General features: G+C 48.6%; 1 protein-coding gene across 2 annotated transcripts; it reads right to left on the reverse strand.

Annotated features, from left to right (window-relative positions):
- Nucleotides 1-3140: 3140 nt before the first annotated feature.
- Rhbdl3 (rhomboid like 3) lies at nt 3141-53030 on the reverse strand. 2 transcript variants are annotated; one of them, XM_046442935.2, is made up of 9 exons: nt 52882-53030; nt 51322-51345; nt 37182-37340; nt 32813-33037; nt 28851-28999; nt 24206-24318; nt 18131-18231; nt 9729-9789; nt 3141-7060 (listed from the first exon to the last, which is right to left on the reverse strand). In XM_046442935.2, the coding sequence occupies exons 1-9, from the start codon at nt 52990-52992 to the stop codon at nt 6789-6791; spliced, it is 1215 nt and encodes a 404-aa protein (XP_046298891.1). In that variant the 5' UTR covers nt 52993-53030; the 3' UTR covers nt 3141-6788. The 2 variants fall into 2 exon arrangements, with proteins under 2 accessions (XP_046298891.1, XP_046298892.1); XM_046442936.2 differs by lacking the exon at nt 51322-51345.
- Between the last annotated feature and the right edge of the window lie 18251 nt (nt 53031-71281).

Raw genomic sequence — 71281 nt, forward strand, 5'->3', positions numbered from 1 at the left:
TCTGTTTGTATATATATACTCACTATATATTACAGTTGTAGACAGTAGTCATTTTTAAAAGTCTGACATTCTGTGTCACTATTATAGACAGAATGATGTTATGAAATTGGATACTGCGTTGATCATGAGAAGAAACTCAGAGCTCATGACAAGAAATGAGTATTTGTATCCAAATTTAAATAAGCTAATGTATTAATGTTTAAAGTTGTACAAAGTGCCAGGTGTGGTGGCACAAACCTGTAGTCCTGGCTACTGAGGCTGAAGGAGGGCGATTGCAATTTTGAGACTAGCCTGGGAAATTAGTGAGACCCTGTTTCAAAATTCAAAAATAAAAAGGGCTGGGATGTAGCTCAGTAGTAAAGTACTCCTGAGTTCAATCCACAGTACCCCCCCCCCCCAAAAAAAAGTAATAAAGTTGTAAAAAGTATTTGTTCAGACAGGAATAAATTTATGTATTATTTATGTGGTATACACACAGATAAAATGTATGTTTATCATGTACCCAAAATAGTCTGTTTATCTGTAATTATATTTGTAATATAACTTAGCTTCTAATCAAGATAGCCATTTTTACTTCATGAGCTCAATTCTCAGGCCTTACCCTTGAATTAATTCCCAGAAAGTTTGTGGGGAACTTGTTATGCTAAGAATGTGTTGGAGAAAATCAAATCACCTGCTGAGATACACCTTTCTGCATCCTGCCCCAGGAAGTGTAAGAGCAATTTTTATCACAATATTTTATTCACTGTCCAGTAAAGTTATATCTGTAGAATACAATAGCCCAAGTCATGTCCTCTCACTCTTATTATTTTTAAAATATATTTTTAGTTGTAGTTGGGACACGATACCTTTATTTATTTTTATACATTGCCGAGGATCGAACCCAGGGTCTTGAATGTGCTAGGCGAGAGTTCTACCGCCTAGCCACAATCGCAGCCCTCACTCTTACTATTAACTGTGACAATGCCTGTCCTTTACCAGAGGATCACTTATAGCAGATGCTAGGCAAGACTGCAGACTTCTCAGAAATGAGATTCAGTCTCTGGGACCAAGTTGTCCTAACCATGTGCCTTCTCATGGCTTCAATGCATTCTTCTACTTGGTGGTCTCAGAGGGCAGCTGCTTTCTCTAACTGGTGAAGTTCCTAACTGCCTCAGAGACTTTGAATCATGTGGACAGATTGCTGAGGTGGCATAAATGCCAAGATTCTGGAAATCAGGGTTATCGGAGAGCAGTAATGGATCGACAGCTGTGGGGTTTCTTGCGAGCTACTTCTGGGAGGGCTAACAAAGTGGAGGGCCTATTGAGTGAACTCCAAGCAAATGATCCAAGGTTCCTTATTGCTACTGAATGGCCATGGCCCTAATGCAATGAGGTTTGCCCTTTAAATAAATACCCTGACACGTCTACATGGTTAGTGTCTTTAAAGTCCCATAAAATATCTGAGGGCTGAGAGCATGGAACCAGACATCTTGGGTTACCTTCCCCTTGTGTACAACCACGGGGATGTTTTTATCCTCTTCACATAAAGTGGCTGTGATCTACTCCAGTGGCTAGCTCGTAGTAGGTGTTCAGTAAAATTGTTTTTGTTTTCTTCCTTTCAGTTCTGGGAATTGAACCCAGGGGCACTCAAACACTGAGTTACATCTCCCTTATTTTTTATTTTTGAGACAGGTTGCTTAGGGTCTTGCTAAGTTGCTGAGGCTGGCCTCAAATTTGCAGTCCTCCTGCTTCAGCCTCCCAAGCCACTGGAATTTCAGGCATGTGTCACCACACCTGGCAAAAATATTTTTTTATTGTTTTTATTTTTGTAGTGCTGGGGATTGAACCCTGGACTTTGCACATGCCAGGCAAGCATTTTACCACTGAGTCATATCTCTAGCACTGTTTTCATTTCTTAATTATCTCATTATTATTATACCTTGTTAAGTTATTGGAAAAGGGCTGGGGATGTGGCTCAGGCGGTGGCGCGCTTGCCTGGCATGCGTGCGGCCCGGGTTCCATCCTCAGCACCACATACAGACAAAGATGTGTGTCCGCCAAATACTAAAAAATAAATATTAAAAAAATTCTCTCTCTCTCTCTCCCTCTCTCTTTCTTTAAAAAAAAAAAAAAAAAGTTATTGGAAAAATGAGAATCTGATAGAAGGAAGGAACCAGAATAGTAAAAAGTGAAATGGAAGAAGGCCTAACCTCTTCAAGGAGCTTGCCTTGAAATGCCTCAAATACTGGAGCCTGGCATTGACCCAATGGAACACCTGTGCTCTGATAGGGTCTGATTTTCCTTCTAGGGAAGTCAGTTATCCACACTCCAGATAGAAGTGATTCCTTTGACTGTTAAGCCTGAACCACACTCTTTGTTCTGGGGTGGCTTCTGCAGCATTTAGAAATATTTTAAAATAATACACAGGAAACTGACCTGAAAGAATACTTGGGAGAGACAACCCTCTTGATGAATTTAACAGGACAGTTTAATCCTCAAACCAGAAGTTAACAGAATGACAACAGGACATACACTGGCCCCGATTTAGAGAAGTTAGTGGAAACTCCACTTTCTCAGGCCTCATCCACTCAAAGCCAGCTTGACAGTTTCTCTTCCTGACCTGACTCCACCCCTAACTGTCAAGCTCCTTCCCTTTCTGTCTGTGAACTCAGCTTACCCTCCTAACCCTGAGAACATCCCATTCCTCAAGGCTAGGATGCTGATGGCCCCAAGAAGGACCTGAAGACTAGTCTTCAAGATGAAGAAGGAATCCCGAGGACATTTCAAAGATTTCATGATGATGATTACAGTATGAATCTGTCCTAGGGATACATGAGTGGAAGGGAAGGCCGGGGGCACCCACCAGGACACTGGCTTAGAGGTTCCTGACCTGAAGCCAGGAGTGACTTTCCTCATCCACTGCCACCCACCTCAAAAATCATCCACAAAATCGTCTTTGTATATGCATTTGATGGGAAGAGCAATCAGGGCTTTCACCAACCACTGAAATGAGCTCAGCAATTCAGTAAAGTTGAAGAAAGAAACACTGGCACCAACCCCCCATGCTCCCTCCATGTTTATGAACTGCCAATCCCCCACCACTGTCCCTCACCGTCTCCCACCCACCCTGACCCAGGCCCAGACAAAAACAGGTTCCTGTACCAGCCCTCAGGACACATCCTGAATAACCAATGACTTAAAAAAAAAAAATCTTTAATGGAATCTGTGCTCAAATAATATGTTACAACAAAAATATACAGAATGTACACAATACAAAAATATTTAGAAACCAACATTGCAGTTTGGTTTTTTTTTTTTTTTTCCTCCCACTTACTCAAGTCCTGGGGCGGTGGGGGTGGGGGGCAGTTCACTGTTGGGCACTGTTTTTAAGGCAGAGGAGAATCGGCCAGTGCTTTGCGGCCAGCTTGGGAGCAACACCCATGATGCGGGAGAGGGATTCCCCGCATTGCATCTGCACTCTGGAGGAAAGTCCTGGTGTGGTGAGCAGTGGTTCCCCTAATGCTCTGGGCAATAATGGTTCTCATGGAAATTGAGAGTCCCATTAGCTGCCAAAAGAGCCTCATTAGGGAGTTTTTCCTAATTAAAAAAAACGAATGATGAATGGTGTCATTAAAGTGAAATCTCTCCTTTGAAGGCCTGTTTTCCCTTCCCCAGTTTGAGATTCCTCTCCAGTTTAAGGAGCCAGGCGCCTGTGGCCGCTGTCTGGGGATTCCCCAGCTCTCAATTTCTGTGCTCCAGGACAGACAGGCGGACCTACCTCCAGCAGCCTGAAGATGTACCCGTCATCTACTGCCCAGCGTCCTGGCTGGTAGCCATACAGGAGAGGAAGGTGGGACAAAGGGAAGAGGCCCGAGGCCAGTTGGGCAAGCGCTGCTGAGGGTTGGAGAGGGCACAGGAGCACGGCCCCTCCTGAGGAGAAGGCCAGAGCCCCAGAAATAAACCTGTCTGGATCTTGTGAAGTGACTCCACTGTCCCTGATCTGTGGCCCTGCTTGGGAGTGGTGGTTGGGAGAAGACGGTGGCAGGGAACAGCTGGTGCTGGTGGCCTGAGCTCTGGATGAGACTCCCTTCCAGAGCTCCAGGCCCTGAGGGTGGACTTAACAGGGTGAGAGGAGGGAGGGAGGAGACTGCCCTTTCCAGAAACAAGCTCTTAGCTGAAGCCCTGAAGGAGCTGGGAGCTTCTGAGGACTCACTAGAGTCTAGTTCCCTGCCTCTGAGCCACACCTGACAAGATGGAGCTCTGCTGGCTCCCCCCTCATCCCAGCAGCCCCAAGTGCCAGGACAGCAGGGCCCAGCTGCCTCTTCCCTCCAGAAAGGGACAGAAGCATTCAAGCTTAGCTGCTGCTGTAGCCCATGGACAGAGGCATGGGTCCTGGCCCCTCTTGATCCTTACTCAAGTCTTGGCCCAGGCTCCACAGCCTCGCACCCTCTCCTAAGCAGCAGACCCTTCCATCCACATCATCCCAGGGCAGCAAATGGCAGGCAGGACACAGAATAGATGTTCCAGGATGATGTGACTCAGCCCACGTGGCCTCAGGCTGACTGGCAGTCCTTGGCAGAATTGGCACTAGTGTGACCTTGAGGCCATACGTGGGGGACCAGGACAATGTAGTTAGTGCTGAGCAAAGATGGGGAAGGGCCTGGCATAGACTATGAGTGAGTGTGTCCTGGGGTAGAAAGACCTGCCCGTTTCCATACGGTCATTAGCTCAGGAAGCGACAGTGGCCAGGGACCCCCAGACACCTGCCTGGTTGACCCTGGACCTCACTGCACACAGGCTCTGATGGGCACAAGGCTGATGGAAGGCAGCCCCACACTCCTGCCCTTGACCCTGCAGCCCCTCTGCCTCCAGGCCTGGGGTTCTTTGTCCTTTCAGGAGAGTTAGACTTCCAAAAGCAGTATAAAGGGAAGGACAGATTTTGTGAAAGGTCACCCACCCAACACCCTTGGCTCAGGGCTGCAGTGGCTCCTCCAGCGCAGGCCTGAATGCTGCCCTCCCTTCCAGGAGGGGAGAGGCAGCTGGCTCCCTGCTGGGAGGCGGGGCTTCTGCTCTCACCTGTCCTGGCATCTGGGGCTGCCAGGTGGTGGGGGTGGGGTGAAGTCATTCCCCCAGCCTCATTGCCTATTTGTGAAGCAAGGGTGAGGGGTCTCCATAGTCCTCGGTTCCCCCCCAGCTCTCAGCAGCTGCACCCCCAGGCTGCTCTCGCCCTGGACACTCATCCAAGCCCCGAACAAGGCTCCTCTGGAGCGATGTTCCACCTAAACTAGAATGTCCTTCACTGCAGCCACCTGTCCCCCTATCTCAAATGGACACACAGCCTCAATAGTCCTGCCAGAGCCTTTCTTGCACCCCAAAAGATTCTCTTCTCAGGGAGACAGAACAAGACAGGACATTTTCGGATCGGAAAGCTATGCCAGAGGTAGAAAGGAGCAGAACTTGGATGCATTTCTTCTTAGCAATCCAAGGGCTGAGAGGGCCCAAGATCGCCCTAGAGCAGAGATAATTTTCCTGCAGGTCAATGATGCTCAGGGAATGTCTGGAAGGGACAGAAGATGGGAAACAAGGGAGGCAGGCTTTTCTAAAAACAAGGACACCCGGTAACCACACCACAGCACACCAGGGCTCCCTGTACCTCCTCTTAGACTCCCCACACACCCACCGCCTCACGTGACTTCCTCTCCAGGCTCCAGCTTGCCCCACATCATCTTTCCCTACACACACGGTCACTCACTCACACCTGGACACTGTCTCCATACCAAAAGGACAGGCACAAAATCGGGTCAGGGCAGTAGAAGGGAAAGAATAGACCCTAAAGTCAAGGCAGGTGCAGCTGCTGGGCGGCTGGTGTGTGAAGTCAGCATCCAGGATGAAAGGGAGGGAGAGGCTGAAAGTTGGTCCTGGGGCTTCCCCAGAAGGAACTTGGGCTGAGGTTTATTCCCCCCGCTTGGGGCTCTCTCACTATCCCCCAGGGCTAGAGTGGGATCTGGAGCTTACAGATCTCCCTGCCTTGTCCAGTATAGGCCCTAGAGGTCATGCCCCAGTAACCACTGGCTGGCCCAGGAGGGTACCCCCCCCCCCCAGTATCTCTCAGGTTAAAGCCAACACATCCACCACTGGGCCCTCTTTCCACCCCAGAACTCCAGACCTGGACTCCAGAGGGAACACTGTGCTGGGTGTGGTGGTGCACACCTGTAATCTCAGCAAACTGGGAGGCTGGGGCAGGAGGATTGTAAATCCAAGGCCAACCTCAACAACTTATGAGCAAGACCCTGCCTCAAAATAAAAAAATAAAAAGGGCTGGGGAAGTGGCTCAGTGGTAAAGTGCCCCTGGGTTCAATCCCCAGTACCAAAAAAAAAAAAAAAAAGTAAACAGAGGAAACACTACCTGGCCACAGAGACCTTCCGACCTTCCCTATGTCTCTCAGGGTCTCTCGGGGTGGAGGATGAGGGACCAAGCTTTTGCCCCTCCTGTGGCCAGGAAAGGACAGCACATGGAACCAGCCAGCCCACAGGGCAGCTTCTCACCCTACCCCAGGCCTTTACCCAGGCCTGATGTCACCAGAACAGGCTAGAAAAATGACAGCAGCCATATCCAACTCCTCCTCCAGTGCCTTTCAAAAAGAGGCCCCACCGTGTGCCCGTATCGAAACACAAACATCGCAGTACCAGCGGAGTCCTTGCCTTTCCTCTCTGGCTTCACTAAGCTGGTGATGAGAAAAAGATCCAGGTGCTCCCTCTGGATGCTGCTTCTCCCTCCCCTCCCCACCTCCTCCGTCCTCAGCCCCTTATGGGGGCGGTGGCAGCTTCAAGTCCAGCAGAGAATAGGCAAAGATGTTCCAGAAGACGGCGAACAGCACGAAGACGGTGTACATGGCCACAAAAATCCACCACAGCGACTGGTCCTGCAGCCTCTGCTCATAGTTCCTCAGAACTACCACGCCCAGGGTGATGCCCACGGCCACACCACCCAGGTGTGCCACGAAGCTCGGGTGAGGGCAGGGCGGGTAGGCCGACGGGTGGAAGCGGAGCCACACGGCCCGCCCGAACTCCAGACTCACTGCAGGAGGAGGAAGCACAGAGAAGTCACAGGAGGGCCCTGGGCGGGGGCTGCAGGGACAGAGGCCTCGCACCCCAGACCACCACCCTCTGATTAATGCATTTATGGCTGTGAGGCCGAGTACCATCTAGGGCACTGGGGACATGAGAATCAAGGAGACGGACAAAACCGTTCTCCCAGAGCTCATGGGGCCTGGTGATAAGCCAGCCAACAATTACACACGTAAGACAATTTCATTAAGAGATTCATCTATGGGGAAAAAATAGGTGACGTAAAGTCAATGCCGGGCATAAGGAGGGGACTCTTCAGGGAGTCTGGTAGGTCCTCCGGAGGCAATCTTTAATCTGTGATCTGAGTATTTAGAGGGGTCTTGCCCGAGGAGGGTGTTCCCGGGAGAGGGCAGGGGCTGACTGCAAGCCCAAAGGCCCTGGCAAAGCTGAGGTTGCACCAAGTCCTGGGGCCCGGATCCCAGTTTGTCCAACTGTAGGAAGTCTCAGCCTCGGTGCACCAGGCTGCACTGGTGGAGCCTGTTAGCAACTTCAATATGTGCCCAGCACATGCTGTGTTTTCATGCATTATCTCAAAACCCTCAGAAAACTCTCAGAACCACTGCTTTTGTGGTTAGGAGGAAGGGATGGAGAGGGACAAGGACAAAGAGGGAATGGAAGTAAGCGATCCTCACTCCACCCTCATCCCAGAGAATTTCTGGACTTTCTCCCTAAGACAATTCTAAGATACCACCATCTGCTCTCCGATCCTTCCTTCTTTTGTGAATTTTTTAGGTGGGCCAAATAGGGATGTCTTGAAGGGACAAGTATGAGGCAACCTCATTTCCCAACACCAAAGGAGCACAGAGAGCTCACTTTCCCACTTAACAGGTGAGGAAACCAAGGCAAACCTACAGACCGAAAGAAAGCCCTTTGAGGGGAAGGCTTGCAGTTGTTCCATTACCATTTAGTTAACCAGTGGGCCTCTCTACCCTAACCATTTTGGAGTGCCAGAACTGCCAGGGACCTGCATTCCCCTGAGGACTGCCCCACCTTCTGCACTGGCCCTGCAACTCCCAAGGTGGCCAATAGGTGGTGGAAAAAGAGCAGCTGGGGACTGAGGCTCAGCTCCCCCCACTCCACCCAGCCCCCAGGGAAGCCTTTCTGCCTCTGCTGAGCAGGTCCTGGGTTCAATACAGGAGCATTAAAACCAATGGTTCCCAACTCCAAAACAGCATTTTAGTTTTTATGACGCTTCTCCTTCCTTCTTTGAAAGCAAGTGAAGGGCAGAGTCTGGACAGACACAGCGGCAGAGTTCACCCATGCTCCCACCCCTGGTCCCCTGCTCAGAGTCAAGGGTTTTAAGGCTGAAAAGTTCTCTCTGGGATTAGAAATCCTCTAGTCTCATCCAGGAAACAGATCCAGAGGGCCCCTCTGTGGGTCAGGGACAGACGTGATTTCCTGAGAGCCATGGGGCCAGAGGCAAGGAATGTGGACATACATTAGAGGGGAGCCCTCACAGGCCTGGCCCTGCAGCAGGGAGCTGCCCCAGGCTGAGAAAGCCAGGCGCTCACCACTCAGCTTGGCTAAAGCATGGGCATTCGAAACGGCACAGGTTGGCTCTGAATTCTGGATTATCACCTCTTTGCTGGGCAACCCTGAGCCAGAAGCTTAACTCTCTGAGCTTTAAGTTCCTACTTCTGACTTGACTTAATGATAGGCTCTCTGAGGGCATCTTCTGAGGATGAAAGGAGAGAGCGTGTGTCTCCCTTCTCTCTTCCCGGACCTCCATTGCTTCTGTTCAGGCTCAGGACAAGCTCCTTACCTCTGGTCTCATCCCTCTCACACTACCCACCCTCCACATGGCATCCTGACTGGTTTTCTCAACCTCAAATCTATTTCTCCCTCTTATGGAGTCCTCCAGTGACCTCCCAGTACACTGGGGAGGAAGCCCATTTTTTTTTTTCCTCTTGCCTTTAAAAACATTCCAATCTGACTTCCAGGATCTCACTAGCTTTATCTCCGGTCACAGCCACACACAGTCCCATGCCTCCTTAGTGAGTTTTGACAGTCAGTGTGCCAGCCAATGACCTTCACACCCACCTGTGCTTCAGTTCACAGTGCACCTTTGCCCAACATGCCTCTGGCACCTCATCTCCCTGCTATATACCTGCTTGCCTTTAACACTCACAAGACCTCTGTAGGTAGAACTGACCTCTCCTGACTATAGCCTCCAGCACATCCTGCTCATAGGGGCTCACAGAGTAGTTAATAGCTTGTGAAACTGATAAAAATGCAAGTTTTAATGTGCATGTGTGTGTATGCACATATATGCACATGTATTCTGGGGAAGGGGTCTCTGACTTCCAATGGTGGATCTCAAACAACTCCATGATGCAAAAGGTCAAGAAGCTATTTCTCTTGATCTGGGTTCTGGTCACTGAGAACTTTTCTGTTTGCATATTTTATGTCCATAAAAAAGATGAGAAAAGGTGACGAAGCAGTGCAGAGGGACAGACCACCTCACTCCCCGCCCCCCACCTTGTTGGTCAGTACTAATGTGTCTCACTTTTTTTTCTTGATCACAAGCCTTTGCCCCTGAAAGGCAAGGACTGTGACATCTCTATCCCTAGGACCCAATGCCTGGTGTTCTCCCCAGCCCGCCCCCCATCAGTACTTACTACAGACCAAGGCCACAGCCATACGCAGCAGCTTGAACTGGCACTTCATGCCTGACCAGTTCTAGAGAAAAAGGAGAGAGATTTATTACTTGAAGATCAGGCTGCTCCTCTGCAGGTAGGGATGAAAAGCGGACATTTAAAGAAATCACCTCCATGAACTCCTGAGAGAGCTGGGCCTTCGTAGCAGAATACACCAGCAGGACTTTTGAGATTTTAGACGAAGGTAAGTTTATCCCTGTCATAAAAACTCTTTTTTTGGGGCTGGGGATGTGGCTCAAGCGGTAGCACACTCGCCTGGCATACGTGCGGCCCGGGTTCGATCCTCAGCACCACATACAAACAAAGATGTTGTGTCCGCCGAGAACTAAAAAATAAATATTAAAAAAATTCTCTCTCTCTCTCTCTTTAAAAAAAAAAAAAAAGGGGCTGGGGATGTGGCTCAAGCGGTAGCGCGCTCGCCTGGCATGCGTGCGGCCGGGGTTCGATCCTCAGCACCACAGACAAACAAAGATGTTGTGTCCGCCAAAAACTAAAAAAAAAAAGAAATAAATAAAAATTCTCTCTCTCTAAAAAAAAAAAAGAAAATTAAAAAAAAAAACTCTTTTTTTAAAAAACACCTTTTTTTAGTTGTTGATAGATCTTTTATTTTTTTATATGCGGTGCTGAGAATCAAACCGAGTGCCTCACACATGCCAGGCAAGTGCACTACTGCTGAGCCCCAGCCCCTGTCATAAAAACTCTTGAGGTCCACTAACAGAAGTAGAGAATCTACATCTCAGGAGACCAGAGCCCGTGTCCTCCTCCTCAGACATCACTGTGAAATAGCACCTGAGATAGCACTGTGTCTGCAGCTGACAAGGGATATGATGGAACATGACGTGGAATAGCACATCAAGCAAATCAAAGCAGAACCATCATCATCAAGATGATAAAAGAACTCAAAATCCTGCCTGTGAAGAACAAATGAGAAAACCAGGATCTTTCAGCTCAAAGACTCAGGGGTCAAGTTCACTGTTTTCAAGCATCAAGTGAGTCAACATGAGGAAAGGATGTATCCAGCACAAACTGCAAATAGGAGACTCCATAGATAAAAACTTCCCAGAGGCCAGGGTGGCACCCTTAATCCCAGCAGCTTGGGAGGCTGAGGCAGCAGGATCATGAGTTCAAAGTCAGCCTCAGCAATTCAGTGAGGCCCTAAGCAATTCAGCAAGATCCTGTAAAATATTTTTAAAAAGGGCTGGGGATGTGGCTCAGTGGTTAAGCACCCTGCGTTCAATCCTCAGTACCAAAAAAAACCCCAAACCAAAACAAACCAAACCAAAAAACCAACTTCCCAGAGATGCATCTTCTAGTGTAAGGTCAGTTTCACATCTGATAAGCAGAACTGTCCAAAGATGGAATGATCCAGCGCGGGGTGGGGGTAGTGAGTTTCCCATCACTGAAGGTTCCAAACAGGGACTTCATCACTCAGACAGAGCTGCTCCAGAGGAGAATCAGGCGTTGAGAAGGGGGCGGGCCAGATGGCCTCCAAACAAGTCTCTCTTTCCCCTGAGAATCTCAGAAAACTCTGAACCACCAAGGCAGATCAACAGTACAATTATTCACCTTACAAAAGGATTTTTCACTTTACAAAAGACTTCACCACGGGGTTCCTTTAAGGGGCACTCCTGCAGCGCAAAGCCTTATTCCATTTCTACAGATGTGAGCACACAGCCCAGAACCAGCCTGCGAGCTTCCTGGAACACAGCGGCCCAGGGAAGGAGGCAACTGGGCACGGCCAGGGGGACTTCTGTTCTCCCCCACCCACCCCATCTGCCCTGGCTGGCTGCCCCAGGGTCCCCTCCAGGGCACATCTCACACTCCTTGGAGGTTACAAGAACATCCCTTAGTTCAAATTCACGGAGACCCTGAACCCTGGCATGAACAATGCCGTCTATGACAGCGCCAGCAGAGCCAGCAGGACGTGGGGGAAGCTGCCAAGAACGGGGAGAAATCCTTGTCCCCTCCTCCCTGTTCCTCATTGTTCTTCACTGACCCACAAGCCCTGCCTTCACAAAAGATGGGCTGGGCCACATGTGGCCCCTCTTTAGGTGGAAAGTCTCAATTTGCTTGCAGACACGTTCTATGCTAAGAAGCAGATGGCAGGATAACACTGTCCCCTGCTGGTCTCTGCCCACAGAGGGACCTTGCCAAGAGACGGAACAAAATAGGAGTCGGGTGCCCCTGCTGCAGGGAGCAGCAAGCTGGGCCAGCTCAACTGGCTGGAGGTGGGGGGCCACCAGCTCCCCTCCAGGCCGAAGCCTTCAGAGGGAAGGAACTCGGCATCACGAGCCAGCCAGCCTTCTCTTCCCAAAGGGGACACCTGCGGTCAAGTAGCCAACAAGAAGGCTCTCAGCCCTGTGAAGGGAAGCTGGCTACTTCCTGAGGCAACCCTGGAAAGGGCTCTTATCACTGAAAAGTTCCTCCTCCTGTTGTTCTCTAGGCTCTGCCTCCCTGCTAGGCCACCTATGCATCTGTTTTGTTTTTTTTTTTGTTGTTGTTGTTGTTTTGTTTTTTAGAAAGGGCCTTACTCTGTTGCTTGGGCTGGCCTCAAGTGATTCACCTGCCTTTGACTCTTTTGTAGCTGGAACTACAGGATGTGCACCACTGTGCCCAGTTATCCATGGGTTTTTATTCTTCATTAAAAGTGAGACCCAGCCAGGCGCAGTGGTGCACACCTGTAATCCCAGCAGCTCGGGAGGCTGAGGTAGGAGGATCATGAATTCAATGCCAGCCTCAATAACTTAGTGAGGCCCTAAGCAACTTAGGAAGACCCTGTCTCAAGATACAAAATAAAAAGGGCTGGGGATGTGGCTTAGTGGTTAAGTGGCCCTGGGTTCAATCTCTGGTACCAAAAAAAAAAAAAAAAAATCAATAAGACCCATGTTCATAGCAGCAGTATTCACAACAGCCAAAAGGTGGAAGCCACCCAAGTGTCTAGAGATGGGTGATTGGATAAACAAAATATGTAGACACACATACAAACGTGGCATATTACTCAATCGTAAAAAAGGAATTCTGACACATGCTACAATGTGGATGGACCCTGATGCTATGATGAGTGAAATAAGCCAGTCACAAAAAACAACAACAACAACAAAAACACTGAACACTGCAGTGATTTCACTTGTGTGAAGTGCCTAGAGTGGTCAAATTCGTGGAGACAGGATGTAGAATGGTGGTTGTCGTGGGCTGGAGGAAGAGGATATGAGGAGGGAAGTGTCTAATGGGTACAGAGTTTCAGCTTGGGAAGATGAGGAAGCCCTGGAGACAGGATGGTGGCGGCGGCTGCATGACAATGTGAATGTCTTCGATGCCAGTGAGCAACATTCTGAAGTGTGGAGCTGGTAATAGGTGTATTCGCCACAGTACAAACAGAAGCCATACGGAACACTTCTGAGGTCCCTGTTCCTCATCAAAGTCTCTGAGTATCTTCTCTGAACACAGTGTGGCCTCTCTGGGCCCGATGTCGGATTAGTCTTAAAAAAACCATCCAAAACCCAGCCTCAGCAACAGCGAGGCACTAAGCAACTCAGGGAGACCCTGTCTCTACATAAAATACGAAATAGGGCTGGAAAAGCGGCTCAGTGGTTGAGTGCCCCTGAGTTCAATCTCTCATATGAAAAAAAAAAAAAAGCACCATCCATATTCCTAGTCTTGTATAGTCACTGGTGGGGTTGCTCAGAATTTCTTATTCTCTAGTGCCCTCATTTGTGAATTTCAGATAACAACAGCGCTCATGTCAATTACCTAGCTCATCAGGTGATTATAAGGATGAAATAAATGAATATGTGCAAAGCACTAATATCTGGCCATATAGTGGGTGTCCTATAAATGTCTGATATTAGTATTTAGATCTGGTGCAAAGACAATGAGTTTTCCTGTAGAGTGACAGTAAAGATTCACAATCCAAATGACCTTGGACACAGGGAGGGTGGAGGCTCCTGTTTGACCAGAGCATTCCCAAGCTAGCTTCCTGAGTTGACTATACCTGCCTGGCCCCCAGCCAGAGGTACTGGAGTCTGCCAAGCTGATTCAGTCCAACCCTCCGCCCAGCACTTTAGAGAAGAAGAACCTGAGGACCCAGGAGGGCTAGTTCAAGGTCATACTGAGTTTGCGGTGAGCTGCTAGGGTTCTGGGTGCAGGACTGCATCCACCACATGTCAGAGACAGGGTCACAGTCCATCTGCCTGTTCTGTCTGAGCCAGCTGCCCCCAGAGCTGAGTGAATGACAGTAAATGACCCGTCTCCTAGCAGCTGAGGGGTTAAATTAGAAAGTCAACCCTTCCCACCGGCTGCCTTATTTTCCCAACCCATTATTCCCTCCAATAAAACGAGTGCAGTGAAACACCAGGAGAGAAGAAAAAAATCTCTCCCACAGCCTGCACTGCTGCTGCTATAAATGTGGAAAAGCCCGTGGCCCCTGGGGAACACAAACCCTTTGCAGGCCCTTTAATTTCTTTCTTCCCCGAGCCTCACAGGGTGAGATAGGAACTCAGCCACAGCAAACAAGTCAGTAAACCAGTTGCTTTGACATCCCACTCAGCCAGCCAGTTGACAGCTCAGAGGCAGGGGCTGCCTGAGCAGCTCTGGGGTCCAGCCTTGCCAACGGGTATGAGGCCCTGGGTTCCATCCCCAGCACCACAAATTAAAAAACAAACAAACAAACAAAAAATATATATATATATATATATATATATATTTTTTTTTTTTTAATTTAAGAGCACAGAAATGGAAATCCAGTCAGGGAGCTTCCATTTAAATCAGCTTTATGTATCCTTGGTAGAAAGTTTCTTATCAAATGACTTAAAGAAATCCCCTGGGGCTGGGGTTGTGGCTCAGAGGTAAGGCCTTGTTGACCTAGCAGGTGTGAGGCACTGAGTTGGGTTCTCAGCACTGTATAAAAATAAATAAAATAAAGGGTTAGGGTTGTGATCATCTACAACTAAAAAAAAGAAGAAGAAATTCCAACACAGGAAACATATAAACATGTTACAGATAAAACTGGGAGTGATCATCAGCTCTACAAAAGGGTTTTTACTTTTAAACATAAACCTTAGAGCCAAAATCTTCTGTGTCTTCCAGATAAATATTTTTCCTTGTGCTTCCACCACATGGAACAATGTGCATAAATCCAGATCTCAACTGTGTTAGGAAAGCATCTAACATATAGAGCAAAGGGCAAGTAAATATCTTGTATATTTAAAAATGTATCTCTGGCCTATGGGCCACAGCAGGAGGCAATTAATAAATTATTCAGTTAGGCAGATCTTTATATTTCTAATGTTTAGCAGTCTTAATAGCGGGTGATTTTGCAACCCAGATCTTTTGTTGAAATATTTTCTGAATTTAATTATTTGATGTAAACTGCAAGGTTTTTGAAACTCAATGTGTTTTTAGGAAAAATAAAATGTAATTTCATTTAAGGCAGATTCTCTTATTTAAATGGTCCTGAGAACAGAAGTGCCAGACACTTTTCTAAGATGTATCTGAAGCCAAAAGAATAATTTTCTGATTGTTCTTTATATAAATAGCTGGCAGAATTAATAGAGAAATCACACACACACACACACACACACACACAGGATCTCATAGCCGCTGGGGATCTAGGGATTGAACCCAAGACTTTGTACTTGCTAGACAAGTGCTCTACCATTGAGCTTCATCCCCAGTCCTTTTTAATTTTAAGACAGAGTCTCTCTAAATTGCTGAGGCTAGCCTCAAACTTGTGATCCTTCTCCCTCAGCCTTCCGAGTAGATGGGATTACAGGTGGGTGGCACTGTACCCAGCTCTTTTCTTTCTTTTCTTTTTTTTTTTTTTTTTTGTAGCATTAGGAATCAAACCCAGGGCCTTGCACATGTTAGGCAAGCACTCTATCACGGAGCTACATGTCCAGCCCCTAAACCAGATTTTCTGTCAAATCCATATCTTTTTGTCTTCTGTTGTGATGAGGGACTTTATTGTGCACAGGCACAGATATTCCAAATTTTCATTTCAGAATTAAAAGCAAGAGTATATTTATTAAGTTGAACCATATGAAATTGCCAATGTTCAAAAGCTCCGGGGCCACAGAAATGGCAATTTCAAATGGGTTGACCCAATGCACCTCTGAACTGCTCAGTACTGAGCTAATTTGGGCAAAGAATGTCCCTTGACCAAGGGGAAAGTGACCTTTCTAGTGAGTAAATTAGTTTTTTCACCATGGACAAGCATCACATGACTTTCTAGAGAAGGCTCCCCACATGCCAGACTCAAGGGCCTACAAAGCTCCCAGGTGGCTGGGAAAGCTGCTTCCTTCTGGGAAGACACTGGGTTCTCAGATGGGACTGCTCATCTCCACAGCCACCAGCCTTGGGCTACTTGCCAGAAAGAAGCATAAACTGGAACAAAACTACTTTCACACCTCCCTGGACCCCTCGGCCTTGTCCTGTGGTCCAGGGGTGGGCAGTGCTCACCATGGGAACTGCTGAGGCACCAGGGCTGTTTCCCATGAGGCTTTCCAACTCCTCTTTGCTCCTTCTTTCCCATGTTCTCCAGTCCTGCCTGTTCAGCCCCCATGCGCAGCTATAGCCACATCTTGGGGGGAGTGGGAGGGAGGAGGTCAGTCCTCCCCCACGGAGAGGAATTGGGGCAGGGGGCGGGGGAGTGGAGGAGGCCGAATTCAGAGGAAGAGCTGTGTCTGGGGAAAGATGTGGCACTGATACAGAATGACCCATTTAAAAGGGCCATGTGAGGCAGCCCTGTGCTCTGGGGCTTTCTGCAGACTGAGCTGTGTGTGAACACACGTGCACCAACACACACTCTCCAGGCTCTCCCATTCACGCATGCTTCCCACACCCAGGGCCTCTCTCTGAGCACTCAGAGCACTCACAGGAAGTGGAAGTTGCCAGAATCCAGGCCAAGAGCAAGAGCAGTCCGGCTCCCTCCCTCTCCCTCTGCCTCCCCCCACCCTCTCCACTTACAAAGGAGACAGTGGTGGGAAAAGAAGGGGTGGTGTTGCAAGTAGGGAAGGTAAGAACAGGACAAATCAAGAAGAAAATGTGAATTTAAGAATGTCCCAAACTGCTATAACTGAGCAGTCACAGGATTGTCATACGGGGAGATGGTGATGAAGGACGAGGGGGGTGCCTGAGGGCCCCAGAGGGAGGCTAAGCCTTTTGGGGAGATGGTGATGAAGGACGAGGGGGGTGCCTGAGGGCCCCAGAGGGAGGCTAAGCCTTTTCTGGATACTATTCCTTCCTTCACCAAAAATTTAGCAGGTGCCGTCTAAAGCATGAGCCCAGCCCTGGGCCAGGTACAGGGGGTGGGAATAGATGTATAAGGCCTGCAGGTGTTGGGGCAGCAGGGCGTGGGGCAGGGCAGCCAAGCCCGGCCAGGGAGTCTCCCTTCCACCTCCAAACTCAGATGTCCTCCACACAGGGGCTTGGACAACCTCTATCAGGCTCTTCCCAATTTCTTGCCCTGCAGGTTGAGTCTAGTCTGAACCTCTTCCAGGAGGAATAGAGAGATTAGGTTAACATTTATTTTCAGTGATTATTCTTTTTTTTGTGTGTGTTTGTGTGTGTGTGGTGCTGGGGATTGAACCCAGGGTCTTGTGCACGCAAGGCAAGCACTCTACCCAACTGAGCTGTATCCCCAGCCTGATTATTCTTACTTTACCTCATTTATTATGTATCATTTCATTCCATGGACATAGAAATCAAGGCCCAAAGAGATTAAATAAGTTGCCCAAGGTCACCCTCTAGGAAGTGGGTCGCTGGGAGTCAGATCCAGGCTGTCTGACTCCAGAGCCCCTCCTCTTACCCATCACACGGCACTGCCCTTCAGGAAGAGGCAGAAGAGAGTGGGAACCGGAAGGGTGCTCCACCACATAAAGGGCTGGCACAGGGGAGCAACACTTGATTGGCTGTCAGGAGATGTGGCTTCAAGTCTTGGTTTTTGCAACCAATTTGGTTATGACTTTGGACAAATCACTTAACCTCTCAGAACCTCTTTTCCTATTTGATACTTTCGGAGAAATAATCTCTAAGGCCCTTTGACTTTTTAACGAACTTTTGACAAACAAGGCATTCCAAAGATCGTACACAGTAGTGGCCAAATTTTAACACTTTTTCTAAGTCACTGAATGGGAAAGAGTTGGGTACATTCATAGGCCAAGGCAAAGCTATGGAAAAAATATAAATGGGTATGGGAGGGACTCCACTGAGATGGGCCTTTGGAGGGGGAAGGGTGTTTGTGAACCCTGCTCCCATCCAGCTGGCACTTGACAGGTCTGGGCTGGGCCAGCTCCAGTGGATTAATGGCCAGGTCCAGTGGCAGCAGAGGAGAGGAAGGGAGACATGTGGGAACAGAAGGGTCTCACCATGACGATGTTTGCCAGATGGGCAGAGATGAGGGCATACACCCCTCCGGAAGAGCCCACTACCGGTGCGGTCATGTCAGCCACAGACACAGCCAAGGACCCTGGTTCAGAAAAAGAGAAGGAGTTCGTAAGAATGCTGGACTCGGTTGCCCACCCCAGCCCTGGCCCTCCGAGTCGGCTGCCTGGGCAGGAAGACCCTATAGCAAGAGGCTCCATGTCCTCTTCCTGATACTAGGTTGCCTTGGAGCCTCCTATGGATTTCCCAGAGGATTGGTTTATGGCCGAAAAGACCACTTGGTTCAGCCTATTCATTTTACAGATAGAAAACCAAGACTCCAAGAAGGGAGGTGACCTGCCCAAGATGGAACTTGGGTTACAACCCGTATCACCTGCCTCTCATCCTAGCCTCTGCCTAACACTGAGGTGGCATTGGGGTTGGGAACAGCAGTGAAACCAATAACAGCAGTTATCATGGAAACAGCTGCCCTGCAGTGAACACTGGGTCAGACCCTGAAGACCACCCTTTGATGCAGGTGCTAATGGCCTCGCTTTAGAGATGAGGAAAGGCTCTGAGCCCAGAGACCCCTGGTGGGAAGTGCTGGACCCAGGATTTGAGCCAGGTCTGCCTGATACAAAACCCAAAACCCATATTCCTCTTTCTTTCTTTCTTTCCTTCTTTTTGCAGTGTTGGGGATCCAACCCAGGGCTTCATGTCTACTAATCAAGCACTCCACCATCGACCTACAGTCCTAGCCCCAAACCTGTGGTCTTGACCAAAGCCGGTGCTCTTGGCAGCCACCCTCCAACCTGGTACAAGAGGCTGTCCCTGCCTTCCCCATGGCTCCTTCTAATGAGCTGCATCTAGAAACCTGCAGAGCTTCACCACCCACCTCTCTCCAGCTGAGCTAAATCACAAAAGGCCAACAGAATCTCCCAAGTAGGGCTTCTCTGGAGGAAAAAATGTCCTTGAAAAGTCCCCCAGGAAGAAAAAGAGATGATGTCACACTCTCTGGGGGAAAGGGAGGTCTACAGTTCTCTTGGTTTAGGGGATGACAAACTTTTGTCCTGGAGGAGGGAAGCTGGGCAGAGAGGAGATGGGAAATTTATTGTTCTGGTCTCATTTAAGTGTGATCAATGCTTTGGCTTCCAGGGAAGGACACAAGAGACTAAAAATAACTAGGAGGTAGAGTCCACGGCATAGAGGATGAGCTGTGGCTGGCCTGGGTGAGTGTGCAGAAATCACCACTGGAAAATGCCCGCAGGCTCATGAGCCAATTAGCCACCGGAGAGAGGGGGGCACTGGCAGAAAGCGGAATTCTGCAGGCTCTATAGGGTGAAGGATCCCTCTGGAAGAAAACTGGGCCTAGCCCAGGAACAAGGGCACCCAACCATCTGGACCTGGACACAGAGAGCTAGCTGCCTGACCTTGACATGGTCAGGTCACCTGCCTCTGTCCAGCCCTCTCAAGTCTCCTGCATTCACTGAGATCCTTCAGGGAAGGAAGGAATCCCCACTACCAATTCCTTGGTCTCAAGGGAGATGTCATCACTGGGGGGGGGGGAGGGGGACCAAACTGTCCTGAACTGAGGACTCCCAAGTTCTTCTCCCCTCCCAGGGCAACTATAAATCTTTCTTCCTGCCTTTCATGCCTTCCCTCCGGCTTTAATTAGGTATTGATCTATTGTCAGATAACTTTCTTTTCTTTTTCTTCTTCCTTGTCTTCTTTTTTTAATGGCCTTACTATGGGGTCAGCCATATATAACAAGAAGGAAGAAAGAAAAATCCCGGGGTGGCAAACAAACAGGCAGCAGGATCTGCATGACAAAGGATTCCCACGCTCTCTTCTGGAGCACCGTCTGAGAAGGCTGCATTGCAGGGCTGCACAGGGCTGGCTGCCCAAGCCGCTCCTCATTAATTACCATTTGGACAGAGGAAGCCCCAGCCTCCCTGGGCTGGCTCCTTTCCTCCCGCAGGTCCTAGCAAACCTGCTCTCTCCTCCCGCCCAGCCTGATCTACCAGGGGCCCAGAGGCAGGAGTCAGGGCAACTCCAGGCATGGGAGGGCGCTTGCCAGGGTCAAGCCTGCACAACGCTGACCTTTCCCTCACCCAACCCATGGTTTAGAGTGCTGACCCCAGAGCCAGGGGTCAATTTGGGATGGTGGCAGGAATATGGGATAGTGGTGCAGCTGGCTAGCTGTATGACCCTGGATTCTCTGGGCTTTAGTTTTCACATTTGCAAAATGTGAGGTCTAAGGCTTTCCAAATTGTAAGCAGTAAAATCCCCTTTTCCAAAGAAACCTTTCCAGGGGTCCCCTAACATATGGAGGGAACTGCTTAGACTGAATGGGGTGGGGACTGGATAGAAAAGCTTGCCACCCACTGGAGGGTCCTGGAGCATTCCTTCCAGAGAGGAAATTCAATGATCCCAGGTCTGTCCCAAGATCCAGGACCAAGGCTGAGATCATGGTTCTGGAACCTTGAAGGTAACTACCTAGCCCCACCTGCCCAGACCTTCCTAAGGCTCCTACAGATCAGCCAGGGATAGAGAGACTGGCATCAAACACAAACACAGGGATGTGTGCATATAAATAAAGTAATAAAGGCTACCAGGGGCAGGACATGAGGGCCAAGCAGGGTTCCTTCATAAGCACTGTGAACCTCATGGATGACATGCTCATAAGGCCAGTACAAATTCCAAGGAGGTTGTGGGGACAGAGGACTGGGAAAGAACTGCAAACTAGAGTGACATCCATTCTCTACACCGCAGCAGATTAAGGGGCAGGTTTTACTCAGGGTTACGTGTTTTCCAAAAAAACATTCTGGGTCCATGGTGACCTCACCATAAGGCACAGGTGCAGTAATTTAGGCTGGAAAGTTTTAAGGCAGGTGTTCTCCAGCATCTCCCTTGGCCATTAAAACAATCCAAGCAACAACTGGCAGAACATCTACCTTTAAGCAATGTAACTTTTTTTTTTTTTAACATATTTTTTTAATTGCCAATGGAGCTTTATTTTGTTTATTTATATGTGGCACTAAGAATGGAACCCAGTGCCTCACACATGCTAGGCAAGCACTCTACCACTGAGCTACGACCCCAGCCCCTAAGCCATGTAACTGTATTCATGTATTCTTCATTTACTTTACAAATATTTATTGCCTAACAGGTGCCAGGCTCTGGGGATGCACATGTGGCTTAAAATCCATATAATCTATAATAAAAGGTTGGTGATGTATCGAAAGTACTGGTTTTCAAAGTACTTAGACTGTCAGCTCCATAATTCTTAGCCATAAACAAGTGACATATTCACGTCAGATGTTGGCTAGAAGCACAGGGCTCCACCCCAGCTCTACTACTCCTAAGCTTGGCAAATAGAATAAGCCATTTAACCTCACTGACCTGCCGGTAGCATAGGGGTGACAACACAGGACTGTTGTGAATACAGGTGATGGCATACATAAACAACAGTCTGTATCACATGGCTGGAGCACCATCTGTACACCCCAGAAGTCAGCCTCCATGTTACAAAACAAGAGGGCCTTGGGTTTGGAATGCTTTCATTCAGCAGGAATTAGAGACATTAGGGAGGAGGGCTAGATTCCTATTTAAGGCCTCTTTTGATTTCTTTTTTTTTTTTTTTTTGTATCTGGGATTGAACTCAGAGGCACTCAATTACTGAGCCCCATCCTCAGCCCTATTTTGTATTTTATTTAGAGGCAGGGTCTCACTGAGTTGCTTAGTGCCTCAGCTTCCTAAACTGCTGGAATTACAGGCCTGAGCTACCGTGCGGGCTTGCCCTTGATTTCTGATAATAAATTACCTGCACAAAGGACAAGGCCTACCTTCTAGTTCTCTTCATACTGTGGTAGTGTTTAAAGGGTGTAAGCCCAGCTCTACCATGTGCAGTCTGTGTCTTCTTGGGGGTCACTTATCTATGCTTCTTCTTCATTTTTTTTTTTCCGGTGTTGGGGATTGAATCAAGGACCTTCCACATATTATTTTAAAACATTCTTTTCCCCCTTTCTTTTTTGCAGTACTGGGGAATCAAACTCAGGGCCTTGTGCATGCTAGGCAAGTGTTCTACCACTGAGCTATATCCTCAGCCTCTAGGGACTGCCCACACATTAAACACTTTAACCACTGAGCTGCACCCCTAGGAGTCTAAACTGAGGTTTCTATATGCACCAGGTGGAGAGTCCTGGTACCTGCCCTGTGTGGGTGGGTTGTGAGGATTAATTATAGCCTCACATGGGAGGCACTGATAACTACCGGCTATCCAGTTGAAGTCCAGCTATCTGCAAAAAGGTTCCCTCTTAGAGGAGGGGAATGGAGGCGGAAGAGGGGGACCAGCCCAGGCAGATCAATCAACTCAATCCTGGAGATCAATGACAAGCTATACGTGGCGACCAGAAAGCCCTTTGGTCTGGATCAATGACTCCGACAGAACACGGCGTGCCCTTGGCTGGTAGCTACAGCCCCACACCCTCACATTTACTTGATGAGCCCTGTGCTTCAGTCTGTGTAGCTTCCCACTCTGCAGTGACATCACTGGGAAGTGATTTCCGCACTGTCTCCTACCGTGTGTCATCTGTTTTGGGTGAGGTCTGAGTCATTTTGAATCTTATTTCTGTTTTCCAGGTTATTGGCATTCCCATGTAATTGACTGAGAACTGCAAGTGTTACGAGTGTCTTCCCTGTTCCTCTCCATTTAACATCTGGGACTCTGGGTATGGAAAAAGTGGTTATAAATCCCCAGATGTCAGGATGGGGGTTGTGGGTGGCTGAACAAGTCTAGAACATAGAGGTACTCATCGGCTCTTTTTTTTGGGGGGAGGGGTACTGGGATTGCACCCAGAGACTCCCTACCACTGAGCCACATCCCCCAGCCCTTTCTATTTTATATTTTGAGACAGGGTCTTGCTAAGTTGCCAAGGCTGTCCTTGAATTGCACCATGGCCTTTGTGAGAGATTTGGTAGCTGCTGGATTCTGGGAAGGGCAGTAGGTGCTGTCCAAGGTCGAAGGTTCTGGCCACCCACAGGAGAGATGGAGATGGGAGAATCTCCTAGGACCAGCCCCATGTGTGGGGGTTAGGACCCTTCCCTCTTCAATTTCTAAGACCACATCAGTCACCACCAAGGGTCCCTGCCTGCCGGTGGTTTACAAGGCTGAAGCTGCCCTACTCTCCTGATGGCGACTTTAATGCCACTCAGAAAGGATTAAGATCTTACTTAAACATACACACAAAGCTCCCCTGGGCACAGCTGTCAAGCTGAAGAGCTGAGGCGGCAAAACTTGTTTAAAAAAGAAAAGAAAAGAAAAGAAAAGAAAGCCAGCAATAAAGTTGGAAACTTCACAAGGGAGATCCCTGTGTTCAGAAACCAGATGGGTGAAACCGTTCCTAAAAAAAATCAGCTCTGGTCTCCCCAGTCTTTTGCCCCGTCCCTGCTCCCACAGGCAGAATAGGAAGAAGGCAGAGGCCTGACTCCTCCAGAGGGCCACTGCCTCAAAGGCCAGACTCTTCTGTCTGCAGTGGGTCAGTCAAGGGGTCTGTGGCTGGTACAGGAAGAGGTAAGACCTCCCTTTGGGTTCAAGTGCTACCTTGGCCAGGCAGGTGCCGCCTCTACCCACACCTCCGATGCCCTCTCAGTGATCTGGCTGCACCCTTGCAGATTATGCAGCACCCTTATTCCATTTGTTGCCTCACTCCAGCCCCTCAGGGACCCTACAGGCAGATCTCATTAGTTCCCTCTTCAAACTTAACAGGACCAAGAGAGGTTCAGGAATTTCCCAGAGCTCCCGTGGCTCCCACATGGCAGGGCAGAAACTGAAAGCCAGTCAGCCAGTTCCAAATCCTGCCCTCTCCCCTTTACCCTGACACACCTCCCGCTCCAGGTGGCTGTCCCCTTCCAGCCTCTGGGAAATAGAAGGGTCTGCCTCTGAGACAGGAGCTTTGGTGATGAGGAGCCTGTGTGCGCTCTGGAAGCCTGGGGCTGATCACACCCATCAGACCACGGCCCACCCTCCCTCAGCCCACCTGGTGAGGCTTACCCCTTGGACGCGGGGCCCACAGGCCTACCTGCCACGACACCGGCCACGTACACAAGCCCAATGCGGGTCGCTCCGTGCACCATCTCCAGAGGCACCCCCACCAGCAGCTGCAGCACCACGTTGAGTGCCAGGTGTTCTACCCTGTGACAGACCACATCCATTCATTCATTCATTCAACACGGTGTGCCCAGATGCTGGGGATCCAGGAGGGAAGAACACTGTCTCTACCTTTGAGGAGCTCATGATCTGGGAGGAGGAATGACAATGCAGACAGACCATCTTGGAAAGAGTAGCCCTTCCAGTGGACAGAAGCACATGGACAAGGTGGTGACTGGCAGTATCTGCACCTGCCACCATGAGAGGGACTAACCACATCTAGCAGCTCCATGGGTCCATGCATAAGCCACAGCTCAGAGAAGGCAGTAACTGCCTTAGACGGCTAGTTAGTGGCTAGGTCTCCAATCTACCTGACTGCTCCCCTTCATTCACCAGGCCCTGTGGTCACTCTGGCTTTCTCTCGTATTTGTGTGTGTGTAGTACTGAGATTGAACACAGGGCCCCTCACATGCTTACTAAGCGCTCTGCCACTGAGCCACATCCTCAGTCCTTCTCTATTATATTTTTAAAATTTTATTTATTTATTCGTTCTAACTTGTTATACACGAGAACTACTGATATTGAAAGAGAAAGATGGTCTCAAAATAAGTGCAAGTATTAAAGAGATCTCCTGTAATTTAGTAATTTAAATCTTTCCTTTGAAGTCTCATAGGGGAGCTGGGATTGGTGTCACCCACCTGTAATCTCAGCTACTTGGGAAGCTAAGGCAGGAAGATCTCAAGTTCAAGGCCAGCCTAGGCAACACAGCAAGACCCTGTCTCAAAAGTTAAAAAATCGAGGGCTGGGAATGTGGCTCAAGCGGTAGCGTGCTCGCCTGGCATGCATGCAGCCCAGGTTCGATCCTCAGCACCACATACAAACAAAGATGTTGTGTCCGCTGAAAGCTAAAAAATAAATATTAAAAAATTCTCTCTCTCTCTCTCACTCTCTCTTCAAAAAAAAAAAAGTTACTTAAAAAAAAATTTAAAAATCGAGTTGGGTGTGGTATTATACACCTGTAATTCCATCAACCCGGGAAACTGAGGCAGGAGGATCATGAGTTAGTTCAAAGGCAGTCTTAGCAACTTAGCAAGGCACCAAGCAACTCAGTGAGACCCTGACTTTAAAATACAAAAAGGACTGGGGATGTGGTTCAGTGGTTGAGTGCCCCCAAGTTCAATCCCTGGTACCCTCCCCCCAAAAAATAAAATAAAATAAAATATTGAGCCAGGCACGGTGACATATGCCCATAATCCCAGCAACTTGTAAGACTGAGGCAGAGCTGTGAGTTCGAAGCCAGTCTCACCAACATAGCGAGGCCCTGAGCAACTTAGGGAGACCCTGTCTCAAAATTTAAAAAAAGGGCTCAGGATGTGGCTCAGTGGTTAAGCGTCCCAGGTTCAGTTCTGGTACCTAAATGAATAAATAAATAGTGCTGGGAATGAAGCTTAGTGGCAGAACACCCCAGGGTTCAATCTCCACTATAGGCAAAAACAAACAAACCCCAGAGAAGAAAATGACCTGTGGAGGAGGTTTCTTCCTCGTGTAAAAAGGGACCTTCCACTCTGACATTCTCCAGGGAGTTTTATCTTTTGAGGGGAGAGAGACCCCAAGCTTCCTTACTCTGTGAATACCTTTCATTGCACACTCCTACTCATCTGGGGCCAGATCATGTCGCCAAAAGCATAGGGTGTCTAGCCAAGTCCATGTATTACCAGAAAAGATCGTAACATTACTATTATTAAATCAATTCGAGGCTTTCAAGTTTACAAAGCATTTTAACATCCATTATCTCATTTAAACTGAGCCTACAGCACATGGACAGCTCCCCAGGGACGGTTCCAGTTATGGTGTAACAGTCCATAACAAGGAGGCTGGGCCCTGGCCCTGGTCACAGCCCTTCTCCTGGTCTGCAGAGCCCTGCCTGGGCTACATGGAGGACACACATGGGCACCTGGTTATTCAGGAGGGCACTATGGACTGGGCTAGCAAAGATTCTGTGAAGATGAGAAATACCAGGAAAACTTACTGGAAAGAGGCTGGTGACAGGGTCACAGTCACTAAGCTGAGAGATTTTCTGGGGCCCTCATTTCACAGTCTAAGAACTTGAGACTAGAAGAGGCCAGGTAAGGAAAACCCGGGGCTCCTACTCTTTCTTCTCCACATGATGACTTTTGGATTCCTAGGCTCACAGGGTCTCTCAGTAATAGGTCACCTTGCTGGGACCTCCCTAAGTACTGACCAGCTGTTCCTATCTCTTGTCTACTATACCCACACCAAGAGCCCTTTCCTCAAAACCCACAGACTTGGAGAATCCCCTCACAGGCTCTCCCTGGCAGGCAAGGCCTCCTGAGAAGCAACTGTTGGCAAAAGGCCCAAGGCCACCCTGGGCGCCCCAGTGGAGGACATCTGTGCCCTGTCTGCCGTAGGACACTGCTCTTAGCATCAGGAGGCAAAGAAAAGGGGAGAGGTGGCTTTGGAGGCATTGGCTTTTCTTCTCCCTCATTCTGTGGGGCCAGGAAAGGTCAGAGGGCAGCCCTGAAAATAAAGCTTGTCGTCAGTCCCACCCCACGTGCAGCCACAGGCTTGGGGAGCCCAAGCAGGAAAACCCCAGTTTCTGTGGTCTCTGGAGCTTGATTCATGAGAAGCTGAAGCATGATACCCCCTCCCTCTGCTCCTCAGCCCCGTGCAGGGCAGGACTGGCAGGGGAACAGCCTCAACCAATGATCCTTCTTGTCTGAGAATGGTGACATGCCTCAGCAATTACACTGAGGTATTCCTCACCCTAGAGCAACCTCTCCAGCAGGGGCAGCAGCTAGGGGTGGGCTCTTGTTCCTGCTATGGAGGGATGTAGGGCTTGGGGGATCTTTCCATTTCCCCCCTAACTCAGGCATCCCTAGGCATTTTCCCAGCTAGGAGTGAGCTCCTTCACTACATGGGAGGGGCTGCAGGAGACCCCACCAAGGCTGGTGCCCGGGGTCTCTGTTTTCCCAACTTGGGGCTTCTACCCTAAGAACATTCTCTGGCCAAGATTGCTGCTGTTCTGGCATTTGGACCTGGGTGGTCACCTGAACTGCTCGTGAGTCCTTATCCTATGGTAAGAAGTGCCAGTGAGAGGGGCTGGGGCTGGGGCTCAGTGCCACCACGCTTACCTAGCATTGGGTGGTGCTGGGTTCCATCCTCAGCACCACATAAAAAATGAATAAATAGCCGGGCGCGGTGGCACACACCAATGATCCCAGCGGCTCTGGAGGCCAAGGCAGAAGGATCACGAGTTCAAAGCCAGCCTCAGAAATGGCAAGGTGCTAAGCAACTCAGTGAGATCCTGTCTCTAAATAAAATACAAAATAGGGCTGGGGGTGTGGCTCAGTGGTTCAGTGCCCCTGAGTTCAATTCCCAGTACCTAAAAAGAAAAAAAAAATAGAATGAATAAATAAAATAAAGGTATTTAAAAAAATGCCAATGAAGGCTGGGGTTGTAGCTCAGTGATAGAGCGCTTGCCTAGCACGTGTGAGGCACTGGGTTTGATCCTCAGCACCACATAAAAATAAATAAAATAGGGCTGGGGATGTGGCTCAAGCGGTAGCGCGCTCGCCTGGCATGCCTAAGGCCCGGGTTCAATCCTCAGCACCACATACAAACAAAGATGTTGTGTCCGCGAAAAACTAAAAAATAAATATTAAAAAAAAATTCTCTCTCTCTCTTTAAAAAAAAAAGAAAAACTAATTTAAAAAAAATTTAAAAATAAATAAATAAGTAAAATAAAGGTATTGTGTCCAACTACAACTAAAAAATACATATTTTTTTTAAAAGTGCCAACGAGAGGGGCTGGGGATGTGGCTCAAGCAGTAGCGCGCTCGCCTGGCATGCCTAAGGCCTGGGTTCGATCCTCAGCACCACATACAAACAAAGATGTTGTGTCTGCTGAAAACTAAAATAAATAAATAATTTTTAAAAAAGTGCCAATGAGAAATGATTGCACTATAGCCCCAAAAGAGGCCATGGGGCTCTGTTAACAGAAATTATGAATATTTCCAAAGTTCCTCACCACACATGGAGACCACTTTGGGAAGAAGGTGATTCTAATAAATTATTCCTTTATTTCACTAATGGGGACACTAACACATACATGAGCCTGGCAGCTGATCCCATGTCCCTTCTTGCTTTGGCTACCAGGAGCCCAGGACAAACTTTCAACCTACCTCTAGCAAACACACAGACTAGTGTGCTATGCGAGTCTGTGCTAATCTCTCCTCTGGCTTTTTAGCGTTCCCCTGTTTTCCCTTTCCCACACTCTCTCAATAACTGACCTGTGCATTTTGGTATCAGATAAGCTTCAAGCAGCCATCTCAAATCCTGCATCCAAGTGGATAAAAATAAACTAAAAAATCAATTTCAGGGCCTCAGGGGATGTAGCTCAGTGGTAGAGCACTTGCCTAGCCTGTTCAAAGTCCTGGGTTCGATCCCCAGTACTGCCAAATTGTGTGTGTGTGTGTGTGTGTGTGTGTGTACAATTTTCAACCCCAGTGTTTGGACCACTATTTCCCTTTAGGGAAAATAGGAAGACAGGAGCTCACCCTGCATGCATGAAGATGTATGTCAGGTAGCGCCAAGCCTGTGCTCGGAGCCGGGGGTGGTAGACCAGGGAGTTCTTCAGGTAACGAGGATGGGTCACCTGCAGCACAAATTGATTCAGCGATACTCCATTGTAGATGAAGAAGGCAACCTGGATGAAGCACAGAATAGAAAGGACCTGTCACTAGGAATGGGACTGCCCAGGACCCATCTGTGTGCTGATGGACACTGGGAACCACGCCAGGGGTTCCTTCCTCAGAGAAGGAAAGACACCTCACAGCCAGCACCCCGCTCAATGGCCAACCAGGCCTCAACCTACTTCTGGTTGATCTTTTTGTGTTCAATGCTCCTAACATAGTCACATGGTGTCTTTGTCCACAATTCCTACACAGGCAGATTTGGAGGATTTTAACTGTAATTCTAGTAATCATTCACTCACCCATTCCATGTAGTATTGTAGGGACTGGGGATGCAGCTCAGTGGTAGAGTGCTTGCCCAGGACCACCAAAAAAAAAAAAAAATTGTAGTGAAATCTACATATAATCTACCATCTATTTACCATCTTAACCAGTTTTTCAGTGCTCAGTTTGGTAGCATTAAGTACATTCACATGTGCTACTGTCACCACCACCCATCCACAGAACTCCTTTCATCTTGCAAACCTGAAACTCTACAACCACTAAACACCAATTCCCCATTCCCCTCACTCCAGCCTTGGACAACCACCATTCCACTTTCTGTCTCCATGAGCGTGACTACCCTAACTGTCTCATATATATAGAATAGAATCACAAGTCCTTCTCCTTCTGGCATGGGCTTATTTGACTGAGCATGATGTTTTCAAGTTCACCCATGTTGTGACACGTGTCAGAATGTCCTTCCTCTTAAAGGCTAAATAATACTCCATTGTATGGATCTACCACATTCTGTTCATCCATTCATCTATCCATGGATGCCTGGGAGGCCTCCACATTTGAGCTGTTGTGCATACTGTTCTATGGCCATGGGTATACAAATACCTCTTCTTTTCCCTGCTTTCGATTCATTTGGTATACACTCAGAAGTGGAATTGCTGCATCATGTTTAATTTTTCAAATAAATACCAGAGTATTTTCCACAGTGGCTGCACTATTTTACACTGCTACCATCAGTGCACAAGGGTTCTAGTTTCTCCACATCTTCACCAACTGTCTTTGTAAGTTGATTCTGCACATGACAAAAATGTACTTATTTAAGCCCTAAAAGGGTATTTATTTTGACTTATTTTTTTTTTCCTGAAACTCTTTTTAAAATGTACCATTTGTGTCCCTGTGTTCTTAGACCATATGAATACCATTTTAAGGATGTTTCAGGTTCTGATCTGGGCTGAGACAGTGACCTCTTCCCCAGCCATCAAAGGAGATGGTGTTTTCACTCCTATACTAAATGGTCCCAAATTCTTTAAGACTTGGGTCTGCTTTTTATTTCTTAAATATTTATTTATTTTATTTTATTTATTGTAGGGGGAGGTACTGGGGTTTGAACTCAGGGGCACTCAACCACTGAGCCACATCCCCAGCCCTATTTTGTATTTTATTTAGAGACAGGGTCTCACTGAGTTGCCTAACAGCTTGGTTTTGCTGAGGCTGGCTTTGAACTTGTGATCCTCCTGCCTCAGCCTCCTGAGACACTAGGATTATGGGTTTGCGCCACCGCACCTGGCTTTATTTATTTATTTATCTATTTGGTACTGAGGATTGAACCCAGTGGGGATTAACCACTGAACCACATCCCTAGCCCTTTTTTTTTATTTTTCATTTTGAGACAGGGTCTGAGTTGCCTAAGTCCTCACTAAGTTGCTGAGGCTCACTTTGAACTCAAAATCCTCCTGCCTCAGCCTCCTGAGGCACTGGGATTACAGGCATGCACACCACACTGGCTCAGGTCTAGTTTTCAATTTCCTTCTCTTCTGTTGTTTCTCTCACTGCCAGATTGCCAGCTGTTAACTTCTTACTGCTTGCTAGCATTGGGCCCCTATGTAGTAGCACACCACCCCCCTCTGTGTTCTATTTTCTACCTGTTATGGAATTAGAGAATCAGGTTACTAGAACTGTATGTAAAACAAAAGGCTTCGGCTTTCCCATGAAGGGCTCTGAGACAGTTTATTTCAGCTGTTTGAGCATTTTCCGGTTTCTTCTGAATTAGCAGTTCAAGTTCACGTAGCTGAGATGTCTGGAAATCTGAGCCAATTTTGGATACATCTGACCCCTCTGGACCAACTTGGGCAAATTATCTGAATTCTCTAGTCTTGGTTTCCTTATCTGGATATGGGTACCTAGATTTCCAGCATGGTCATGAAGTTTAAAAGTGATAAAGTACTGGTAATCCCAGTGATTGAGGAGGCTGAGGCAGGAGGATCACCAGGTTTGAGGTCAGCCTCAGCAATTTAATAAAGCCCTATGTAACTGAGCAAGACCCTGTCTTAAACTAGATAATAAAAAGGTCTGGGGACATAGCTCAGTGGTAAAGCACCCCTGGGTTCAATCCCCAGTACCCAAAATAAAAGTAATAAAGCACACAAGGAACCAGCCTCGTGCCTGGCACACACTCAGAGAAGGAAGCTATAATTAGTGTCAGGTTAAGACCTGCTGGGCTCAGCCTGGGCATGGCTTAGGCGCTGGCAGCTGTGTTCCTCGGGGCTCTCTGAGAAGCTGTTCCGTCCACCTCACACCATGCGGGTGGCCTGGCAGCAAATACAGCTTCCAAGGCATCTCATTATTATTGGTCCTCAAATAGCAGTTAATAAATAGACCAATACAGTCAGCGCTGGAAGAACGAGTCCAAGAATATCTCAGGGAAAAAAAAAAAAAAAAAAAAAAACCCTGCAACTTCAATATGTACTTGGAGGAAGCCGTAACAACAAACAGGAGCTCTGAACCACAGAGCAGACTGATTGACCAAAAAGATGAAGAAAGATGCCACGGAGCTGAGCCATCCTGCCATCTGATGAGGCAGGCACTCTGCAAGGACAGACGCAGAGGTGATGACCGGGCCCAAGGCTTCGGGAAAGGAACAGCGCGGCGAGATCATGCAATATCAAAGGGAAGTCAAGCACTCATCAGGAACTGGAGGTGGGCGGGGCTTAGTAGTGCCAGGGTTGAACAGCCATGAGAGCTGAGCTCCGTGGTGCACAAAGTATCTCCCAACTCTGTTGCCTAAGCAGATTTTTTTTTTGCATAACAATAGGTATGGCTGATTCTCTTAGGGGAGAATGTTCTTTAAAAATATGTTTAGCCCACGTTTACTTGTTCACAAATACTCCTTCCCAGAGGTATTTGTGTGATGCTTTTGTGTTCAGAAAACACCCCAGTCCTTCTTTCACTTGAAAGAGGCATCCTTCCTACAGGCGGGCGGGCGGGTGTGGTTACTCCCGCTTTACAGGTGGGACATGGAGTCCCAGGGGAGCCAATGACTGGTCCACCTTGCCCATCGGGGAGGAACTAAAATAAATGGACTGGACTGAGTTTGCCTGGCTGACTCAGGGGCCTCAGGGGAAACCCCCACACTGGTGTCCCTGCAACCATGTACCAAATCAATGAACTAATCGCACGGTTTCTGTTGCCCGTTGTTTTGGCAGGGGTGGCCATCTGGGGACTTGGCTACAGCAAAAATTACTTGAAGGGCTGTGGTTGTGGCTCAGTGGTAGAGCACTTGCCTGGCATGTGGGAAGCACAGGGTTCGATTCTCAGCACTGCATATAAATAAATAAATTAAATAAAGGTTCAACGACAATTAAACATTTTTTTTTTTAAATGGCTTGAAGTGATAACCTTTGGAACATCTTTGTAGTCTACCTTCATCCTTCGCTGGAGAGGTGTGACTCCTCCCCTTCATGATCTCTGAATCCTCTTGGCTCCTCTCCTCTCATCCCCACCTCCCCTGCTCTCCCAAGGCTGGGCAGCCCCTTCCCCACCCTTGTCCTTGCCTCCAGCAGTGTGACTGTGATCATGAACCAGGGTGGGGGGCAGCAGGTGTAGCTGTCGTAGTACCACTTGCGGTCAATCTCCCGCGGTAGGGTCTCATAGGCCACGTGGCGGATCAGCCGCTGTGAGAGGCTCAGCCCCTTCTCGTCCAGCAGGGCCTTGCTGCTGAGCCTGCGGTTGCCCTGCAAAATGGCCTGGCGGAAGCTGTTGGAACGCTTGTTGCCCATCTGTGCAGGAAACAGGGTGGGGAGAGGGTCAGAGCTGGGACCTCAGGGAACCCCCCCGCCCAACGGTATCCCTGTAACCATGTACCTTAAACCAGGCCCAACTCCACATTTCATTTTCTTTTTATAAGAGTCGATTAGGGCCGGGCACATGTCTGTAATCCATGCAACTCAGGAGGCTGAGGCAGGAGATCACAAGTTCAAAGCCAGCCTCAGCAACTTAGCAAGGCCCTAAGCAACTTAGCAAAATTTGTCTTAAAAGAAAATAAAAAAAGAGCTGGGGATGTGGCTCAGTGGTTAAGCAGCGCCCCTGGGTTCAATTCCTGGTACCAAAAAAAAAAAAAAAAAGAGTTGATTAGGGGGCTGTGGTTGTGGCTCAGTGGTAGAGCGCTTGCCTAGCATGTGTGAGGTACTGGGTTCAATTCTCAGCACCACATATGAAGCAACACTCACTGGCCTCTGATTATGTTTGGGGGGCTATTCTAAGCACTTTACATGTTTTGGCCCATTTGATACAACTGTGAGATGAGGACTAGGAACACTCCTGCTCTACCAGATAGAAAACTAAGGCACAGAGTGTTTCAGGAACCCACCAAGTTCAAATCCAGAGCCTGTACCTGATTTCACTTTTACCTTCTTTCCATTCACTCCTTCATCATCCATCTATCACAATTTGCTGAGCAATTACTAAGTGCCAGGCACATTGCCAGACCCAGGGGCAAAGGGTGGGTACAATGGTGCTCAGGACAAAGAAGTCACCAGCAAGACAGCTGCCATGAGAGCACACAAGAGGGAGCCCAACTTGTCCTGAGGTGGTCAGCCTGGGCTTCCCTGCAAAGGTGACATCCGCTGAGAAAGAAAGAATAAGTAGGAAGCAGAGTCCTCAGACACAGCAGAAAGGAAGGGACAAGCAGCCCTATCTGCTATCTGCAGTGCCCATGGAGCCCAGGGTGGGGGTGGAGCCCAGACAGAGGCCAGGCCCTATCCTCAGCAGCCCAGACACATCCCCCATAGAGTTCTGGCTGCCTCGCGCAGAGGTCATCCTGACTCGCAGAGACCAGAGGTGGCCTTGCCGACTTCCAGCCTCCAGAAGCCTCTGCAGCCTCTCCCCTACACTCCAGGGACACACTCTAGACCCTTCCCATGGGGAGAAACCCTACGGACACAGCTCTTCCATCCCCAGAACCCAACTAGTGAGGGGATTAGCAATGTATTCCTGGGGCCATGGGCCAGCAGCGGACATCGGGCTGGGCCTAAAGGAAGGAGCTGGGCAGAGCTGCCAAGGAGAACCAGGTCGGAGCAAGGCACAGGGATTGGAGCCTTTGTCAGAGGAGGACAGCTGGGAGGATCTTGGTTCAGACCAGGCCAGGTGGTGGGAGTCTCCTCTGCAGAGCCCCCTTCTCACTCCTGAGCCCTCTGTCTCTCGCCTCCAGTGTCTGGCTTCCAGCCTCCGCTCTGCAGCAGGCCATGACAGCTGAACCCCTCCAGCTAGTCCAATTCCTGTCCCCTCCAAGCCTACCAAGCTGGGATGGGCTGCTTCTCGGAGGCTCGGAGGCTTGGGAGTTCCAGGTATGCAGGCATGCACAGCATGTGCGTGTACACACACACACACATACACACTGGCAGCCAATGGCCAAGGGATGGCCGGGAGGAGGGAGAAGCTCAGGACAAGCCCAGGAGAAGCAGGATCCGTAGGCACTTACCACGCAGCTGTGTCCGCCTCACGTCTAAAGCTGTGCTGGGCACAGTCATTACCAGAGTCTCAGGCCTCCCGGAGTTTACGAGGGAGGGAAGGGTGAATGGCAGCAGAAGACGGGGTGCTCTTAGTTACTGGGTGCATGTTAGCATGGCCACATCATGAAAATGGGGACTGAAGCTTAGGGTGAGAAATTGAACTGATCCATAGTACATCAAAATCAGGATTCAAATCCAGACCTGCCTGACTCCAGGGGCAGAGTAGCCTACATGAAGCTTTTATGCCAATTAAAGAAGCCTCTTTCTCCAGGCCTTAGTGAGGAAAGTTCAGACCAAGATTTCAGTCCCCCATTCATTCCTCAGGCAGGCATCCTGTGTAGTCCACAACCTGCACACCCCTACACGACACTCCAGTCTGCTCAGCTGCATGCAATGTGTTCTGTGTCATGAGAGGGGCCTGGGAAACTCGCTATTGAAGCTCTGGATAAGGCTGATTCATTCTGCTTAGGTTGGGACTGGTGGAGGCTCACAAAAGATACAAAGCAGACTACGTGGAGGAAGAGTATTAAGATACGACAAAAACTTCCAAATGTAGTCCTTTATCATACTTGATCCTTGCAATAACCCTGAATCTTTGGGTTTATTGTACAAATGGGAAAACGGAGGCCAGGGAATCTTTCCCAGTGAGTGGCAAAGGTGGAGTGAGAACCAGGGCCCACATCTGCCTCCCTCCAGGATGCAAGTTCTTTGCCCTCCCCAGAGGGTCCCCCTGGTGAGACCCTGGAGACAGGGCAGCACCACCCACATGACTCCAGGCTATGGTTGGCTGCTCCAGCTCAGAACTTCAACACAGAAATCTTAACAGTAACAAGTTACTTGCTGTGAGCTCACACAGAGGCCTCTGGGATGGAGAAGCTTCTCTCTGGCTCAGCAAGCCCTCACTCTGCCCTGAAACTGGGCAGTTGTCTTTTTTTTTTTTTTTTCTTTTTTTTGTTACTGGGGATTGATCCCAGGGGCACTTTACCACTCTTGTAGCAGTTGTCACATCCCCAGCCCTTTTTATTTATCATTATTATTTTGAGACAGGGCCTTACTAAGTTGCTGAGCTGGACTTGATCATGGAGATCCTCCTGCCTCAGCCTCCACAAAAGGGAGGTACTCCTGTGGGACTGGGCAGGTATCTTGTGGCAGCACACATGCTGGCACTGGGGCTGTGCAGGCTCAATCCCATGGCACAGTCTTTGGTGACAATGCTGGGCTCCAAGTCACAGGACTCACCTCTGTTGTCCACCCCATAAGTCCTGAGTATCCCCACATTCCCGGCTCCGGCTCAGTTCTACCCCAGGCTTTCCAGGAGCTCTGCTCCCTGGGTTTCTCTGAACAGCAGGAGATTCCTCTCTGCCTACAAGGCCTCTGTGCAGCTCCCTGTGGCAGCTGTTAAACGCACTGGCCCCAGGGACATGGCCAGCGGCTCGGCCAGGAGGCTGTGAGAGCAACCACTGGGTACCCACATCACAGAGGTCTCCGTGGCGTGATGGCAGGTGTGATGGCAGGTGTGGGGTACGGGTGCCCCACATGATACCTTGGAGCTCCAGGGGCCTGGGGAACTTCATGGGAGTCACCCCACCCCTGCCCCCTCCACAGCTGGGAAACCAAAGACTAGTCTTGTACTCATCTCACGAGTTCGCGCGGCTTCTCCTGATGTCCCGTTCACCCAGTGGTGGGCAAAAAGCTGCCTGCTTAACCCCACTGACCCCCATTCCAACCCACCACAGTAACCCCCAAGTAGCACAGCATTTACCCTCAGTAAGGAGGAAGTCTCTGCTCCAAGATGCCCGACCATAGGGCTGGACGTATGAGACGTCCATCTCTTTCCCCTTGGCATCTGCCGGCCGGGCCAAGTTGCTCAGCTGCTACCTTCCAGGGAGGTCTGGTCTGACCTCCTAAGCATCTACTCCTTAGCTTCTTCTCCTGCCAGCAATAACCACCCAACTCCTAGACTTCATTTTGGCAGAAGTGACCCCACTCCTAGCTCTAGGGACAGACACTGATTGGTTTGAGTCAATCGATACATTCTACTGACCCAATCTAGGTCAGTGGAAGGGAGGAAACCCAGGACTTGTGCATGAGCTACCACAAGAAGAGACTGTAAGGTATGGCCTGGGGGTTATGTATGTAAGGGCTGGAACAGCTGCAGCTACTTCGCTGTCACAATGGGAGGTTCTAGAACGGACAGGAGCTGCTTTGAGGAGGAGCTGCTATTGCAGAAACCAGAACCAAAAGCCAGAGACCTATCTACCTGGTCCCTAATGGTACCCTTTTGTTTGCTGAAGCCTGGGCTTTTTAAAAATACTGTGAGTCAACAGATCCCCTTGTCTGAATCTCTTTCATGTATCTAAGTCACAATCCCCAAACAGGCCCTGCCCAGTGGTGAGGGCCCCAGAGCACTCACCAGGTTGACAAAATCCTGGTAGCAGATCTGCCCGTCCGCATGGCTGTCGGCAAGGGCCAGGAGTACCTCCCTTTTGTGCGGGTCCAGCTTGGAGCTGTGGCTCTCGAGAAGGCTCCGGAACTTGCCTGTGCTGATGTAGCCTGTGTTCCCGGGGTCAAACTAGGGGAGAAGCATACAGCAGAGGGCTCAGCAGGACACCACCCCCTCCTGGGACTCACGTGGGGACCCAGATTCCCACAACTACTCACAGGCTCCTGTCACCAGCCCTCTGCCAGTGGAGGCCCAGGTGGTGTCCAGGATGTCCCTACGGCCCCCTTCAGGATCACCCAATCCAAGTCTCTCAGAGGACAAGGAAACTGGACTCCCCTCAGCCCAGCAGATGTTGGTGGAAGGCAGGAATGAAACGGCATTGAGTAGAGAAGAGAAGGAGCCGCTGGGCCTAGGGCAGGGAGGAGGGTGGGAGGAGGTGTCCCAGGGAAGATCTTCCTGGGGACAGGTGCAGGGTGGGGGGGCACAGGAAGCACAGCCTGGCAAGCCCTTCCGCACCTTGCTGCCAGCCTCTCCCAGGACCCACTCACACACCCACACCCGCAGGACTGGCACCCCCCTTCCAGAGGCGCTGGGCTCTGTAGTTTTTGCCTACAAACTACAGTGTGTTTAACATCAATCTCTTTTATCCTCTGCTGCTTTGCACACCTGGGTCCCTCCATCTAGGATTCCTGCCCTCCCTCATCTCCCTGGGAGGCTCAGACTCTCTTCCCAACTATTCCCATATCCTCTTCTCTGGAAGGCTCTCCTGGGGCACAGCCCGTCCTGGCTGCTCCCCTACACTCTGGACAGGCTCTGGGCCTCCCTCCGGCTCACACTGCTCTCTGACCACCTTCACCTCCTAGCCGGCCTGAGAATTCCCTGAAGGCTGGCATCACGACTTGTCCCAGGTACTTAGCACACAGAGCCTGTGCTTCGGGCACTCAATCAAGATTTGCCGGATGAACAGGCGGGGGATGTTCAAATGAACAGACAGGCGCTAATTTTCCAGGAAACACCTCTCGTGGATTCATTTAGAAAAAGCAGGATCATATTCATCTGTCCCAGAGACGCTCTTAACCTGTCTGCCCTTCCTTGCCCACACAGCCCACTGGATGCCAATCCCCACATGCTCCCTGCTAAGAAATGACACTCCACACTACTCCGTGTCTGTCATCTCTCCTGGGTGCCGAGGGTATTCCTGTTTGCAGAGGGCTTCTCCATAGGTCTCTGGGGGCATCCCTGAAGATGCTGCTGTGGGTTGCTTAGGCTTTAAAAGGCAATGGAGGGGGCGCTGGGGCTATAGCTCAGTTGGTAGAGTGCTTGCCTCACATGCACAAGGCCTTGGGTTCCATCCCCAGCACCACACACACACACAGAAAAGGCAATAGAGGGGCTGAGCTGTAGCTCAGTGGTGGGGAGCTTGCCTACCATTCACAAGACCCTGGTAGGCAAGCCCCAATACTACAAAAAAAAATTAAAAATAAAAATAATAAAAGGCAACAGACATTGGGGATATATGTGTGTACAGGACAAGGGAACCTAAGAAGGCCAGAGCCACATTTCCCACGTCTCTGGATGAGGTGAAGGAAAGTGACTTTGGGGAAGCAGATTCTTTGTGCTGTATTTCTAGACAATCCAGAGCAACGGTCAGGAGTCATGGTCAGGAACCTCGTAAAAGGCGGGGGCTCCAGAATTCTCACACTCCTACCTTAAACAGAGATATTTAAAGCAGAAAAGAGCCCCCAGACAGCAACAGTTCTGGCCTCCTTATCGCTCAGAGGCAGAAAGTGAGCCTAGAGAAGGAACATGGCAATGGGTGCCAGCAACCCCTTCTATCCCTGGAAGCCACCTGTGCTAACTCCAATTATCATGGGAAAGCACTCACCTGCCTCACCTGGTCCCATATGGGCCTCAATGCGGGAGGGCAGATGGGTGGCAGGGGTGGGGTACAGGTCCTGGGAGACCCCCAGTGGACACTGTAGGGCACAGTGGTCTGCCACACGGTGTGAAGCCTCTCTGGCCCGCAGCCGGGGAGGAAGCCCAATGGTTTTGCATCTTCTGGGAGCAGGGACACCAATCCCCTCCCAGGGGCCTCCTGGAAGGCCTGGGAGGGCTCTGGGGTAGGGGGCTGGGATCAGCACCAGACAAAGAGCCACCTGCTCTCCTCCTCAGCCTCCCCCTCCAGGGCTCCCTGCTGTTGTCCTAGTGACAGGGGCTGCCCTGTAGCTCCTCCACCCCCAGCCCCCACCCCGGCCTGCCCACCCTGCCCCAAGCACATTACAGGCTCCACGCTGCGGAGAATGAGCTGGAATCGGGCCGAGCCTCCATTCTCTGCCAAAACTCCACCTTTCATGCCAGGGCCAGACAGGCCAGACAATGGGGGGTCACTGCTACCCTGATACTGAAGCCTCAGGGATTCCAGACACTGACTGAGGGGGAGGGAGAGGCAGGGATGGGGCCAGCTCCTGAGCTCCCCAGATGCACACAGGATATCTCTCAACCACATCCAACACCTGGGCAGATGAGGGCAAGGGCAGAGACGGGCAGGGGACATGGGGTCAGAGACAGAGCGAAGATGACAAAGAGAGTGAACCAGGGGGAGAGTGCATGCCCAGAAGGCAGGAGAGAGGTAGGTCCAGCACCCCAGAAGGAAGCTTCTAAAGGAGCCTGTGCCCCTGCTGGGGGGCAGCAAGGGACATGGCAAAATCCTATTTTTGTCTTGGCCACTAGTGAGGGTTGGTATAACTCAGGGTAAACAGCTGGCACCTCGGCTGCCCCATCTGTGACTGAGCTGAAGCAAACAGGGCTCAGCTTGCCAGGGTCCGGGGGCTGTGACACCAGCTTCACCTGCCTCATTCAAACAAGGGGACACCTCTCTGCCAGGAGGTGCGGCAGACCCTCTCTGGGCACGTCGCACCCGCTGGCCTCCTTCAGGCCTCTAAAGTGGGGGAGATCATACTAGCAGCATGGTTCTGAGCTTTCGGGAAACTAGTCCTGTAAACTTTAATAATGTGCCGAGGCTCCTGAGACGCCCCCTCCCTCGAGTACTCTGTGCCCCGGATTTACCCGCGTTGGCAGTGGGGCACTCTGGGGATGAGGTTGGGGCTGGGTGGGTTCAAGGCAGCCTGGTGGTGTGGTCTGGGCAGCTGGAGGAACATGGACTGTGAATGGCACGGGGGCCTCCTGAATAGGGCCTGAGATGGGTGAGGGGGCAAGTCCACATTCAACCGGAATGAAGGATGGAAGAGGCAAAGGGAGGAGAAAGGAAGGAGGCAAGAAGCTGGCCCTCCCACACCCCCCACCCACCTGCCTCGGCCTTGAAAAGACCTTCCCTTCCACAGGATTTTTAATCCCACCAGTGCCAAGCCCTCAGGCCCCTAATCCCCTAGGTCACTAGCTCTCCCCAGACTGAGGCCAGCCACACACACACACACACACACACACACACACACAACTCTCAGTCATCTCCCTTCTCCTACCCTGAGCCCCTTCCTGGGGCACTTAGCCCACCTAGGCTGGACAAATGGTCTACCCAGTTTTCTCTGTATTGCTGCCATCTGGGTTTACTTCCCCTCTTTGGGACCAGGGGTGGGAGGAGAGTCCCCGGAAGAAGACCCCACCCCAGCTGCTGTGCCGTTTTGGGCAGTTCATTCTGCCACACTGCCTCAGTGTCTCCATCAATCAAGTGGCAGGAGCTCTCCCTTCTCCAGGAAATGTAAAGGGTCCATATCTATCCCCGTGCATGTGAGATGCACACCATCAGTGATGGAAGACAGGGAAAGAGTCACAGCCCATACTGCACAGGGGGGCAGTGGATCCATTCTGAATCCTATCGCAGTCAAGGGGCCAAGGGCAGGTTTGGGACCAGGATGAGGTGGCTCTACATGGCGGGTGGGATCATTTAGGGTCCTAGTGATACTGGAGAGAGGGACAACAGGTTAGGGACTCATAAATCATGGTTCAAAGACCTGGAAGGAACCTTGGTGATTTTCAAACTGCACTGCAAAGTTCTTAGAGGCTGTGGGGCTTCTGATGCACACAAGCAGCACGGAGGGGGACTGCTGAGCAGCCACCAGCTTCCTCAGGCCAAGCAGCTCTGCCTTGAGCCTGTGTATATACTGGCCTTCTACCTACTACCCACCCCAAGGACAACACAGTAAGAACTAAAATATTTGGAATGTTTGCTCCGCATCAGGTACCTGAGCTACCTCACTGAAATCTTAGGCCACTATCCATCTCGATTTACCTGGGATTGACATGGTTTATACCTATTCTCTCAGCATGATTATTAACAGTGTCTGGGGCTGGGGATGTTGCTCAGTTGGTAGAGTGCTTGCCTTGCATGCACAAGGCCCTGGGTTTAATCCCCAGCATAAAAAAAAAAAAAAAAAAAAAAAAAACAAACAACCAGTGTCCCCTTTCAAAGTGCCCCAACTAGGCTGATAAATTGTTTGGGGTGGGAGGGAGGATGAAGGCACCAAGCACTGAGTTGCTGAAGTTTGCACAGATGGTAACTGGTACAGATAAACTCATAACAGACAGAAGGGCTCAAAGCCTGCTCTCTCTTCCATTAGTAGGATTTAGTGACTAAAAAGAGTTTGAAAGACTCTAGTTCCATCCTCTCATGTGTTCATCTAACACCTATTTACTAAGGATCAACTGTGGGCCAGGTACCGTTCATTCTATGGGAGGACTGGGAAAGAGTTACAGGGAAACAGGTGCTGCCGGGAGCCAAGGGAGTGAAAGAAACTACTCAAAGAGAGTTTCATCAGCAGTCAAGATGGACATGATCTGAGGTTCCTCCATTGGGTTTGCTGCCCCCCATCCCCACCCCCCGCTTTCCCTTGGTTTTCTGCATCGTGTTCAGCTTTATGAAATAGAGTCCTTGATGCAGGATTTTCCCAGTGTGTGTTTTGTGGAACTCCAGTCCAAGACAGTACACGAGAAAAGGATTCTGTGGTCCTATAGTTTGGGAAACCCTCTTAGAAGGAAATGATGGGCAGAAGGCTGCATAGTGAAGAGGGCTCTACAAGGAAAAGTGGAGAAATCTGTCTGATTCTGTTCAGCTGGCATTTACCAACCGACTTTGACCTTAGATCACAGTGTTTTTTCATAGTGACACTGCGTGAAATTCTCTCTAGGAAAAACGCATGCGTCCACAGTAGAGTCATATTTCCCTTTCGGGTAACGCAGCCCCCTTGCTGGTGGTAAAAACCAACCCTTCCCCTCCACCTCATGAATGGCACAGCCTCTCAAGGCAGCTGACACTTTGCTGGAGTCCTCCAGCAAAGCTAGAAATCTGTGGGATGCAGGCCCAGCCAAAGGGTTGACTGGGGACACCAGGTCTCAGGAGAGCCTGAGAAATCAGTGACTGGCCTAATGGGGCCGCTGAGCTAAGCGCTCAGGGAACCAACTCCGCTGGAGCTGGGATTGCCTGCTCAGCACCCAGGACAGCAGCTCCGCTTCCCCCTCCCAGCTGCAGGCTAGCAAGCCTGGCCAAGGCTTCCGGCATTTCCTCGGCACCAACAGAGCGTAAGACAAAGAAGAGGGGAACCCATCTATTTCGTATCTATTATGTATGTGTGACTTGCACAAAATGCATTTCTAGGACAAGTACGTTTATGGTTCCTGTTGCCAGCACTTGAAGTCTCTCTCCTAGGAAGACCCTCTCTCTCCCACTTCTGTATGGGCCCAGGACCTCACTGAGAGCTGTGAGCACTCACGAAGACCCCAAAGGCAGCCCCTGGGACCCACAAACCAGCTGCTACCCCATGAAGACCTCAGGGATCTGGGAGGTAGAACCTGGGATCTGAGACAGGTTCCCATCCCCATCTCCATCGTCTCCTTGCTGTCCACCAAGGCAGAGTGCATCTTGGGAAATGACCACAGCACAGGCACACTGGAACTGGGGTAAGCGCAGGCAGCTGCCCTCCCCATGGTGTGGGGGGACCCCAGCTCACCTGCTGGCTCCTTGTATCATTACAAAGCTTCTGAGCAGAGCAGAATTAACGAGGCTGCTCAAGGGTTTATGGCTCAACAGAGCTGTCCCCACCCAACAGCCAGAGCCCACCAGGGAACTCTGATGCATTCATGGATATTTACAACCCCATAAATTAGGTCCTGGCTGCAGCTGCCGAGGTCAGGAGGTGAGGTGATGGAAGAAGGCCCTTTCTCTTTCAGTTTTCCTTCCTTGCAAATGTGGATGCTAATTTGCCCCATAGAGAAAACCACTGTGTGCCCTTCCCTTGACCTCTTTCCCCTGACTCTTCAAAATACTCCCTTTCACAATTCTTCTGTTGTTGCTATTCTCCCACCAACCCCAGATTAAGTGTAACTAGTCCCATTTAACGGATAAGGAAACCGAGATCTTGGAGACATGGAGATAACCAACCTGAACGATCACAGCATTCCAAGTGAGGACAGTGGGCACCTCCAGCTAGCTCCAAGACGGTGAGGCAGGGATTTCCAGAGACCTTGAGCCTCCATGGGAGGGGAAGGGAACTGTTCCTAAAACCAGGTTCTGACCCTCATGTCTTCCAGCCTCCCCAGATGGAGGCAGTAGGGGCCTGGTGCTCCCTGCTCCCCTGGGGTTTGGCCAGACCATTCCCTCGCCAGCTGGAGAAGCTGCAGTGATTCCAGGATTCCCAGTTGTATTATTTCTGTTCTTTTAGCTGTCGTCACTCTGGGGACAGCTCGGGACTCACAAGAGACTTCTCCTGAAAGCCCCAGGCCAGGCTCCTGAGCATCTGTAGGTCACAGAGCTGAATCCTAGGGACTGGGGCTGGCAGGGTCATTAAGGTGCCAGACACTATTCCCTCAGCAGAGAAGGGGGCATCCTGGCCTGAATGGAGGCTGAGTGTCTGGACAGTCAGCTTGTCTAGAAAACCACCTAGCTCTCCCGACACCTGCGCAGCGAGCAGAAGAGGAGACCCCAGATCTTCCCTGGAATGCAAGAAGCTGGGATGGGGTGGACAGTGGGGGGTGGAGGTGAGACTTTCTACCAGGTCCCAGCACCACCACCCCCCCACCCCCGAGAATATACTTCAGAAGCCCCTGCTCCTCCCTGCTCAGCGCCACCCCCAGGGCCTCTCAGGCAGACAGCCCTGGATCCCCTGCCTTTGCTATGTCACAGGCTCTGAGGGGGCGTTGGGGGCTGTGACTCAGAGGCAGGCCCCTTGGGTACCAGGAGCAGGCATAGTGCCCAGGCTGACTCATCTGGCCCAGTCTGTCAGGGTCACCTAGGGACTGAAACTACATCAAGACCATAACGCCAGGAGTCTGGAAGGAGCAGCAGACAGGGAGCAGCAGGAGTGGGTGGGAGCAGAGGGGGTCTGTCATCTGCCCCATGTCTCCCCTTTAGCCCAAGTTCTTATCCCTTGCTGATTCTCCTGGAAGCCACCAAAGTGTCTCAGAACAGAGATTGAGAGATCCGGCAGAAGGAGGAGAGCAGGAAGCAGACCAGGAGAAGATGGGAAGGATAAAGGGGCACCAAACTGCCCTTTCACTTCCTACAGCCCTTCTACCACATTTCAGAAGCCTCTCAGAGGACTTGGGGACAAACACACACACCTGCTACCGAGGCTTCTCATTTGTTCTGTGCCTTTGGGTAGGACCCATCCCTACAGGCCTTAGTTTCTTTCTCTGTAAAGACAGGACAATACTTCTCTTGGGGCTGCTAAGTCAAAATGAGATGACAGACATGTGCAGACAGTAGACACTAGGCGTTTGCTCTCTCAGAAGAAACTTTACCCAGAGAGACCTGTACTTTGTTTAAAAACAAACAAGCAAAAAAACCCACCCAGGGAAAGAGGCTGAGGGCTAACTCTAGCTGTTCATAGCTCAAGACACACTGGATTCATTTCCCTTTAACAGGACAGCGCCCTGGGCCCAATGTCACCACCAGTCACCAACGAAAGTCCAGCCAGAATTGCCAGACGGAAATGCCAGGCAGAGAGGAGGATGGTCTAGCCCACTAGGTGGCCAGACATCTGCCTCTTCACCTCTACCAGGCAGGCAGTCAAGCCAGGTGACCAGAGAGGAGCACTTGGGTATCAGCACTTCCCAGGTACCCTTTGTCCAAAACCTTCTCATCTTTCTTTCTGGAAAGTTCAGTGAAGAGTGTGGTTTCCCAGTTTCTACCCTAAAAAAAGCAACTTGATGGGGAGAAAGGAACCCAGACTGGCTATCCAGACACTGATTCAAGACCAAAGTCAGGGGCTGGGGTTGTGGCTCAGTGGGAGAACACTTGCCTAGCATGTGTAAGGCACTGGGTTCAATTCCCAGCGCCGCATATAAATAAACTAATTAAATAACAGACCACTGACAACTAAAAGAATGTTAAAACAAACAAACAAACAAAAAGACCAAAGTCAGAGCTTATTTTGAAAACAATGTTCATTTCTTTAAATTCCAGTAATATACAACAGTATTTATCGGGTGCTCACTGCCCACTGTGCCAGGTACCACACACACCACCCTGTCCTCACAATGCTGAGAGGCAAGTATTATTCTAGGAAGTTTATGGATGAGAAATCTGAGGCTTGGAGAGGTTGCCTGGCTTGCCCATTGTCACACAGCTAATGGGAGAATGAGGATTTGGCCTAGACATGTGTCCCCTACCTGCCTTAGTCACCACTCAGGGCATGCAAGCAAATGGGAGTCTGCAGGGCCTGGTGGCAAGAACACAGACGCTATGGCATTATTACAGAAAGTGACCTCACAGGGTCACTGACCTCTCTTTCCTCATTTGCAAAACAAGCAGACTGGACAAGATGCTTCCACTGACCTTCTAAGAACCTGTAGTCCTTGAGGAGGTAGCGGCAGCCACATGGTGGCAGGGGTGGTGGGGAGAGGCATGCTGGGGCACATGGATGTGGTAGGCCCATGGTTAGGGCTTGCTCCTGGACTAGATATTCTGACCCAAGAGAGCACATGCAGGGCTGTAATTTGACCTGCCATTTGTGCAAACTTACATGTGCATGGGTGACAGGCAGGCAGGCAGGCAGTGTGTGATCTGGGATCCCTTGTCTCTGCTGCTCAGCTGCCATCAAATGCATTTTTTTGTGAGTGGTCAGGGATAAAAAGGTTAACTCCAGCTGATTGATGGGGTCACTGAAGCAGGGGCAGGGCAGGGAATCTGGCTTTGTGGTGGAGGTGAGTCCACAGCCACAAGAGTCCCTGAGGCCACTTGGTAAGGGGTTGGGGGTACAGAGTGCAAAGGGAGGCTCCAGTTAAATCCAAGGCTTTGTCCCCCTCTGGGAACTGTTCTGATGGTTAATCGTGTGTTCCGGGAACCATGGCCAATGCTGCTGTCTCTGGGGCAGTGTTTTCTCTGTGCTCCTCACTAATCCACTCAGCAGTCTCATCTGAACCTCTTCTCAGTTCCCAGAACCCCTTAAGCCAGCTTGCGGGAGGACTACAAATGAGATGGGCATTGGGTCAGGCGAGGGGAAGACCCCCAGGCTAGGAGGAGTGGGGCTGGGCAGAGGAGACTCTGGGAGAAAGAAAGGAGAAAAATCCTCTGGGCTTAGAAGTGGCTCTCTCAAGGAACCCAGATCTCAAAAGTGATCCTTGTGTTTCCTCCCAGCAAATTTTGATTCCTAGTCAAGACCCATCTGTCAAATGTCCACTAGGAATCAGATAATGCAAAAGGCGATTCCACTTTCACTTAATTCTCACAGTCATCCTGGAGTTAAGGATCATTGTCCCCATTTCATATAGAAGAAAATAGAGGCACAGAGAGTTAATATAATTGTCCTCAGTGACAAGCCAGTAAGACTTAAACTCAGGTCTGGCCACCTCCAAATATGAGGTTCAGCCCCATGAAGCCCATCTAAGCTGCCCCATGCTCTGTTTGTAGCATTTGTTTAGAAGTTTGGTGAGATAGTCATACTTGTCTACTTCCCATCTGAGAGACTGACAAAATTGGGGTTTCTTTATATTTATGGGGGGTCTGGGAAATGCATGTTCCCAGAGAAAGAGGAGACAAAATCAAGTGATGACCAATTCTTTCTACTCCCTTTTGCTCTTCTGAACTCAAATTGTGCCATTGTGCCTTGTTGACTTAACAGAACTCTGCTCCAAACCCCTTTTCTCATAAAACATTCAAAGATCTTGGAGGCATTTTTTTTTTAAGGATGAACCTGCAAATGGCTCTTTCAACCCAGGAAACCTTGTATGGGTTAACTGGGCTCCAGTCCCACATTTGCTACTGACCTACTCTTTGACCTTGGATCAAATATTTGACCTTAGATCAAACCTCTCTAGGATTCAGGAAGGGACTGAGAACATAATCTGAAAAAAAAGGAGCTTTTCAGGAACAAATATAAAGCAGTAACTAAAGGGCATATTATCTGTGCAAAATTATAAATATCAGTGGCATAGATCAGAAATCAGAAAGGAACCCAACCACATATAAAATTTGCCAAACGAAACTACATTTCAAACAATAGATAAAGAAAGGGTTTCTTTTTTCTTTTTTTTAAATATTTATTTTTTAGTTGTAGTTGGACACAATACCTTTATTTTATTTATTTATTTTTATGTGGTGCTGAGGATCAAACCAAGGGCCTCGCATGTACTTAAGCAAACCCTCTACCACTAAGCTACAGCTCCAGCCCCCAAGAAAGGGTTTCTTAATAAGCAATACTGGTGAAACTGGATAGGAGTAATATCCAGGTGGAGTAAAGGGATATATGATTTTTTTTTTAATCATAAAAAGTAGTAGGAAACAAAAGGGCATCCTTATGAGATCCAGAGAGGGATGCAAACTGTCTTGGGTCTAAAGCAATGGAAGGAAGAGTGGAAGAGAAGCCCCACTGATTCAACAGTAAAAAAATAAGATATTTTTTTACAACGATATTGTACTATCACAACTAACAGATTCATATTTATGGTAACGTTAAAAATCTATTTAAATATTTAGAAAACCATCAAGATCCCAAAGAAAAGAAAAGATATTTCCCTCAAGGAAAAATCTGAGTAGAAAACGAAAACATGGAACATCTGGGATTTGAACTGTAACCCTCAGATTTCCTGCCTGGGGTGACTTCTGCAGCCCAAGGGGAAGCAGAAGGGGGCTGTCAAGGGATGGCATGGATTGGCTATGCTACATCCCCACCTGAGCAGACCAGATAAACGCCAGAACAACAGGGACCCAAGGACAGGGGTCACCTACTTTTTTCACCTCCAATACCCACAAAAGGCATCCTGAACATTTGGTTGAAGGGAGACCCCCATGGGACCAACAAGGCCAACATCATGGGGTCCTGTTAGCTTCATGCTGTGTCAATGAGTTTCCACATGCTGAAGAACCACACAGCTTGGAGGAATTGGTTCAATTCCATTTCTGACACAGAGCCCAACAGACCCCAGTTTGAAACTGGGTGACCACTGGTATCCCATTGATCGAAGAAGGGGAGGAAGGATGTGCCTGACTAGACTGACCTCCCCTGCCACTGACCTCTAGAAAGTGAATTCTGGAGGCAGGGACTCATGATAGGTGGCATGTCCCATTCACCACAATTTGACCTACCAAGACTGTCCACTTGGTAGGAAATGATGGGGAGGCTGCCTCAACCCCCACCCTCTTCCCCAAGTGTGCCAGGTGCACCAGTGTCCCAGAGGAAGAGGCAGGAAGGAGAAACTCTAACAGCTTTCTGAACAACCTGAGACCAAATATCCACTGGAAAGGCTTCATCCCTGCGCCTTGTTGAGCCCTGTCAGGGGAACAGTCAAAAGATAGCTAATAGCACGGGGGCAATGAATGCACATGGACTGGACATCTGCCAGAGGTCAAAGTCATGCTTAGGAGCAGCTCTCCTTAAACACAAAGCACCAACAGGAAGGAAGAAACCGGCTTCTGATGCCTCAGGAGGGATGGAGAGTAGGCATCATGTGGAAATTATTATGAGATAAAACTGTCCAAAGTTTTGGTAGTTTCTTTCCTAGAATTAACTTTGTCCAGAAATGATTTCTAGGTGGGCTTCTCCAGAAGCAGGGGGATGTTCTTGGTGATATTCAGGACCTCCCTCCTGAAAATGAAATATTGGGTACACATTCTCTCTGCTCCCTGGAGTCCCAAATGCTTCCCACTAAAAATTCTCCTCCATTCATCCAAATGGTTTGTTTTTAAATGTACACACACACCCATAGGAACTGGCAAAGGAAATTAATCAAAAAATGTGAAAGACACAGAGAAAAAAAAAAAAAAACATGATACACTTTGTTCTAGGTTCTGATTCTAAATCTGGCAGGAGGTGTGAAGGGCTGGCAGCTTGGTGGTAGCCATAGCAGTGGCAGCAGTGGGCTCCCTCCTGCCTTGGGCTTGGGGTGCCAGGCCAGCAGCTGCTATACCCTTAGGAACCAGAGGGAGAGTGGGTGGCACTCAGGAGCCCAGGGAGAGATGCTCTATCCTGTAAGGACAGCAGCTGGTGGATGCACTGCAGCAGAGCCTTATGGGTAATGTAAACGATAACCCCAAATCCTCAGTCCAGGCTCACCAAGTCCTTCACCTGGAAATTCCATGGCTTCAGTCCCACTTGGGCATCTGTGTTTAGCTGGCTCTTCAAATTATACCAAAGTTGTCATTTTTGCCAACCCTCCTCCCCCATCCCCCCTTTTCCCTTTCCTCCTAGCTTCTGAATCTCAGGTAATGTGGACCCTCCTCAGCTCTGCAGGTCTATTAAGATCTTTCTGTTCTCCTATCACATGTCCCTCTCTCTGTCCATGCTCATTGTTATCTTCCAAGTTGTATTATTACTTGGATAAATGTCTCCCAAAAGTCCATATATTAAGGGCTTGGTCCCCAGCTTGGAGCTATTAGGAGGTCAGGCCTAGTGGGAGGTCTTTAGGTCATTGGGGGTGTGTCCTCAAAGGACCCCCCTCCCTTTGCTCTTTGGCCATGAAGTGAGTGGCTTTTGCTTCACCAGAATGTGCTGCTCTAGGCCCAAAAGCAGTGGGGTCAACCAATCATCAACAGGAACCTCCAAAACTATAGGCAAATTAAGCCTTTCCTCTTTGTAAGCTGACGATCTCAGGTATTTATTGCAGCATTGGAAAGCTGACTAACACAAGTGAGTCTGTTCTTGGCAGCAGGTCCCTGACCAGCTTCTCATTCCTGCAATACACCTCACCTATCTCACTACTACACAGGATCTTTCCAAACACAGCCTGGATCCTGAAACAACCCTGCTTAAAAACTTTGAAACACTTCCCTTCCCCACAATAAAGGTCTGGTTCAAGCTGTTGTTTCAGCCTTATCTCCCTCTCTAACCCAGCATATCTCCTCTGGCCCAAACAGACTCATCTCTTCAAGTTGTGTAACTTAACATCTATGACACTGTCATCTCATCCTCAGACCGCAGCGCTCACTACCCCCCATCACTAGGACATCTCTCTCCTACAGACCACGAGGGGAAAGCAAATGCACAACAGCACCTGAGTACCAAGCAAAGAAAAGAACCACTTCCTTGTTGAAGGTCAAATGTCCATTTCCCGGCTCCAAAGCCAATACTAGGCACTCCCCACTCCATTCCTGGCATCTAGACTCTAGGCATTGCAAATGATAACAAACTAATTTCCATTTGTAACCTCCAGTACTCCCTCATCATTATTGCAGAATTAAAGAAATAAAATTCGCCTTCAAAAGAGCTCATATGGTGAGGCACTCCCCAAGGATGGCAGAGATTTGACTTCATGGTGTCCATGGACCTTTGATGATGGAAGTAGAAAGAAAGCCTGATGGTTAACTCTAGCCCTTCCCCCACCTCCCCAGCCTCCTACTGCAAGTCCCTTGATTACAGAAAACTTCCCAGGCATTCAACACATGTTGTATTGTAGAAACAATCCGGTTTCTACATGGTATGAATCCAGCTCTGGTGCAGTGGGAATTGGGAGGAAGAGAGGGAGGGATTCTCTTAAGAGAGCCGGTGGTTTCCTCCTGATACCTGGAGAGCAGTGTTGCCCAGCCCCAAATGCACTAGGCCACACCTCCACCCGACGTCACCACCTCAGAAGCACAGAGCTAGGGAAGCCCACGCAAAGCAGGGAGAGGGAGACTGATTTCAGAGAGGGCTGGAAGGAAGGGGGGGGTATTTAACTGCTCACATACCTGATCAAACAGGACTTTCCAGTGCTGGCAGAGAGGGAGGCCATGCAGGAGAGGAGGAAGAGAAAGAAAGAAAGACACACTTATCACCAAGGTCTCTGTAGCCTCCTGATGTTTCTGACCTAGCCTCCCAGCTACTGCCCAGGAGTCATAATTAGGCTCAGGGACTGGCCACAAGAATCCGGGGAAAACCTGCTTAACTGTTTCCAAGTGAACAAATAGAGGGAAGTCACAGTAGAGGGTGGGGATGGGGGCAGCAAGGTGGGTGTCTCAGGTATGGGACAGTCAGGTGGAGATATGAGTAGAACAAGGATGATTCTCAAAAATTACCAAATAAAGGCATACATTTCTGATCAAGGGCCTCTGATAACTTCTGCCTAAAGTTTATGTCCATATCTACTCCCACGCCTCTGAATGCATGCCCATGTGCAATTCCCTCAGTCCCTGCTGGGGCCAAGAGCCCTGCTAAGGAGAAGGGACTCCTGCATAAACATTAACATTTTGCCTGCAGGATTTTGGGTTGGGGGGAGGGCGGTTTCCCAAGGTGCTGAAACTCACCCATTCTCTTCCAAGGTTCAGCCTTAAACTGTGGGTACACGAGATTCTACCACGGGTTTGGCGCCCAAAGGAAGTGATAATTTAACCATAGAAGCCTGAGACATGTTAAACTCCCCGCCCCATTCAGATTTTCTGGTTTTGGTTTTGTAGGTTGGGGGCCTGGTTTCACTTCTATCTTTCCTCCCTGAGGGAGGGATGGGGCCGAGCAGGGTGTCTGCCCAATTTTTCATCCCTATTTGTAGGTTAACCCCGGGAGGCAGAAGCTTAAGCAACTCCAGTTCCCAGGGCTTCCCAGCGCTGGATCTGCGGTCGGCGTGATGGAGACCCGAACAGCAGATGGCAGGGAAGATCTTTGGGGTGGCCCCTCCCTGGTCTCGCCCAGGGGACTGTCCCTAGCTCCGACGTGATCTCAGACTCTTGAGCTCCCTTCTAGGAGCAAAACCGCTTTCAGCACTCCTTCTTTCCCTGCTCTGGCGGGGTTTATGGACAGGGGGCAGTTTGAATTTCAAACAGTGTTGCGACAAGGCAGGTGTCCGGGAGGGAGCTAATCAGGAAGAAGAGGCTCGCCAGACCTGTGTGCGTTGCCGGAGACAGGGGATTCTGCGGCGCCCGTTCTTCCCAGGGCTCAGAGTCCGCAGGTCGCGAAAGAGAGGGGAGGGGGAGTCACTGCTGTGACGCGGCCGCCTCTGCAGGAAAACGCCGTGTCCCGGGCACTGCACCAGCCGCGGGGAGGGGGCTCCCGCGGCCGGCAGGTCCCTGGCGCAGCGGCCAGGGCTGTGTCCCGCAAGGAAGCCGCGGGAGCCCGAGCAGGGGCTGGGGTGGCGCGCGTGTGCACCTAGGGGAGACCGTTCCCTCCGCCCCCTCCGGTTCTTGGGGACCCGGCCAATCGGGGCGCTCCGGCATCACCTTGAGACCTTCAAGTTGCCCCGCGGGGGTGAGACAGAAACTGTACTCTCCCTGGCGCCCCCCCAGAAAGTTTGCCCGGGCGGAGGAGGGGGTACTTACATCCTCCGGCGCCGCGGGCAGCCTCTCATTGGCTTCAGGTTCCAGCTCCTCGATGCGCTCCGCCTCGGCGCAGGCGGCCACTGCGGGGCCGGGGCTAGGATGCTCGCCCATGGCCGAGGTGGGGTCCAGGGGCGGCCGGCGGTTGCAGCGCTCGTCCCGGGGCGCCGGGCTAACTTTGCGCCGCGCCCGCCGCGCTGCTCCCGGGGCTCAGAGAGCGCCGCGCCGCCTCCGCGCCAGCCCCGCAGCCCGCGCCAGCCCCCATGGCCCTGGCCCCAAGCCGCCGCCGCCGCCGCTTACCGGCGACCCTGGGATGCCCGGCCCCCAGCCACCAAACTTCTCCGCGCTCGCCACCCCGCCGGCCTCCGCCTCCGCCACGGCCCTGCGCCCGGCTCCGAGGCGAGGGCGCCCTTGGGCCAGCCCCGGCCCCGCCGCTCCCCGCACTCCCTTCCCGCTCTGCGCGGCCCCCGCTCTGCGCCGGAGTCTCCTCCTCTCCGCGGACTCCTCGGGGGCGGCGCGCGGGCGGGGGCGGGGCGGCGCGGCGCTCGGGGCTCGCGGCCCCCGCCCCCCAGCCGAGCCCGGACGCCACCGCCCGGGCCGTGGCGGTCAGAGCTGCGCGGCCCCGGGAGGAGGGAGAGCTGCAACGGTGTTGGCGGGGAAGTGGCTGCATCGTCCAGGGTGGGGATGGGGACTGCGCTCTCCCCTGCCCCGTGAACAGCAGCCTTCTCTTGGAGCCGGGGTTCATCTCCCTCACCCGGTTAATGATAATTTGGAGGCAACAGATATGTGACGGAGGTAGAAGAGAGATTTACACTAAGTTGGCAACGTCAGGGTTAACAAGGAATGAATTGGGGGAGGGATGCCCCCTCAACTACCTCTGTTCATGAGGGTCCCAGATGCTGGGAGGTCCCTCCCGGGACGCCTATGGATGGGAGTTGTCAGATAAGAGAGGCCCCGAGACTTCAAACCCTAAACCTTGAACTCCCTACCTCAGAACTACATGACTGCCCAGACTTCGTTTAACCACATTGAGCCCAGGGAAGGAAGAAAAGAAACTAAAAAGCAGGAATGAAGTTAGCAAGAGTAAAAGATTTTTTAAGTGGGGAGGACCTGGGGCTGTTTCCCTATGGGAAAGAGCCCCCAAGAAGATCGTATCCCCTAAGCAGAGGCTCTGTCTGTAACTGGTGGCAGTGACCAGCTGGAACAGGTGCCCAGCTCTCCCTGGAAGACTCAAGGGCTCTTTCCTGATGATATCTCCCAGTAGAAGCGAGACTGCACCAAGTCTGTGCCCTTCCAAGCCTCTTCCAACTACCCACACACTCACTGGCCTTTGCCCCTCTGCCTTCATCTCGGAAACTGAGGCTCTGCAAGTTGCAATTAATGCCCTCATCTTCATAAGGCAAACCCATAACCCCAGTCCCAGGATCCCACCTGTGACCAGCTCATCCAGCAATGACTGCTCCCCTTAAAACACAAAGAAGGAAATGAACTCCTTTCTAATTAGGTGAGTTTGCTACAGACACCAATTTTCATCTCAGTTTCAGAAAGTGTGATCATTTCAACTATTTTTGTTTCTCACCACCCTCCCCCAATCTCTACTCTACTAACAAGTCAAGATCCTGCCAAGATTTCCTTGTAAATAAAACTGTCTGCATGGAGTGTGATTTTGAAAACAGCCTTCAGGGGACAGAAGAGGAGCTGGCTTCTTTGTGGAAAGAAGCCCAGAAGGATAAGCATCTACTGGGGACCCTGAGGTCAGTGTCCCTGCCTCTCTCACTCCATGCTGTCATTTGCATGACTTGGGTGCTGACTCTGTTACACTCAGATCTTTGGGGCCTGGAGAAGTGAGCCAGGAAGCCTGGTTCCAGGGGAACTTGCAGGAGAGGACACACAGAGGAGTTGGCTACTCCGCTAAGATAACCCAGAAACCCTGAAGTATTGACTCCAGCTGCTCCTTGAATTCTGTCTCTTCTCCAGCCCAGGGACATCTCTCATTAACATATCCAATCCTGCCATTCCCTCAGGTGCAAGGAACCTTAGCAGTCTCAGTTAAACTCCTGAACATTTATTGAGTTTCTACTAAGTACTAGTGATAGAGCTTTAGGAGTAAGAGATAAATAAGACCCAGACCCTGTCCACCAGAAATGGTTTAATTCAGGACAACAGTCATGCTCAATACCAGGATAAGTCCTCGATTCCAGGGGAATCCAGAGGATACAGAAGCCAAAGGGGAAGGTTCATGTGGATCCAGGAAATCTTCTCAAAGGATATGCCCCCCAGATCTAGGCAATGTGTGGGAAGGTGAAGAGGAGGCATCCAGGCAGAAGCAACAGCATGAGCAAAGGGTTGGAATGAGAGATGGCATGCCATAGGAGGGGAACTGCAAGCCATTTGTCCTGGTTTAAAATAAGACCAAGATGTTCAATGTAAAGAGTCAGCCTGGAGGGAGAGGGTTGTGAAGGGCTGTGAGTTTCCTGAGAAAAGCCCTTCACCCTAAGGGCAACCGGGAGTCACTGAAGGATTATGAATATGAGAGTAACATTTTAAAATGTCCCTCCTGGTGGAGTGCAGGTGGTGCTCAGCTGTACTCCCAGCTACTTGGGAGGCTGAGGCAGGAGCATGGTTTTGAGCCCAGTAGTTAGAGGCCAGCCTGAGCAAAAGAGCAAGACCCTGTTTCAAAAAATAAAAGACCCCCCTCTAGCTGTAGTTCAATAAGAAGTTTGATCTAAGCATGGGGACAGGAGTAGTACCATCCACTGCAGGGTCATAAGATCAGCAGCGGTTAGATGAAAGGGCAAAGTAAGGATCTGAGAGGTATTCAGAGGGGTATCTTGTTCCTCCTTCTCTCCCCTGAAGCAGTTGTCTCCTACTGGCAGTATTCCCAAAAGTCTCCTAAGAAAGAATTTCAGCCTTTCACCAGATTTCTCCCTTCAGCAGATCTCTTTCTTCTCCCTGGCTCCGGCTTGAAGGAGAATAACTATCTGGACTTGGAGATTATTGGGATGAATTGCGATGCCCAACAATCTCTCACCTGATGTCCTTAACATTGCTTCAGCCACACCAGCTTCACCTCAGTCCCAGGGGACTCTGCAATCAGGTACAGCCAGCTCCCCAGCAGACAATGGGACATGGGGTCTGGGACCCAAGACCTAGAAACCTCCAAGGGATGGGAGTGGCCATGGAGTATCTTAGACTGCTAGCTTTTATCCTATTCTAGCCTAACACAGCTGAAGGACTGGGACCTTCTGCTCAAGGGGAAGGAATGGTCATGGTGTCTCACTTTCACTCAAGACCTGCCATGGGCTAGGCATTAATAGATGCCAGGGGATGTGCTACACACACCTGCCCTGGCAGGACTCTTGGGGTGTAGGGAGAGATGACAGCAAACAAGGCATATACCCTGCTCTTCATTTTGTCAGCAGTCCACACCCAGGAACTCTTTTAAAAGTTCCCAGCTCACGGTTTGGAGGTTTCAGTCCATGATCCATGCTGTGGTGAGGCAGCACAAGATGGCAGGAGGATGTAGCCTATCAAAACTGGTTTACCTTGTGACCGGGAAGAAAAAGAAAGGAAGAGGAAAAGAGTGCAGTTCCACAATCCCCTTCTAGGGCAAATCCCCAGTGACCTAAAGATCTCCCACTAGGCCTCAGCCCTTAAAGATCCCACACTTCCCAAGAGCACCATCCTGGGAATCAAGGCTGTAATCCATAGGCCTCTTCAACATCCGGACTCTTACATTGGGAAAGAGGGGTTCAGAAGAGCTGTTGAGATGAACCTCGAAAGACAGGGGCAGCTTTGGGGTGGGGAATGTGGAAGGGTTTCTGGGTAGAGGGAACCACTGTAGCAGAGATCGGAAAGCTGTTGATCATGTGGGGAACCATGAAGTGGCTGGGCACAAAGTAAGCGTGGCCAGGCAGATGAGGAAGACGTGGCGGACGTCCTTGTGGGCCAGTCTGAGGAGGCTGGGGAAGCAGGGATGGCTTCTAAATAGAGTAGCATTTTAGGAAGATGAAGCTGGCAGCAGCCCACAGTGCCATGCAATGACATACTGTGAGTGTCCATGGTTGGCCAGGTTCTGGCAAAGGTGCTGGGAACCCAAGCCCTGGCCTCCTGGGAGAAAGTTAGATAACCCTCTAATTACAGCCCAGTGGGATAACGGGGGGAAGGCAGTGGAGAGGGAATGCACCCTCCGATGATGTTCAGGGAGCAGCTGATGTTCTGAACCTGGGAGCTAACAATGCAGCTGCCCTTGAGAAGCCAGGAGGATGTGTTAGGCGCGGGAAGAGGAGGGGTGAGGGGAGCCAGCAGTTTGTTTGTGGATACCTTAAGCTAATGAGAAGCCAGGGAAGGAACATTAAAAGCTGTAATTATCGCTCAAAGTAAATGGAGGTGCCTAGAAAGGCGGGGTGGTGGATCAACAGGGGTGACTTTTCATCAGAACCTCCTCTGCTGGGTCTCTTCTTCAATGGTTTCCCACTCTCCCATTTCCCCTAGCCAGGCCCACACCCTCTGCAGCTCCTTCTCTCTCTAAAGTAAACCTAAGCTGACCCTCTCCCCACCTGTAGCTCCCATCTTCTGAGAAACTGGCAAACCAGCCCTGAGCTGCCGCTGTTTGCCTGCCGGAGATGAAGACATAAGTTATTTTTGACTGAGATCCAAGCCTCGGCCCCGAATTCTTTTGTCTTCCAGGAATCCCCCAGTCATGTTTGAAGTCTGCAAGTCCAAACAGCAGACAGAGCTCAGGGAGGAGACCGCCAAGTGGAATCTACCCACCCTCCATCCCCATCTCCAGCCTTCTTCCGTGGTTGCCCGCTGTCTGCCAGATCAAACAGAACAAGGTGGCTAAGCGGATTTTTTTCCCCTTTCCTTTCGTCTCTTTCTTTCACTCCAATTTTCTGAGTTACTTAAATCATTACTGAAAGATGTCCAGGTTCACAGACACCATACCCTTTCAAAGAGAGGTGTGGGCACTTAAAAGCTGAGCTCAGAAAAGCACAGAGGAAACTTTCCCAGTCCTAAGATGTAGCCAATCACACCTTCAGGAAACTCTGATGCTTTACTTCTTCAGGTCTTACCTTCCTTCCCAGCCACCTCAGTGGGGCTTGACTGGTCTCCAGGGATCCATTCCTGGATCCTCCTTGGACCTGCAGTATTGCTGTATAACTTTTGATTATGCAATAGAAGATCCTTGTCTGTTCAGTGAACATCCCGTCCCATCTTGTGCATCTCTCTGGTGAATGCCTTCTCTCCCATCAAGCCTTTCCTCAACTCTCCAACCCAGATGGACCCCTCCTTCCTCTGAATCACTTTTTTTCTTTTGACCTTGCATTACATTATCCAAATTTTATCTTCTTGATACCGGAATGTGCATTCTTTGAAGGGGAGGATGATGGCTCATTCAATTTTGCATCCATCACAGTGCACAACACTGCTTGCTGTGGAAGCCAAACAAATGTCTATTTAATGAAAAACAGAGCATGCCTCTCTTGATATGACATGAAGTCTAATTACATAGTTATTACTCTCAAGCCCCCAACAAAAGGCAAGTTTTATGTTATGGAGAAAAGATGGTTCTGCATAATAATAACGGTACACTTGCATGCTGTTGCATTTATTTCAAATACTTCCATGTTTGTCATTTCATTTCATCCTCAAAAAGGCCCTCAGAATGGATACACTGCTTCCATTATATATTGGGGTTGGAGGGAGACTAAAATTCCTGGGTCCAGAGGAAGTTTGATCTCCATTCTTCTCACCAAATTCTTATTTTAAGGGTGAACCCCCACTCCACTAGAGAGGTATTCTGCCATTGGCCCTGACCACTTCCTGCAAAGACTTCCCCCACAGCAAGGGGATGGGGCTAAATCAAAGATCCCAAACAGGGCTGGTCCTGCTTTAGGCTTGCATGTATCAGAAATGCTGGGAGCTGCCCCTGGCTTTGGGGCAAAAACTAAGACCCATCTATTTATCTACTTTGTTTCTGTTTTTTTTTTTTAAATCAGAGACAGAATCTTATTATATTGCCCAGATGGGCCTCAAGCTCACAATCCTCCTGCCTCAGCTTCTCAGATAGCTGGGATTACACATGTGTGCCCCTGTACCCAGCTGCTTTATTTTTCTTAGGTGTTGTGGGTAGTGTTCCTAGAAGAGGGGTTGGCTTGCTTTCATTTGCTGCTGCACAAAGCCAGGCATCAGTATGTCCAATAGACTTTGTAGAGGGAAAGACCCAGCAAGAATCTGAGAGGACCAAGTGTAGTTAGGTCAACCTTTACATTAGAATGTACGGTTCATAAGAGGAAGGGCTTGGCTTGCTTGTTCACAGGAGTGTCTTTGATTCCTAGAGTGATTCCTGTCACCTAGAAAGTCCCCCAAAGGTTCAATGAATGAGCCTATCCTGCTAATACTTCTCCAGGCCCAAGGAAGGCCTTCCAGAGGTCATCATCCCTGAGAAGTCTCCTCAGTGGATCCAACCCAGCTCCTGCTCTGGGGAAGGCAGCTGGGAGAATGGCCTGGGGTTCCTGAGTCAGGCTTTCTGGCCGTGAGGAAACAGCAGAGGCCACAGTAGCAAGACATCCTGGAGCTTCACATTCAGTGTGGCAAAATGTGACTAACACCAGGGAAATGGCCCTGAACAGAAATGCAGCAGCAGCCAGAACAGTAGCAGCAGCTGCCTGGTCCTGTCAGGCAGAGGAGTGAGACAGTGGGCACTCAAATGGGCTTCCTCCATCTCTCAGCCACACAGCCCCAGTGAGGCTGTGGGAGAACTTCTCAGAGCACATTGTAAATACCATCTGTCACACGGCCTGCCCAGACGCCATCCTTCCTCCCTGGAAGGGAAGCGTTCATTATTATTTATGCAGAATGCACCCTACTTAAGTGTTGTGCCACCATGAGGGAAAGAAAAGCCTAGAGGATCCAAAGGCTCCAGGGATCTGCCCCTCATATAGCAGCTGGTTGTGGGGGTGGGGGCTCAACCACCCTAGAAATTAGGAGGCCTGTGTCCTCAGCTTAGTTCCATCGCCAGCTTGCTGTGCAACCTTGGGCAATCCCTTCACCCCCACCCCCACCCTGCCATACTGTGGACTTCCATTGTCTCATCTGTAAATGCAGAGGTTGGACTAGATAATCTGTGACATGCCTCCCAGCTCTGAAATTCACTTGTAGTCCCTCTAAACCTTATCACTCCTGTGTTGGCCCAGAAGCCTGTTCATTACCCATCAGCTCTTGCTCCCAGGCAGGACATGGGAAACAGAGCTCAGGAAGTGATTCCTTGGTACCTGACAGCAGGACAAGGGGTCAGCAGACCTGGGCTCCTGTCTGAGCTCTGCTACTATTTAGCCTTGTGATTCTGGGATAGGCACAGTTTCCTATCTTAGGGTTTTTTTGTTTTTTGTTTTTTTTAATATTTATTTTTTAGTTGTAGTTGGACACAATACCTTTATTTTGTTTATTTATTTTTATGTGGTGCTGAGGATCAAATCCAGGGCCTTGCATGAGCTAGACTAGTGCTGTACCACTGAGCCACGATCCCAGCCCCATCTTAGTTTTGTCTTTTGCAAAAGTGAGAGGAACTCTAAGATTCTGCAGGAGAATCCATCTCTAATCTAGGATCTGTGGTTTTCTCTTCCCAGATACTGCTAATAAACATCTTTACAGACTGAGCCTTCAGAGAGAGCTATGAGACATACCTCTGCCCTCAGTCAGCTACAAGTCAGGTTGGAAAGACATGCTGTGAAAAAAACAAAACAAACAAACAACAACAACAACAAAATAAAAAAAAAACCCTGCAGGTACTTGTGATAGGTACTGAGTAGGCAACATCATGTGGCAGCAAAAAAGTGTCCAAGTAGGTGATGCTGGAACTGAATCTTAAAAGACCACGTAGGAGTTTGCCAAGTGGATGAGGCTTGATGTATTCAAGACAGAAGGAACTGCATGTACTAAGGCAGGAAGGTGTGAATCTGCATAGGAACTGCCCCGTCGTTAGGGTGATAGTGACATTCTGGGAGTCTTTGCATTAACTGCTTCCTACCCCCCTACCCCTAAGTAAGCCAGTACTCTCTGGGTTGTGGCTGAGGGGGGTTAGGATTGTTGTTTCAATGTGGCCTCCCTGTCCATGAAGCACATCACCAAGGAGATGATGACTTGAATAAGAAGTCTCCTTTTCCATCTCTTGCCTTTATCTCTTCTCTGAATTAGAAATAGGGAAGCAGACTGGAATTAGGAGGCTGGCTGAAATGGCCCCAAGGTGACCCACAATTCTCCAGCCTTGCACATCATCAAGCCAGATCAGAGGGAGAAGGGGGCTCTGTACAAAATGGGGTCCAGAGACTGCCTTGGGCAGTTTCGATTTGCTGGGCATCCTCCCCTGTGCTGCCAGAGCACATGATCTCCCTACAGCTGTGGCAGCTTGTTGTGGCTCCTTGGGGAGCTGTCCAAGTCCTCTGCAGAGCAATGGAGTTAACCTGTCCCTTCTCCGTGAAGGACGTCCTGCAACGGAAATGCGTTTTCCCCTGCTTCTCGATCTGGTGGCTGCAGCTCTGGTCTGCAGCTCATCATATGCCTGGCTCTGCACACTCCAAAGACACAAGAACAGCAGAGAGGGGAGATGCACGCATCCAAGACATCCTTAGCTGTGAGCAGCCCCACAGGCAGCGAGCCACAGGGTTAACCTAGCTCAGGGAAAGCCTAGGAAGCGTCCATAAGCATTCTGCTGGCTTGGCTTGCTGTGACAATTTATATCTAAGAAAAAAGGGGCCACAAGTCAGGGAAATACCAGAAACACAGAAGAAACAGCCACGTTTGCCAGATGGTTTCTGGGGCACAATTGTATTTGCAGAGTGACAGTCTGCAGGGGGAGGTCCTTTCATCAGAGAGCAAAGGCGCTGGTGGATGGCTCATTCATTATCCGAGGCTCATTTGAAGGAGATTGGTGGCTAGGAGCACACCCACGCTTATCCTCCCTTCCCAGAACCTTACCACTGTGATTGCCTGAAGCAGAAGGGGCATTTGTGTTGGGCCTCTCCAAAATGCTTGCAGCTTGGCTGCTTTAGGCACCTGCCACCTGTATCTTTCCCAACTTAAACCATTCAATTCGTTTTCTCCACTGCCAGCTGACATTCTCTTTTCTTCATGTTAACTGATGAGATTTTATAAATAACACAGCTTGAGCTCTGATGATATGGCTTCAGTTGTGCTGCCAGGGCTGACCTAGGGGGCAGTAGGGATGAGGCTGTGAGAGGGTGAGTGGGTCTGAAAATATGAAAAACCAGGAAGGCATTTAAAATTATGCCCAACATTAGCACAGATTTTTCAAGAACTTATTGCCTTTGTCCTCATTCAGTTACAGATTTTGAGCAGCAGAGATTATGTCTATTTTGGCTTTGCTGCCTACTGCAGGTGGGAGAGTGATCATAGCTTCAATCACAGTGATGCTCCCCAAAGCTGTGGTCATCAGGGAGATGGGGTGAAGGTCAGAGGGCTGTCCACATGAAGATATCATTACAAGCAGAGCCTCTGGGATGCCCTTTTACTAGTGGATGGTGGCTTCCCTGTGCTGGAGGCCAGAATCACAGCAAGCAGCCAGAGAGGCCACATAGAGGCGTATTGCAAGGGTGGTCACTTATTAATGAGTCATCTGGTAATCATTCATCTGTTGATTGTCACTTCGTGTTATATCATGACCTTCTTAAGGACAGGGTGGCTTTGTAACACCTCTCTTTCTCTGTCTCATGTCTGTCAGTGTGGTATCAAAAGGTTGAGTGGGATATGTACACCTTTATTCATTCAGACTTTCACTGATATATGTCAGGACAGCCTTCAGCAAGGTGGTTAACCTCAGGGGGACTCTGTTTCCTTGGATTTATTTGTTCATTTAAAAAAAAAGTTTGTATTGCTGGGGATCAAACCCAAGGCTGTGTACAAGCTAGGCAAGTGCTTTACCACTATGCTACACCCCAATCCCATGTTTCCTTGGATTTAAATGAGCCTCATAGTACCCATTTTGCTAGGATGTAGGTAAGAAGGGTGGAATAGTGCCTGATCCAGAGTGGCTCTCAGGAGGCACCATCTCCCTTCCTTTCCCCTCTGGATACACCATCCATGGTGTGAATAAATGAATAAATCATTTCAGAGATGAACACACTTTGGCATATTTCTTAGATATATTCACATTCCAAAAAGACCATATATGGCAGTTGAAAAAGAAAAAAAAAAACCAAACCAGGTAACCAAATTTGCAGTTTATAGCAGGAGGCAGCCACCCTGTGGGGACTAAAATAGTTTCCAGCAGATGACACTCCTCTATGTGGGTTTTATTTATTTATCTGATTTTTTTTTTTTTTCAGTGCTAGTAATCAAACACAGGCCCTCAAGCATGCTAGGCAAGTGTGGTACCACTGAGCTATACCCAGGTTTGTTTTTTTTTTTAAAGGGCCACACAAATAAATTACCTTTGGGAAACAATGCCACCAGGCCTTGTATTTGACCTCTTTTATCTCCTTCCTTGATACAAGAAGCACATAGTTGATGCTTCATAAATGTACACCAAAGACTGCCTCCTAAGGTGCTAGGAGCAAGACTGGCCAGGAGCCACGGGAAGTCCTGTAGCCATAGTGTCCTCTAGTGGGGAAGAACAGCTACAGCACCTAACCAGAGCACACAGTGCCCCAGGCTGGGCGGGGTTCCCAAAGGTGCCCCCTACTGTAAGCCACCAGAGCAGACTTACTTCTGGAAAATAACAAACAATACACTTTCCAAGAAGTACTTTTCTGCATATATACTCGAAGACAACCATTGAAGTCACATTCATTTCTTAAAATTCATTAGGTACTGCCAGGCGTTGTGACACATGCCTCTAATACCAGCAGCTCAGGAGGCTGAGGCAGGAAGATCACAAGTTCAAAGCCAGCCTAAGCAACTGAGTGAGGCCCTGTCTCTACATAAAACAACTTTTTTTTTTTTTTTTTTTTTTTAAAGGGCTGGGGATGTGGCTCAGGGTAAAGTGCCCCTGGGTTCAATCCCTGGTACAAAAGGGAAAAAAAAATCATTAAGTATCAGTCAAATAATAGGTCTAGGCAATGATCCAGGCTATTAACACCACAAAAAGAAACCAGGTATTTGCTGCCTCTGATGGAAGTACAAGGCCACCTAGGAAGGATTCTTGCTGGAGAACTGAACCTGAATTTGATCAAGTCTCTAGATGTAACTAGCAATTTATAGGAAATAAATTTAAATACAGAAAGTATAATTTAAAATAGGTAATTTAAATGTAGGAAATAAATTCCTATATTTTCTATAAATTGGTAGTTAAGAAATATAGCAGACCGAGGGTGTGACTCAGTGGTAGAGCACTTGCGTAGGATGTGTAAAACCCTGGGTTCTATCCTCACCACCACAAAAAAGAATTTTTAAAAAATCAAATTTCAGAAGAATATATCAAATGACATCACTGGAATACTCAGAAAAATCCAGACCATGGAACCCTCTACAGGACAAATGACCTGGTTTCTTCAACAATAAATTGCAAGGGATTGGAGGGAAAGGGATGAACCTTTTTTGGATTCTGATTTAAGCAAATCAAGTGAAAAAAAAAAAAAGAAAGAAATTTTGCTTAGATTTAGATAGTTGGTGAAATCTGAATACCATATATATTTGATCTTCAGCAAATAGTTCATTTTTCAAGTGTAAATTTTTTTTTTGTTGACATTTCCTATGTTCTAGAGGTACACACTGGAATATTTTCAGAAGAAATAATGTGCTGTTTCGGATTTATCCAAATTAATTCCAGAGTGGCTGGGAGAACAGATGAAATCAGAGTGGCTGAGTTGATCATTGTTGAAGCTGGGTGATGGGAACATGAGGGGTCATTACAGCTTTTACTCCAGTTTTGTTTTTCACTTGAACATTTTTATAACTAAACCTAAAAACAATTCTGACTTTAAAAGGTCTACGTGAATTCTCCTTGAGAGTACCCTCAGATAACTCTTTTAAAAACCTTATTCTGCTGCTTCCAGGTACTGGAAGTACTGCTGCAGGTACTGGATATTTGACAGCTTCTGTGGGATGGGGTGTTACAGATTACTTTTATCTGGCACACCTGAGAAGAGTGGTCAGCATCAGGTGAACTGCTCTGCTTTACAGCTGTACCATTTGAAAGAGTTTCTGTTCTTTTATTTACTCCTGGATAATAAATTGGAAGAGACCAGAATTAGTGGACAGATCTTTCAAAGGAATGCTTTGACAAATGCCCTGACTTGGGGACGGGGGTGGGGCCAGTCACCCCCATGCTCTCTGCAGTCTCCAAGTTATCGCACAAGCCTCTCTCCTCACCAACGACTCCTGACCCACAGCTTCCCAACAAGCACTGGACTAGTGTGGAGGTGGGTTAAGCTCCTCTTGCTTCTTTGTAACCCTCTGCCACCAGCTTACATAAACACAGCTGTATCAGCAGCCAGCCAGCTGCCAACTCTTCCAGAAGATATTCGGCACTTCTCCTATCCTGGCTAAAAATAAGTCCCAGGCTCTCCTGGGCATCTGCAGGTGGTGTGCTCTCTCTGCCATGCTGGGATTTTCTTGGGATGCTGTAATTCAGAAATGGAAAATTGCTTATACCAAGTCCATGCAGAAGTGCTGCTCATTCTCTAGGGAAATGGTCATATGCAAAATCAAAGCTGAAAGGAGCCCTTCTGCCAAGGCCTTTGCTAACAAGTACTGACCTCCAACATGGCATTTGTAGACATGGGTTCAAGTTCCATTCCTGCTGCTTCACTGGGTTTATGACTGGTTTCTCAAACTCCTCTAGCCTCAGTACTGCCATATTTATAGTGGGGAAGATGGTAGTATCTGTCTATCTGTCTGTCTCTCTTTCTCTTTCTTTTTGTACTGGGGATTGAAACCAGAGGTGCATTATCACTGAGCCACATCCCCAGCCCTTTTTCACTTTTTATTTTGAGACAGGGTCTAAGTTGCTTAGGGCCTAACTAAATTGCTGAGGCTGGTCTTGAACTTGCAATCCTCCAGCCTCAGCCTCCTGTATCGCTGGGATTACCATGCCCGGCTATGTCTCTTGTTTATAAGAACTAAATGGTATATGAAAAGGACTTTATAAATAGATTTATAAAATGGACTAATTCTTTTCCTTTTTATTACACTTCCCTCTGTGCTAGGTACCATTCCAGGAGCAAGGAGTAAAGCAGTAAACAAAATAGAAAAAAATCATGCCCTCATGGATCTTACAGTGTCAGGAGACTAACAACCAACACAATTATATAAGAGTATAGTATGGCTGAGCACAGTGGTGCTTTCCTGTAATCCCAGCTACTCAGGAGGCTCCGGCAGGAGGATCTCAAATTCAAGGACAGCCTCAGTAATTTAGGGAGACCCTGTCTCAAAATAAAAATGGGCTGGAGGTGTAGCTCAGTGGTAGAGCAATCCTGGCTTAAATACCCCCCCCGCCCCCCGCCCCAGAGCCTATTACAACAATCCCTGCTAGATAAACATAATCTAATCATGAAGGTGGTAAGAAGTGGTTATGCTCTAGTTATTTTGAAGGTAGGCCCAAAAGGATTTACTAATGGAGTGACTGTCAGGATTGAGAGACACCAATAAGCTTGACACTGATAGTTTTAGCCTGAGCAATTAAAAGGAAAAGCTGTGTTTAATAATGATGGGGGAATAGTCACAGCTACTTGGGAGGCTAAAGCAGGGGAATCTCTAGAGCCCAGGAGTTTGAGACCAGTCTGGGCAGCACAGTGAGACCCCATCTCAAAAAAAAAAAAAAAAAAATGGGGAAGATTAGGGGTGCAGCAGGTTTTTGAGGGCTAGATCAAAAGTTATTTTGGACGTGTTAAGTTTGAAATGTACAGTCAATATTGAAGTTAAAATGTCCAGTGGGGGTTGGGGTTGAGGCTCAGTGGTATAACACTTGCCTAGTGTGTGTGAGGCACTAGGTTCCAGTCTCAGCAACACATATAAATAAATGAATAAAATAAAGGTCCATTAACAACTAAAAAAATATTTTTAAAAGAATGTCCAGGGGGCACTGGACATATAAGTCCAAAGATAAAGAGAGAGATCATCCTTGGACTCTAAACTTGGGAATCTTTAGCATGCAGTTGAGTTTAAATCTAGGAGAGCAATAAAATCACCAAAGTCAGAAAATATAAAAATTATTTCAAAGACTCAGTCCTGAGGCCCTTCATTATTAAGAGGGCTGAGAGGGGAAGACAATCCAAGAAAGGAGACTTGCAAAGCATGGCCAATGATGGAGAGAATACCCAGAAAATTGTGGAAACCAAAAGAAAAGATTATTCCAAGAAGCAAGGAAATAAGTCAAATGCTGCTGATGAGCTGGGTGTAGTGGCACCTGCTTATAATCCCAGCTACTGGGAAGGCTGAGACAGGAGAACCATGTTCCAGGCCAGCCTTGGCAACTTAGTGAAACCATGTCTCAAAATAAAAATTTAAAAAGGTTCAGAAATGACTGTGTGATAGAGTGCTTGCTGCCAGCACAAAGTCCTAGTACTGGGCGGGGGGAGCTGCTAATGAGCTTAAACCGATGGCTGAGAATTGACCACTGCATTGGGCAACATGGAGGACACTGGGAGACCTTGACAAGAACAATTTCAGCACAGTAATAGAGGAAAAAAACCTGATTGAAGTGGGTTAAAGACATAATAAATAACATCAATCTTTCACAAACTCTTCCAAAAAAATGGGAGTAGGAACACTTCCCAACTCATTCTGAGGTCAGCATTACTCTGAGAGCAAAATCAGAGACAGCACAAGAAAACCACAGAACACCCATTTTGCTATAAATGCAAACTCTCAACTAAATACTAGCAAAGCAAATCCAACAATAAGTAAAAAGAATTACACACCATGACCAAATGGGATTTTCCCAAAAATGCAAGGTGGATTCAACATACAAAACTCAATGAAATGCACTATATTCATGGAATAAAGGACAAAAACTATAAAACTATTTCAGTAGACTTAGAAAAAGCACTTGACAAAATCCAACATGCTTTCATGATGAAACAGTCAAAAATTGGGAACAGGAGGAGATTTCCTTAATCTGATAAGGGACATCTATAAAAAACCCTTGGCTAACATCATATTTAATGTTGAAAAGACTGGATGTTTTCTCCCTAAAATCAGGAACAAACCAAACATCTGCTTTTGTCATTCTAGTCAACATTGTACTGGGGCTTTGGGTGGGCAATTAAGGAAGATAACATTAATTAAAAGGCACCCAGTTTGGATAGGAGGAAGTAAAACTATCTTGTGTACAAAAGTCCTAAATGTGCTACAGGTGGCGCATGCCTGTAATCCCAGCAGCTTGGGAGGCTGAGGCAGGAGGATGGTGAGTTTAAAGCCAGTGTCAACCAAAGTGAGGCGCTAAGCAACTCAATGAGACCCCGATTTGCCGCAGTCTGGCTGGGCACACAATCACGAGCCACCACACAGCTTGTAGATTCAAACAGCAACTCTTTATTCCCGAACTCACACCAGCCATCTACAATCACGTTCTGGGGAAATCCATGTTCTCTGCCCAAATCCACGTTCTCTGCCCAAATCCACCTCCACTGGGCTTCTATCTCCCAAAAAAATACTGTCTGAATCCCGTGAGAACTCAAGGGGAACTCAGGCAGCAGGATACGCCCTATTCCCAGCAGGAATAATCTTAAACCTTAAACCTGGAACCTAAACCGGGAACGCCCTAATCCGCCTTGGTCCTTGAGCAAGGTCACCTACATTCAATGTCACTGCAACATGGGGTACGCTGGCAAGGAAATTGTCATACCTACTTGGCTAATGGCTCCCAGCACCGATTATTTTTTTTTCTTTTTATAATAGTATATATTATGTATTATTTTTAAAATTTTAAAAATTCTAGTTTGTTATATATGACAGCAGATTGCATTACAATTCATATTACACATATATAGCACAATTTTTCATATCTCTTATTGTACAAAGTATATTCACGCCATTTGTGCCTTCATACATGTACTTAGAGTAATAATGTCCATCTCATTCCACCATCTTTTCTACCCCCATGCTCCCTTTCTCCTCCCACCTTTTTTCCCTGTCTAGAGTTTGTCTAATTCTCCCATGATCCCCCTCCCAACCGCACTATGAATCAGCCTCCTTATATCAGAGAAAACATTTGGCATTTGTTTTTTTGGGATTGGCTAACTTCACTTAACATAATATTCTTCAACTTCATCCATTTACCTAAAAATGCTGTGATTTTATTCTCCTTTATTGCTGAGTAATATTCCATTGTGTGTGTGTGTGTGTGTGTGTATATATATATATAAAACCACATTTTCTTTATCTGTTCATCTACTAAAGGGCATCTAGGTTGGTTCCACAGTTTAGCTATTGTGAACTGTGTTGCTATAAACATTGATGTGGCTGTGTCCCCATAGTATGTTGTTTTTAAGTCCTATGTGTATAGACTGAGGAATGGGATAGCTGGGTCAAAAGGTGGTTTCATTACCAGTTTTCCAAGGAATCTCCATACTGCATTCCATATTGGCTGCACCAATTTTCAGTCCCACCAGCAATGTATGAGTGTGTCTTTTCCCCCCACATCCTCGCCAACACTTATTGTTGTTTTTATTCTTTAAAAAAAATTTTTTTTTAGTTGTAGTTGGACACAATACCTTTATTTTATTTATTTATTTTTATGTTGTACTGAGGATCGAATCCAGGACCTCGCACATGTTACCACTGAGCCACAACCCCAGCCCTGTTTGTATTCTTTTTTTAAAATATATATATTTAGTTTTTAGTTTTAGGTGGACACAATATCTTTATTTTATTTTTATGTGGTGCTGTGAATTGAACCCAGTGCCTCACGCATGCTAGGCAAGCTCGCTACCACTTGAGCCACATCCCCAGCCCCCCTGTTTGTATTCTTAATAGCTGCCATTCTGACTGGAGTAAGATGAAATCTTTTTGATTTGCATTTCTCTAATGGCTAGAGATGTTGAACATTTTTTCATATATTTGTTGATTGTATATCCTCTTCTGAGAAGTGTCTGTTTAGTTCCTTGGCCCATTTATTGATTGGATTATTTGTTGTTTTGGTGTTTAGCTTTTTGAATTCTTTATATACCCTAGAGATTAGTGCTCTGATGTGCAAGTGGTAAAAATTTGCTCTCAAGATGCTCCTCACTGATCGTTTCTTTTGCTAAGAAGTAGCTTTTTATTTTGAATCAATTCCATTTATTCTTTTTTTTAATATTTATTTTTTAGCTGTAGTTGGACACAATATCTTTATTTTATTTATTTATTTATATGTGGTGCTGAGGATCGAACCCAGGGCCTTGCATGTGCTAGGCAAGCGGTCTACCACTGAGCCACAACCCCAGCCCTGTTTCTTTCTTTTAATTCTTGCACTATAGCAGTCTTATTAAGGAAGTAGGGGCCTAATCTGACATGATGGAGACTTGGGCCTACTTTTTCTTCTATTAGACTCAGGGTCTCTGGTTTAATTCTTAGGTCCTTGATCTACTTTGAGTTGAGTTTTGTGCATGGTGAGAGATAGGGGTTTAATTTCATTTTGTTGCATATGGATTTCCCATTTTCCCAGCACCATTTGTTGAAGAGGCTATCTTTTCTCCAATGTATGTTTTTGGCACCTTTGTCTAATATTAGATAACTGTACTTATGTGGGTTAGTCTCTGTGTCCTCTATTCTGTACCATTGGAGTGAGAACCTGTTTCTAAATAAAATACAAACCAGGGTTGGGGATGTAGCTCAGTGATTTGAGGGTCCCTGAGTTCAATCACTGGTACCAAAAAAAGTCCTAAGGAATCTACAAATTATTAGAGATAACAGTGGCAGGATAAAGATTAACATACAAAAGATCAACTATATTTCTACATATTAGTAAAGAATTATTTGAAAATAAAATTAAGAAAATAATTTTATTTGCAATATCATTGAATAGAATAAAAAGTTATGAATAAATTTAAGCATGGAAGGAAACAACTTGTATACTAAAAACCATAAAACATAATTAAAGAAATCACAGAAGACCAAAATAAATGGAAAGCCAGTTCACATTCATGGATTAGAAATGTTAAGATGGCGATAGTCCACAAATTGATCTGCAGATTCAATGTAATCCTTATCAAAATCCATTTGGCTTTTATTTTGAGAAACTGACAAGCTGATCTTAATCATATGGAAATGGGGTAGGCAGGGTGGCACATGCTTGTAATTCTAGTTTCTCAGGAGGCTGAGTTAAGCGAATCATAAGTTTGAGGCCAGCCTAGTCAATTTAGCAAGACTCTGTCTCAAAATAAAAAATGAAAAGGGCTGGGGATATGACTCAGTGGAGAAGTGCATCTGGGTTAAAAAACAAACAAACAAACAAACATGTAAA

The sequence above is a fragment of the Marmota monax genome, unplaced genomic scaffold (genome assembly GCF_021218885.2).
Source record: "Marmota monax isolate L192 unplaced genomic scaffold, Marmota_monax_Labrador192_F-V1.1 WCK01_AAM20220418_F8-fsc00480, whole genome shotgun sequence".
Taxonomy (NCBI): domain Eukaryota; kingdom Metazoa; phylum Chordata; class Mammalia; order Rodentia; family Sciuridae; genus Marmota; species Marmota monax.

Excerpts from the sequence above, each read along its gene's own strand:
- Rhbdl3 (XM_046442935.2), bottom strand. The coding sequence starts at position 52,992 with ATGGGCGAGCATCCTAGCCCCGGCCCCGCAGTGGCCGCCTGCGCCGAG. Across the intron at positions 18,232-24,205 it reads CGTGGCCGGTGTCGTGGCAG|GGTCCTTGGCTGTGTCTGTG; the intron begins GTAGGCCTGTGG and ends TTTCTGAACCAG. Across the intron at positions 9,790-18,130 it reads ATCTGGCAAACATCGTCATG|AACTGGTCAGGCATGAAGTG; the intron begins GTGAGACCCTTC and ends CTTTTTCTCTAG.